Raw genomic sequence first — 60948 nt, 5'->3', positions numbered from 1 at the left:
CTGTATAATGGGACCGTGCAGGAACCTCTTCACAGGGTAGTACTGAGCGTTCAAAAGTCCAACACAAAGGCAGAGGTCATGAGGCTGGGAGATGGGCACTTCTGGCCAAGAAGAGGCGTCAAGGGAACACAGAGGACTCGAGCCCCCAAGGCCCATGGAGGCTGAAAGGAGAACGAGTTCAACAAAGACAGAGCAAGTCCCACAGACCGTCCCCTCAGGGCTCCTTGTCCCACTGCTCCTGGGTGCAATCTCCATTGGAGGACCAGCACAGCCCCAAAAAACAGACAGCCCCCCGCCCTTGCGAATACCCAGGCCGGCACACAGTTCCCGTCCACACAGGCATACGTTACTTTGGTTTTATTATTACAAACACACGATGGCTCTGCCACACCTGGGAAATCCTGGGCTCTGCATGCTCTACCTACCCTCCCTTCTCTACCTGGACAGGGCCACCAAGAAGCGTCCAAGCCACGTGCAGGCACAAGACATGTTTGACAGAGCATTTGGACTCATAGCTTATAATGATGCCATTTCTCCAGTTGTAAAAGAGCTTTACAAAAACCGTGCCAGGACTCCCCCCATGATGCTGGATTGCCTGATTCGTGTTTTGTGAGCTCCACAAAACTTCAGCCCCCCTTTCCAGAGCACTTGGCATGGGTGGGAAATGGGACAGATCCTTTGTAGAGGCGACTGTCAGGCAGTGACATCCAAGTCTCCGCATGCAGTGGGTAAACAGCCATGTTTGGGGGTAAAAAACAAATAAAAGGACATCTCTTTCCCTCCTCCCTCCCCCCACCCAGGGCTCAGATCTCATTCCGGTGCAGCCCAGGTACACTGAAGTGTGATATTTGGTTTCAAAAACATTCAGTCTCTTTGGTAAACTCAGAGAAAGTGGCGGTGAGCTGCCGAAGTGCGTTCTTCCCGCGTCCTCCGCGCTAATGCTTCATCCTCTCTAATAACCGCTGATACACGGGGGCTGGACGAGAGAAGTTTCAAGGTGAAAAGGATGCAGACCGCCCCCTATCTGCCTACGACACTGTCAGAGTCAGGAGCTCCGGCCAACGGCCCCCTCCTGCTGCTCTCGCCTGCCCCCTGCAGGCGCTTTTCGGTTTGGGAGATTTCCTGTCTTACTCCAAGATGTAACAAGAACTGGGATCTCCTCCATCTACCACCATGTGCGCCTGCCAAGCGCCCGTGCAATATTCCCAGGTTCCCAGAGCCAAACACTCACAGCAACCCGAACAGCTTGGTACTCTTAGTATCTCCATCTTATGGAGAAGGTGTTATGTGGCTGACCCCAAAGGTCACCCTTGTTTTATTGCACCATGATGTTCTGATCTACGTACGGCAGATGGCAGGTCTGGTCCTGCTTGGGGGACAGGCCCAAACACGCATACAAGGACTTTAAACCCAGGCCAGACTTACCTAGTTTCACAGAGGTCTGGGCGGCCTGAAAGAAAACACCAAGTGTCAGGTTTCTAGTGAAAGTTGTACTGGCCCCTGCTCACAGCAGTGGCTTTGCCCACAGCTACCCCTACTAAGAAAAAATGCTGGGAGTGAGGAAGAGGAAGGGGAACGTGTAGCTGCTGGGTCCTAGGGAGCCCCTAAGATGGCCTTGGCAGCCCCAAGCAAAGTGTAAGCCCCAACCAAGTAGAGTCTGGGTGGATATTTCTGGGAGACCCCAGAGCCAGGCTTCCACCGAGACCACAGCCTAGAGCTTGGGGAGCTGGGACGGCACAGAGGGTGGTCCTCAATGGTAGGAGCTCAAGGCCAAGAACCCTTATCAAGGGGCACGAAGGAAACCCCTTTGTCTAAAAGTAAAGGACATATTCCAGCTCCAGGCCTCTGGGGTGAGAACTACCTTCAGCAGCCTCTTCTCTTGAAATGCAAACTTTCTATAAGGTGCCCATGTTCCCGAGAGGGCCCACCTCATGCGAAGCAGCAAAGGAGCCAGAGTAGGGCTTCTGGGCCCCAGGCAAGCTGGGGAGCAGGAAGAGAAGCACAGGAAGAACCAGAGAGGTTCTAGAGGGAAGCAGAGCTGAGGCAAGGAAGGGAGATCCCCCCCCAACACCTGCCCTGTATCCAGAACCCACACCACCATCTTGGAGAGCCCCTGCATTCCCCAAGTCTGGCCGTGTCATGAAAAACCGAGGGTGATTTAGAGGCCCGGGCTCAGGCCAGGCAAGGCCACAGTAAGGCAAATTCAGGATGGGCTGCCCTCCTTGGACAGATGGATTCCAGAGCTTTATCTGTCCTCCCCAGCAGTGGCTTCCCCATGCAATGAGGCTCAGAGGCCTTGGTGTAAAGGCCTGGGCTCTTGCTCACGAAGGAAGTAGGGGCCGCCTGGGCTCTTTTCTCGGAACTCCACTCAGGCGGGAGCTAAGGATGCCTGCTTGGGAGCAGGGAGAAATTTCACAGGAGCTCTGGGGGAGCAGCCAAGGAAGACAGGAACCCGGAGAGCCCCCTGCATGGGCCCAAGCCGAGGACCCAAGGCTACTCCGGCCATGGGCAAACCTAGCAGCATCTTACCCTGGAATACGCCGACGCCTGCTTGAAGATATCAAGCGCAGAGTCTGCGAGTTCATCCCCTCGCTCCTGAGGTCTGACGGCTGGAGACGAAAGCAAATGCAACGTTGGTGAGAGAGAAGCTCCTGGCACAGCACTCACAGCAAGCACGACAGGGGCACTGGTAGGCTTGCCGGCTCACGTTGCCCCACGAATTTTTCCTTCATAACTTGCCCTAACTCACGGTGGAATTTGGCCCACGGGGGAAGAACGCAAAGAAAGGTGAATGCACAGTGCAGACAGAGGCTGGACTCAAGTTCAACCTTGCTGCAGGTAAAGAGCACTCCCATGATGCGCACGCTGTAAGACGTGTGCTCGGAGCCACGTTCACAGCATCCACGTGTGACCGATAATGGGCTGTGTCTGAGCGGGGCTAAGACAGGCAACTCAGCAAGAAGAAACGTGTCCTCGAGTTTCTGCTGTGGCGCATTTGAAACCAACAGTTTCCAATTCACTTTTCCATCGGCCACAGCGATGCTGTCCATGGAGGCTCAGTTGGTATATTGCGCACTATTCTTATCTTTGCATAGAACAGTTTTCCTGCTGAGTACCAACTGCCGTGCGTGGAGAAGGGTCAGCTGCAGGCTGAGTGCGGGTAGGATCCTTTAGCGCCTTACCTGGAGGCTGCAGGACACTGGAGATGGCGTAGACCACGCCATTGGTGGCCATGATGTCAGCTTCTGCAACCGGCTCCTTATTGACACTCACTACGTTGTTTTTCTGGGAGAAAAAGAGACGACAGAGACCATATGGATCTTACTCACTCCGTAAGTGTTTACTGAGCGCTTCCAGACACCAGATCCTGTGTCAGGTGTGAGGGATACGCTGGGGAATGGAATAGCCCCTACCAGCCACACGCCTTTAGTCCAGTGGACACATTCTAACCCCGGCGCATGGCTCAGCACGGTGTCATCTACAGAACAGCCTTGTGCGCCCGTCACTTTGTCCTCACAGCAGTGTGGGCCAAAGAGGCAGATATCACTGCCCCACTTAGCAGAAGAGGAAACGGAGACCCAGGACAGGCCCAGTGCCTCCTTTAAGCTAAGTGGGTAGGATGGCGAGGAACAGAAGCCAGGCCTCCAGCCCCGGGCATAGGGGTCCTTCCACTTGTCCTCAGTGGCCTCCCTTTCTCATAGGAAGTGCACCCAGGCGTCCACCTCAGTCCTTCCTGAATGACTCATGGATCCGACCCAAAGGGGAAGGGGGAACGGAAGCCTGGGATGGGACCCCAACACCCAAAACTAGGAGTCATCACATTCTGCCTCCCTCCATGCTTCCTCAGGCTCTGGACGGAAAGTGATGAGCAAAGGGATGGCTGAAGGTCAGGAGAGAGGAGCCCGGAGCAGACGCTGAGCCAGCCACATTCAGGAAGAGTGGTGGCTCCGCAGGGAAGCCCAGTGACCTTGGCTGGTGCAGCCAGGGAGGCCACAGGCAGCTCCACTGAGCTTGGCTGCCTATCTGTTCTCTGTCTCCAGTAAGGGAATCCCCCGAGGCAGCTTCAAAGTGGAATGCATGTCAGCAAGGTGCAGAGCAAGGGAAGGCCCACAAACCAAGCATCTGAGGAGAAAGCCTCTTGGGATGGTGTGGCTCATGGTGGAGCGTGGTGAGCCCCAGATTTGAAAGGATGGGGTGGGAAGGGGCCTGGGGATTGATCCCTAGAGATGCATGAGTAACTGCCCATCATCTCCTCAAGGGAAAGAAAATCTAACGGCCTCTCTGCCATGCCAGTTAGACGCTGGATTCCCCAGCAAATCTGAAAGTTCTTATTCATGTTTAACCACGATCTCGCCTGATTTCCCCAAAGACCCTTTTCTCTTTTCTGTCTTTGGACAGAAGGCACTCAGAGATTCAAGGTGCATCTTCCAGACCGTGTGTGTGTGTCTGATGCTGGCCCAGGGGCTGAGAGGTGCCCTGGAGCCCCAGTGGCAGTGCATGGCTGGCCTTTAGTTCTCAAGCACACTCACTGAGCTGACTTCCAGCTTGTCCCCCTGGAGAGACTTCAGCCGCACCAGGGCCCCGATGCCCCCGCTGACCAGGATCTCATCGCCAACGTGGTATTTCAGGATGTTGGCCAGCTCTTTGGCATTGCCTGCAGGTTTGTGGGAAAGAAAGGAGAGCAGAGTGAATTCCCAGGTTGGTAACTGGCATAGTCGAGAAGGGCCAAGAGCGGATGCAAGTGGGGATGGCCGAGACGGAGAACTCCCCGACCAGGTGAGGAGCACACAGTGGGTGCGCTCAGCCCTCTGACTTGCCGCCTGCAGGAGGCTCAGGGGATCGAGGCACGTGTCTGCGGCCATGAGTCTGCCTCTGCAGTTGGGGGGCTGCCAGGTTGAGCAAGTGCTCTCTGTGCTGCTGAGAAGGAGTTAATCCATACTCCTCTGTGAGTATGACTCATTTTTCCATGAGCTAAATATTTGCTTGGAAAGCCAGGAACCTTTCCAGCACCGGCATCTGGGACATTTCATCATCAGTGTGGCTCCCGATGGTTATAACACAGTAGTGAAATATTTACACATTCTGCCCTCAAATGCATATTCTGGGGCAGCCGTTTCCTGCAGGGAGAATTTGAAAGAGTCAACAGCTGCCGTCTGGGGGGGCTGCACAGCCGATGAGGTCAGGGCTGAGGGGGGCATTCCCTCCGCAGCATCCCTCCCGTCACGTCTCGGCATTCCTTCCAGCCCACATCAGCCTCTCCAACAACTGGGGAGAGCATCCGATTGCTCATAAAGGTGCACAGGCATTTTCCAAATTAAGTGTGGGAGGCAATTCGTAAAGCCGCCAGCTGTCCTCTCATCTCCATCACGGCCGCCCCGCTCCTCACATTCCCAGCCAAGTGCCTAGATTTCCCCAGGGCTGCTGGATGCCTATTTCCAGCATCTCCAAACTGAGAACGGAGGAAGTTTTAAAGCATTTTGGAGAGTTCACTAGGGTACTGACAAATCTACATTAGTGCCACGGGATGGAGCCACCAGGTACTGAGTGATTTCCAAACATCCACAACTTGGCGGACAGGAATTCCCATTCCACAGAAATCCTGCCTCGAAGTGCTGAGCCATGCCAGCCTCGGGTGCAAAAGGCTTCCTTCCTCCAAGACGTCTAATACCTAGATTGACTTCTTACACCTGGCCAGCCCTCCATCTCCCAGGAGCCCTGGGGGCTATTCCTGCCTGCAGGCCTGGCCGAGGGCACGTTTGGGAAGCTTTGCCCAAGCCTCCTCCTGCTCCTGCATAACTGAAAATGAAAGGGAAGCCGAGCAGGCTCAAGGCCATCTGGGGAATATTCCACTCCTGCTGGACCAGGAGAGGATGGAAAGTTTATGTTCAGGATGAACTTCTCCCCTCTTCTCAGGAACACACGTCAGCATCGAAGACACAGGCATTCGTTTGGCAATAAAGAATATTAAACAGGACAGAAATTCAGCCCACAGCTGCCGGCAACCTGAATAGAAAGTTCCTTCCTGCTCTGGAGCTGGAAGGAAGGTGTAGATGATGTGGGACCCAAGGTGTGGCCAAGGTCCTTTCTCCTCCTCCTCTTCTCACTTCCCTTCTCCTCCTCCTCAGGCTCACCTTTTTGTGAGGGTGGAAGTGTATCTCACGGGTGTGCATCAGAACTCAACACTGCGTCCCCGCCCCCACACCCCATCACGCAGCCACCACTGGGGGAGGACGTGTGCCCCGCACTGCGGGCAACACCTCATTTACTCCACATGACCCACAGCAAGGCACTCTCATTCTTCTAACGGGGAAAACTGAAGCTCAGAGAGGTCAAACAACTTGCTAGAGGGCACTTGGCCCGTGAATGCCAGGGCCAGGAATTGAAACTGCTGTTAGGTCATCTGGGAGTCCAAGCCCTTAACCACTGGGATTATCTCTCAAACATCTTCAGCTAAATTTCTCAGGGCCGGGAATAGCTTCTCGGTAAAGCTTTTGCCCTGAGGGACATTTCATGAGGGTAAAATGGCTTCGTTATTGCTGTCCTCACAGGTCCTTGCGGGGAAGACATGTCTTGGTGACGGGGCTGGTTGTTACCCAGTCAATGCCTCTCTACTCTTCTCTGCCCTGTGTGGTGCCCGGGGAGCCTGACTGCTGTGAAGCACATCGTCCAGCCTCCCCTGCCCTCCTCTCATAGCTGACAGGAGGCCCACACAATGGGCATGGGGGAGGAGAGCAAGGAGGCTAAGGGAGTCCTGGCCCCCTTGCCTTGGTTCTGCCAGAAGCCACAGGTGGCTCTGGTTGCTGTCCCGTACCCCTCCTCCGAGCTCGGGTTCTCCCTGTCCCCTCCTCCCGCAGCCTCCCCATCCCTGGCCTGGGGTGGGAAACACTTTTCCTCAGGTGTCATCATCCTTTGCTGGTCCCTAACTCCTGCCCACACTTCTGCAAACAGTCTCCTCATTAAGTCCCTTTTGGTCAAACCCTGGGTAATGTGCCCCCAGTTTCCTGCTGGTCCCCTGACTGCTCCAGTCACTTTAGAAACCGTGTGAAATATACTTCGCTTGGTCTTTACCCAAGAGTTTGTTCAGCTCTTCTGGTGGCATGGATTGGAAGGCCTCATTCGTAGGAGCAAAGACTGTGTAGACCCCTTCCCTGTTGAGCGTCTCTGTCAGCCCGGCAGACTGGATGGCGGCTACCAGCATGCTGTGGAGACGCACAGAGAAAATGTCACCTGCCTGTGGCAGGGAGGGGGTGCTCACCTTCCCAAACACCTCCCCACTGCGGGGAGGTGGAGCCCAGAACTAGAATTCACGCCCCTTGCTGGTTCTCACCCCCTGCTCATGCACAAAGAGGGAAGATCCAGTCTGCGTCTTCTCTCCATAAATGCTCAGCAGTGTCAAACAGCCAGAGGTCAGAGGCCAGAGGGGGAAGGAGGAAGGAAGAGGCCAAGCTACCAGGCCCTGGGGATGTGAGCGGAGTGCAGAGGGTGGGGGGGGTGTCTCCCAGGCTCTGGTGTCACAGCACCCAGGGGCGAGTGAGCAAGTCAGAAATGGAGAGAGAGGGGTAAGAGAACAAAGTGACACAGGGAGCCTGAGAAGGAGCGACAAAGAGTCTTCCCGTGCCCTAGGGAGAGCTTGTGCAGACTGAGACTCATCCCACACTCAAAACCAGGTGCTCTCGGCTTACTTGGGACTTTAAGATGAGAGTGTGGTGTCTTTCTTGCACTTCAGTGTGCAAATGCAGCCCCCTCCCTGTTCCCAAGGATGTGGGGATTACAGTCCAGAAATAAGCCCTCTTCTCAACCCAAGCTTCCAGTGTGACCCTCACCCCTCCCAGATCCCCAGCCCGGAAGGTCACCAAGGCACCGCCAATGTTCACTGAACCCCTGAGGAAGAGGGGAGCTGGATAGCTGAGACCCAGCGTCCTGACCCGGCATGACCACTTGGCAGGAGTCTTCCCTGGGATGAGGCTGGTTACCTGAAGCGATTGTCCCCCTTCAGGACGTCCATGACGGTCCCCATTGGAGGGGTGAGCATTCGGTCCATGGTGAAGAGCGTCCCGTACCTCCCCCTCTTGTCATGGGCGGCAATGCAGCTGTTCTCGATGCACAGGCTCTGTGCCAGAGAGGGGCAGACACAAGACAGGTCATCCACCAGTATGTGGGCCTCCTGACGTGCTCAGGGTACACGCTGCTGTCTTCATCCACAAAGATCAGTGAATATACACCAGAATGGGTCATTACGACTAGGATAAAATGTTGTGCTTTCTCCAGGGAAGGAAAAATAAAAATAGTGTTTCCTAAGGAGAAAGGGCCATTGGGCCCCACTAGAGTTATAGAGAGGCCCCACGATGAGACTATCCCATGACATGGGAGGTCCATTGACAATGATCAAATCAACAGATCAACTCTACTGAATTCTTTATTTAACAGATGATGACCATCTTTAGTCGATGGTACTGGCTGGTCCCAAGGAACGGCTGTGTTGTATTGTGCTTTCTGGTTGATATTTCAGAGTAACTGTTGGGTTTGAAGACAGGAAAGAGACAGAAGAGAGAAGAAAACCTTTTGGACCAGGGAGGGCTGTGCTTCTATTCAGGGGGCTTCTCCTCACATAAGCTAAGGATTCATAGCTCCCCTGTTTATCATGCTGAACTCGATGTGGACCACCGTCTGCCTAGTCGGCTCAGACAGCTGCGTGATTTATTCCCAAAGGCCTCCCGCAAAGGAGATTCTAATCCTTCTGCAGGATCCCATTTTGATCCTTTCAAGTCAGATTTCCAGAAATCCCTTCCTTTCTTATTAGAAACCAGTTCTCAGGCAAGCTTCTGCTTTTGAGGACTTACATAAAATTAAAAAAATATATATATATATTTCACTAATTCAGTTTCCATTTCTTAGAGCTGAGACAAAGAAAGATCATGATTTAGGAGCCAAGACTTACATTGCGATAAACAAAAACTCTCAGTTTTTTGCCACCCAGAGTGTCCAGGGTCTGTCCATGATACAGATACTTGGAGGCCAGCTGGTCTTTAATCATGTGATTCAGAAGCAAATTCTTTGTATGTGAATCAATGTTAGGGGTTCCATCTGCAAGAGAAGGTATGGTTTAGGTCCAGAGGCACGCTCCAGAAAGGAAGAGAATGAGAGACAAACGCAGAGAGAAGCCCAACCGTCCTTGAGTTTGGAAATGGGAGATTGAGAAATCCAGCGAGGCTGCCAATATTCCTTAACATCTGGTGTCTCCAGCAAATCAACCAAACAAAAGAAGGTCTAGATAATCGTGGGTGTCTGGAGTCTTGCCCGTAGAGGGAGGGGAAGGCACGGACACCACTTGGCCCCCTTCCTCCGCCTTCCCCTCGGCCAAGGCTCAGCTGTATCCTCACTCTGACCTTCTGATGATCACATGAGCAGTTGATTCTGCAAATAAAAAGGCAAGAGAGCGCTCTGCTCTCCAGCCAGATGCAAACTCTTGAATTCTGAGGACCAGACCCCCAAATGCATTCTCTGCTCTGCCGAACGATACAGCAGAGCCCCTGGGGTTTCGGTTGAGCTGGGTGGAAGCACTAATGTTCCGCGGGGTGCCGTGGAGGTGACCGGCTCCTGGGGCTGCCTTCGCCACATTACCTTTGAATACGGAATTCATGGGGGCCAGGAGGGTCAACCGCTCCTTTCCGGAGAGATGAGTGCCGAGGCCAGCCTGTCTGAAAAGGTCAACGGCTGTGGACACATCCGACTCTGCGGCCAACTCAAACAGCGTCTTGGCTGCAAGGAAAGAGAACGCAGGTTCGAAAGTTAAAGTACTGTTTTCATTTACCCTCCGTCCGCCCCACAGCATGACGCACACCAGCAGGAATGTCATCTCGTGAGTCAACAGCTCTCTCAGGCCCGCTGGGGCACAGCGGGCTCGTGTCATCGGGCCACCGGTCCCCCAGGTCTCACTGGGCAGGGGAGTGAGGTGAGGTTCAGGAGGCAGAGGCGGACCTCTGTCCCCACCCTTGGGCAGGGTGCCATCTAAGGCCTGTGGCAGTGATGTGCCGTGGCTTCTGAGGAGCAGATAATGCCAGGGGCCACACCCACAGAAAGTTTTCCTTTGGCTTGGTTTTCTCCAATGACATTGCTTCATCCTGGGCAACCGACCTCCCTAGAATTCCAGAATGGGGCTAGCCTGCTGAATAAAGCCCAAGCCAAAGCCCACTCAATCATTCCTCCTAGGGGCAGGGACCCTGGGATGCTTGGTCACCAGTGACAGGACAAATGCTCGGAGATCAGGCTCTCTGTGCCCGATCAGAGTGGGCAAATCTCCTAAATGGCTTCTGTGGTGGAGTCACTCCCACCAGCTCCCCTCAACAGCTTCCAATGCCTCCAAAGTGATGCCTGGACTCCCAGGCCCATAGCTCAAGATCCGTCACAGTCTGGCCACAACCTGCCAGGTACCCAGGCCCTCTCTCCTGAGAGGCTGTGAGCTGGATGCAGGCAAGGAAATGGCCCTCGAGATCCCTGAATTCCCCAAGTGTCCTCATCATGGATGACAAAGGGGACAGCAGGATCATGGCCCCAGAGGCCTGGCTCACCTGAGTCTGGGATGAGCAGCTCATCGATAAAGTGGATCACACCATTGGTGGCCAGGATGTCTTTATTGGAGATGATGGCCTTCCCATTGATGGTGAGCATGTCCCCGCTGCAGCCCACCTCCAGCGTAGTGCCCTCCAGGGTCTCCATGGACATCCCTGCAACGATGGCTTCTGCACACATGGCCGACTTCAGGATATGGTTGTTCAGCAGGTCTGGGGGGCGAACAGGACACAGGTCAAGGCAGTGCCGGCTCTAGGCTGATCTCAGAGGCCAGCTCGCAGCCTCCGTGGCTGTGAGGATTCTATTCTCTCTGATGCTGACCTTCAGATGAGGCTGGGGCAACTGTGCAGCCTGGGGCCTCCTCTCCTCTTGCTGCTGCCCCCTGTCACCAGCCACACTCAGCAGGCAGACTACCTGAGTCTGAATTCCAGCTCGGCCACGTACCCGCTGTGGGACCCTGGGCAAGTCACTGAGTCTCTGGGAGCTTCCTCCTCAGGCAAAGATAAGCCTGGAGATGGTGTAAGGGGGACAGGGACCCGGAATGGAAAAGCACCCAGCCCAGTGCCCGACAACAGGGGAAACACCTAACAAACATGAGTGACTAGCTCATTAGCACCCGAACTCGAGATTGATCTCTCTTACTAGCACCTGAACCTCAAAACAAGTTCACCCTGGGACTCCGTATCTGCTGACCTTTAGAACAACGTAAAACGTGGTACGGAAAGATGCAGACCATAGCAAATGAGAGCTCTAGATGATCTGCACGTTCTACCTGTTTTTGTTCATTTTACCCAAGGGTCTACTAGCTGCCAGGGTCTTTCTTCGGGCTTGGGGATGGTGATCAAGAAGACACGGTCTTTGCCACTCCCTTCGCCCCACCCATAAGTCATCAATAGAATCATTTATTTCCTTGTCCAAGTGGCCTCCAGGGACAGGGTAGAGGTTGGGGGTCCTGAGGAAGCTGCAAGAAGCAGTGGGGGGGACAAGACCCCTGCCAGGCAGGGCAGGTTCCCGGACTGCCGCTGCCCAAGGTCACCAGGGCCCTTTGTTTTACAGTCTTGCCACAGGGGCGAGTTCAGTCTGTGCTGAGTGTGGGAACCAAAACCGCACTGTCACGGACAGGAGGAAGCTCCGAGGGCCTGCAGAGCCACGGGGCTCCCGCACGAGTGTCAGGGGACTTGAGAGCCATTCAGCTGGCAGGACGGGAAAGGACAGCCAGGCTGCCATGGCAACGAGGTCTCAGTGATTTAGCTCCTAAGGCGAGGAAAGTAAAGGCTGGGTGGGGTAAGGGTGACCTGCTAGGGCCGCGGGGAGGGAGAGCAGGGCAGGGCTGGAAGCCAGTCTTCAAACAAGACACGCCAGCCCAAGGCTGACTGTCGCCTGTCTGCCAACCCACTAGAAAGAGCCAAGCCTGTTGGGCTGGACTCCTGTCCCGCTGCCTTTGAGCCAGCCAGCTACAGCCCCATCCCGAGGGCCTTTGCTTACAGCAAACTGGTTACTGAGCAGGAAAAGGCCGATGTGCAAAAAGAATAAATTAGGGCTGTCTTTTTCTTACAGTAAGAGTTCTGATATCTTCAAAGACGAAAATGTACTCTGTACAAGACCGGTTTTAGAGAGAACACAGCTCTAAACAGAAAGTTCAATGTGCTGAGATGTGCCCACGTCTCCGCTCCTTCAGGAGGCCTCAGGACCCCTCTGGCTGCACGTGCCCCACCCCCACCATCATGGGGGCATCTGTGTCATAGCGCTCACCATTTCAGATCCCATGACCTGTTTTAAATCCCAACCAGGCTTAAACTTCCTTGAAGACAAGTCTGTACCACGTTCCCTCCTGGAGCCTCGGTTCCTGCCACAGGCCAGGCACGGAGGCGCCACAACATCTGGACCCAAGAGATCCCCATCTGTGCTTTTAGACATGTGCCCTCGCCAGCCCTGCGTGGCTGCAAGGAGAACACTTTACAGTTATCGGGCATCTGAAAGGCAGTAGGTATTTTAGATCATACAGCTTGCAGGTGGGTTTAATAGACTCAAACGAAATGAAGTCATCCGTGGATTGTATTTGGGAGGATAAGTGTGTTTGGGGTCCGCAGGGGACCAGGGGGCTACTCCTCTCTGCAGGAGACTCAGGGGTCAGCAGGCAGCAGCTCAGTGGCCAAGCCCCGCCTTCGCTCCTCTCCCCTCTCGCACATGCTGGGTCCCTCCCTCTCCTCCAGCAACAATCAATACACCCCTAACTTAGCAGCTCACTGAGGAGGCATGGAAGGACCCAGCTATGAAAAGTCAAGATCAACTATAACCATTATCAATTGTAATTCTGGATTATCCATGAGGTCCCTGGCCAGACGGGAAGAGTTCAAGGGTCAGCACGATGGCCCCATTCCAAAGACGGCAGTACCTGCCATCTCCTCCCCACACGTCCAAGCTGCTGCCCGCTTGGCAGCCTTGCTCTGGCTTTGAGCATCTGGGCCTTTAGCTCTCTCTGAGTCTGGCCAGGACCTGCTTTGGACCTCCAGCCCTGCCTTGCTCCTCAGCACAACTGTTGCTAGAAAAAGACTGCTGGTTCTCTCCTTGTCCCTCTGACCACGGCTCTGCTCTGGCCTCTGCAGAGACAGGGCCAGTTGGGAGCAATGGGACAGGATGGCAGGTGGTGTCCGTCTCGTACAACAGCAGGCCTTGGGCTCAGTCTGGCCGCTCGGATGAAGCAGCAGCAGGAGCTGAAGGGTGCTCACCTCTCAGGGCTTCTGGGTCACCCAGGATCCTGTTCAAGGTTTCCGCAGGGATCTTCTCAAAGGCCTCATTGGTAGGGGCCAAGAGCGTGAACTGGCCATCACCTTCGAGCACAGTGTTGAGCCCAGATGCGGCCACGGCAGCCTGCGGGGCGGGGAGAGGATGAAATGTTTCCTGAAGGCTCTGGGGTGCTCCACAGACAGGAGTCATATACGGCCTCACCAGGCCTCCCTCAAAGGGCTCCAGACTCTTGTAGAACCCAAGATGAAATGACAAGAGACCAAAGCTCACCTCTCACCATGGCTTCCGGGGACCTTGCCAGGCCTGAGCTCCCACCACTCTGGCCATCTCTCAGTTACTTCCTGTGCCTTCGGCCTGCCCGCCCCCAGGCTTTGGCCACGCCATTCCCTCTGCCCTTCCTCCTTTCCTTGCTTCTCTGACTCCTGTCCCTTCATTAGGACTTGACTACAATGCCACCTCTCTAGGTAGCCAACTTGGCGTTCCCCCCATCATCACCCCTCCCCCCTGCCACTGCCCCCGACGAAAATGAGCCTGTGGTAGGTATTTTCACAGCTTGCCGTCCTCCTCGCGTTACACTTAACTAGCTCCTAACGCTTAACTAGTTACACAATACTATTTGTGTGAGCTCCAGGAGCGGAAGCATCACATCCCCTGCTTCTACAGACCAGCCCGAGGAGCTTCTAAAAGCAGCAAGGGCCTCCTGCTGCCCTGGGGATGGAGCTACAGCCCTCTGCCCAGTCTGCAGCCCTGCAGGGTCTGGCCCCTGCCGGCCCGGCTGCTCCCACCTCACGCTCGAGCTGTGCAGGTGTCTTCACTCTGGTCCTGCCCGACTTCTTCTTGCTGTTCCTGCTCCTGAGCCTTTGCTCGTGTTCACCCCTCTGCGTGCTGTGCTCTGACCCTGCATGTCACGTAACTGTCCATTCTCATCCTTCACGCCTCAGATCCAAAGTCACCTCTTCCAGAGAGACCTTCCCTGAGCAGCCAGTGCCAACTGGCCCCCTCAGCTCACCACTCCCTGACTTCACGATGCCCAGCCCTGCCCACGGCTACCTCGTGTGCATCTGGTCTGTCTCCCCAGGAAGAACAAAAGTGCCACCGAGGACAGAAATCTGTCTCGTTCACCTGTGTACCCCCAGCACATGGAACAATACCGGGCAAGTAGCAGGTGTTACTAAGTATGTGTTAGTGGAAGGAAGGTGGGTGTTAGGGAGGCCCAAAGGGAAGGAAGAAAAGAGGGAATATTTGTCAAACCTAAACAGTAAGGGGAGGTTACTCAGTGGGAATCAACCACAGTTAATCAAGGGGGCCACCAACTTTGTGCAGACATCACTCCCTTGCAGACCTCTGACCTTGGAGTGACCCAGAAGGGAAGAAGGGGAAGAACTTAGACAGCAGGGTCCCCCGCAGAGCTGCTTCCTGAGGCCACCTCCATGCCAGCCTGGCCTGAGGGTGTTTGTCTCTCTGTGTTGGAGATCTCCAGGGGAGGAACCACCCCCCCCCCCTTCGGTATCCTTTGCGGTCAGGAAGTTCTCCTTGAATCAGGGCAAAACCCCTGACAGGGCAGCCTGTGTTCACTTCCTCTGAGCAGCCACTGCCAAGAGCAATGCCTGCTTGCTGCTCTAGTTCTAAGACAAACGCCTGCTGGGCAGGGCAGAAGGAAAGGTATTCTGTGGCTGCGGAGCGGTCAGAAGCCAAACCCAGACTCCCATGGCCTTTCTGCTGGTCTGGGCGCCAAGGAAACCTTAGGAAGGCTGGAGCAGAGGTCCCCTGGCGGAGACACGCGGTCCAGAAGATCATGAAGCCTGACGTTATTCTAGCGTCGGATATGCATATGGGAAGTGCCCCCTGGGGGGGAGGGGCCCTCTCACCTCTGGAGCCCGAGGTGCAGGCCCAGGCAGCCTAGGGCTCAAAGGGACCCTCCGTGCTGCAGCTGCAGACTACTGAACATTCCAGGGGAGTCACGAAAGGACAGCTTTGCAAAGGAGAGGACGGGCAGAGGGAATTTCCCAGCAGAGGATTAGGGTGTTTCACTGTGGTCAAGCTGAGAGCCTGATGAGTGGGCCCTCCATGTTCACGGGCTCTTAAAAGAACTTGCTACACATCTCCTAAATGCCCATGAAGAGACGTCCTCTGCTTCTCCCACAGAAGGAGGCCCTTCTGAGAGGTGGTGTGTCCCCAGGGCGGGCCCCCTCCCACGGCAGTCCCTCACCCGAAGGGTCTCGAAGGTGTCCTCGATCTCGATGATCTGCTGGATGTTGTTGGTGACGGTGGAGATGACCTTGTCAATGAGGTGCACCACACCGTTGGTGGCGTGGTGGTCAGCTTTCAGCAGCCGAGCACAGTTCACGGTCACAATCTGTCCAGAGAAGAAGTGAGGATGAGCAGTTCGCCTACCAGAGGCATGGGCTCAAAGCCCCGGCAGGGGAAACCACAGGGCAGCAGGTGGGTCCCACGGCTGTGGCGCTAGAGGGTGTGGGGAGAAGCAGGTGCGGGAGGCAGGGATTACCTCCAGCATCCCTCACCCGCAGAACGACACCCCAGAGACCATCCCCACGTGCAGACCGGGTGTGGGCTCAGGGTGGACAAGGGCAGTGCTGTGTCCCTGGGGACTCCCTACCCCGTTAGGATAGTGGTGGATTTGGATGCCCGAATTCTGGTACATGGAGGTGAGGGCCATGCCGTGTTTCAGCTCGTCCGTCAGGACCCGTCTGTTGACCATGTGGTAGCGAAGGGCATTGAGCAGCTCGATGTTGACATTGCTCACCAGGGAGTCCAGTACTTCCTAGAAGGAAGGCCCAAGGGGCAGTTAGGGGGCTGCAGACCACAGGTGCACGAGGTGGCTACTTGCTACCCGGGGAAAGGTGCTTCTGAAACCAAGGACCCCTCCTCCCTGAACACAACATCTGTCTGCTCCCTGGGATGGGTGGGGCACTGGAAGCCATCTAGGGAGGTGTATTTTAACTCAAGTTCCCTGACTTCATCTGAGGGCTCAAGGAAAAAGTTTCCTGCAACAGTGGGAAATCACTACAGAGTGTCTTGCTTCCCGCCCGCCAGCCCCCCACCCCCCACAGGAAGTAAGGCTCTCCTCTCACAGCTGGCAAGGAAGCCCAGGCCTCGTTGCTGGGGGCGAAGATGGTGAAGCTGCCGGGCCCTTCCATCTCGGGCCTCAGCTTCTCCGTGCGGTCCGTGTACAACTGAGTGGTGGTGGATCCAACGACGCCCAGGGTCTCGTAAAGGTTCGAGAGAGGTAGGGCTGCGGGGGCAGAGGACAGAGGAGGGATGGACCCGTGGGGCCCACCCCAAGCAGACCGCACATTCCCTGGTCTGCGGAACGCACGGTACTCCGCAGGACAGGTGTGCAGGAAAGCCCAGGGACGGCCACCACGGGCCAGCCTAAAGCTTGTCACGTATTCCTTTTTTTTTTTTTTTTTTTAAGATCTTATTTATTTATTTGACAGGGAGAGACAGAGCACAAGCAGGGGGAGCAGAAGAGAGAGAGAGAGAAGCAGGCTCCCCACTGAGCAGGGAGCCCGATACGGGACTCCGTCCCAGGACCCTGAGACCATGACCCGAGCCAAAGGCAGATGCTTAACTGACTGAGCCACCCAGGCATCCTTGTTACCTGCTCCTTAAAGCAGCTCTAGAGGTTAAACACCTCCCTGCTCAGATTCTAATAATTTGTCACTTTTCATCATTTTAGCCACACGAAAATGAAGCTTCTGTTCACGGACATTTAAAGATTTATTTATTTATTTGAGAAAGAAAGAGAGAGTGTAAGTAGGGGGAGGGGAAGAGGGAGAGAGAATCTCAAGCAGACTCCCCGCTGAGCGCGGAGCCCAATGCTCTCCCTCTCAGGACCCTGAGAACCTGACCTGAGCCAAAAGTTGCTTAACCGACTGAGCCACCCAGGCGCCCCTGTCCATAGATATTTACATAATACCAGCAGGAATGTACACCAAAATAGATATCCTAGTTATAAACTGGGCTTTCAGATTTATCTAGTTGTTGAAACTGGTTTCCTAATGGCCTCTACTGGAATGAAAGAACATTACAAATCTTCCAGGTTCTTTGTCTATTTACGAGCAATAAAATGTTATTTCCTAAAACCCTAAAAGCGGGGGTGCCTGGGTGGCACAGCAGTTAAGCGTCTGCCTTTGGCTCAGGGCGTGATCCCCGCATTATGGGATTGAGCCCCACATCGGGTTCCTCTGCTATGAGCCTGCTTCTTCCTCTCCCACTCCCCCTGCTTGTGTTCCCTCTCTCGCTGGCTGTCTCTATCTCTGTCGAATAAATAAATAAAACCTCTAAAAAAGAAAAAAAACCCTAAAAGCAGCCTGAGGCTTAGGAGGCCTTCCCCTCCTACAGGGCGTGAGCTCCCCTGCTAAGGTCATTCTCCTCTTGCCCATTCTCCCACTTGCCCTTCCATCTAAGTCCCCCATCCCCATGCCAACCACACCCCCTTGTAACCTTGGCACCAAACTGCCCCTTCAAGTCCATCCCACATTCTCAAGGAATAAATAGAAAAATTTAGAAGTTAAAACTACCCCTCTGCACAGTCCCTGAGGGGGATGCTTAAGTGAAGGCCTCTGATAAAATTCTCAGGTGCCCCAGTCTTTGGCCCCTGTGGCCACGCGTGGTTCCCTGTGCTGGTCTACCACCCTCCTCCCTATGGACTCCGAAGGACAGAGGGAGGAGGGGGTGGCTAGGTGCTCCAGACTGGCTCTCCAGCAGAGCTGATCAGAAGTGCTGGGTGTAGTCAGAATCCTTCCCAGCCAGAGACAACAGCCCAGGCCTGGGAGGCGAGCAGGGGCAAGCTGGAATTGGAGTCGGTTGCACCAGCCTCGTAAGGAGGTCAGCTCGCTCAGGAAGGAGCAGGGCGGGAAGCCCCCTGCTCCCAGCTTCCATGATCTGGACCCCGCCCGGAGCCAGAGGGCATGCAGGAAAGATGTCCACGCAGCCCTGTCGCCCGGACGCCCATCTGGATGGACTGTTTCGTGGGTGCTCCTCCCTCCCTGCCTCCCTCTCCGTCCCAGCACCAACGTGCCAGGCCTGGCTTACTCACCTGCGGGACAGCCCTTCTCTCCTGGCACCTTTTCGTACCCAGGACAGCACTCATAGCTGATGACTCTGCAGTGAGACAGACACATACGTGAGGGCGACGCAGGGCTTCCCTCCTCCTCGCTGTCGTCGGGAAGAGAGGCCCCCACAGACAGAGGAAGGGAAATGATGGTACAACAGGCTGCTCTCGAAGGAGACTGTTCACGCGGCCGTATTAGTATATCAGTGCATTTTGGAGCAAGGAGCTTGTCACTCCTCCTCAGCTTTGGAGAATGTTCCCAGTGGTTGCCACCCCTACAGCAATCCCAGTGGGACTGCGGCAGCACGTTCCATGGGGGATTAGAAGACACACCCACCAGGAATTTGTCTCCAGCATCACTCAGGGCGAACCCCATGGTTGGCATTCTTGAGAGGCTGTGGGGAGGAAGGGGGGGGGGCGCCCTGGACCCTGTTCCGGTTGAATCTGCCACTAACCCACTGGGACCTCCCCTGCCAGTCCTGTCTCCTCCCTGCGTCTCTGCTCCCCCCTCCGTAAAACCTATGTGTGTATCCTGCAGTGGCCATTAGACTAAATCTCATGCTCATCTATCTCTCCGCTTTCATAACCAAGGAGGATAGCATAGAGACGATCTTCACGTTTTTCTGTCTCTACAATCAAACTTCAAAACTTTTAAAATTAAAATAAAAACAAAGCTCCTTTGGCTTCTTTTTCATTTCTTCAACTTGAAAACAAGATCTTAATCACAACATTGATGTGGTTTCAAATCGAAAATGTACAACGGAATACATAGCAAAGTGTTCTCCATTCAACCTCATCCCTCAACCACCCCATCGTCCTTCTAGGAGGCCACCGAGACCACCCGTTTGCGAGATTCTTTGCTATCCAGATGAAAATGAGACTGGCACTATACAGTTTTAAACTGTGAAACCATTTGGCGGAAAAACCTTAAACTTTCTCTTCTCCCAACTCAGGCCAGCCCATTACGGAACGTCTGTCAACATTCCCTGGAGGTCTGAAACACACAGCTTTGGGGAACCCACTGTTCTGGGGAAGCCCAAGAGACTGAATTTCAAATTGTATGGCAAGGAAGTAAGTGTTCGAAAAGCTTACAGCTAAGAAAGACTTGCTTCTCATCAACTCCCCAGGTTCTGTGTAAGGCCAGCCCCCACTGGCACTGTGAGCACAGGCCTCTGACAGCCTTGGAACCAGTAGCAAGTGGCCATGTCCTGTCCCTTCTCTTCCTGTACAGGGATTCACCCTTTGGGACAGGAGACAGCTGGGGCTTGGACTGCAGCAGGTTTTACCATGGAACTGCCCACCACGGAGCTCTCCCAGGATGTTTAATGACCTCAATGGAAGACAGGCAGACAGACGGGGAAGAAATAGGGCTTTGGAGGCGGGCAGGGTGCTCTCAACGCACCCAAGCCATTCTGCTCTTATTAATTCAATTGGAGTCATCTCAGGGAAGCCCTTGTGAGTCATGAGAGGAGGAAGCCTACTTCATCTGTTGTCCAGGGGGAGGTTTCAGAGAAAGACTGGCAAAGATTCTCGGGCTGCCAGGGAGCTACGGAATCACTTTGCCAGAAGTGGGTCCCCTAGGAAATGGCTGAAGAGTGACAAGCCACGTACCTCCATCTTTGCCCTGCTCCCTCTGTCCTCCCACCCATCTCATCCTCCTTCTCTCCAGCCTTCCCCCTATCCTGCTCCTTTCTAACCTTTCATCCCCATACCTGTAAGGGCTCTACTTATATGAGCTAAACAGACTCAGGACTTGCCTTGACTGACCCACAATTTTATTTTCAGAAACTAAAGTCATCTTCTGCAATGAAATAAGATTTGACTGATACACAAACTTTCAAAGGCAGTTCAGTGTCATAGAAACATGCTGGGGACCTGGCTTGTGACCCATCGGTAACTAGCAGGGTGACCTCAAAGGTCCACTTTTCTCAGGGTCTCAGTTGCCTCATCTGAGAAATGGGGTGAGGTTAAACAAGGTGGTCTCCAAGGTTCATTCCAATCTCACACTCACGGTTCTAGTCACTGGGATTATTTCTAGGGGGCAGAGAAACTGTTTTTTGAAGGAGATTGTCTGCCGGCTTCTCCCAGCTAAATCTCGGGAGAGCTCCAAGCGCTAGGCCCATAGACCAGGCGACACGCATGCACCAGACCCCAGGGCTTCTCTGATAAACACCAGGGCTCTGTGGCTGGGGTTAGAGATGTGGGATTAAGGTCAAGTCTGCCAAAGCTTAGCTTCTTTCTCAAAGTGCCTGGGTGACACTACAGTTGGAGGATGGGTCTTCTCCTCAAAGCTCTCTGCATCCCAGGGGGCCCCCAGACATAGGGGTGCCACACACTAAAGGCGTTCGAACCTCCAGCTGTGCTGGCCAACAATTCTTCCAGGGTGTCGGCTTTTGAGTTCCATCTCAAAAAAAAAAAAAAAAAAAAAAAAAAAGCAAAAAACCAAGGGAGAGTTCCACAGCTCAGGCGACTTCACCAGAATTTCACTGAGGACAGAGAGAGCCAACTGGCCAAGTGCGGACCCCCTGGTTCCTGTGGCTGTGTGTACATGTGCGTGGGGGCTGGTGGCGGTGGGTCATGTGGGGAGAAAAGGGGCTGAGGGGCTGAAGGGGTGGGAGGAGGAACAGATCTAAGCAGAAAAGTCTCAGTGTGGAGGAGACTTAGGATGGAATTAGAAAGCTGCAAGGGCTCTCAGGGGCAGAAGGGCTTCTTAAGATCACAGCTGGGTAGGGGCAGACCTAGAACCCCCCCCCCCTGGGATTTCATCAAGTCCAATCCCTTTCCATTGCTCTTGGCAACGTACAGACTGGGGGCAAGCAGACTGATCTGACACTGAGAGGACACAGGTGCTCTCTTCAGTGTGGACAAAACCCCCCACCTCATCGGCCCCCCTTCCCTGAGGGCTCTGCACCTGAACCCCACAGCGGCCGGATATGGGTGGCACAGTGCCACCAGCGGAGGTCAGTCCGCCAGCCGAAGGCTTTTCCCTGGTTAACCAAGTGTGGCTCTGCGAGGAAGCTTTCCCCTCGTCCTCCCCTCCCGCTGGCCTCTCCCTCTTCTGCCCTCCTGCTGCCACAGTCTGGCATCCTTGGCACTCCCTAGGTGTGCAGGCATGAGCCATGCCTCTCACCCCCAGCCTGGCAGGCTTCTGGGCTGAGAGGCTTCCTCAGCTGGCAATTTCCCTATTCCCAACTGTCCCCACAATACCAGCTCTGCTCAGAACTGTCTGCATGGCCCCAGAGAAGCAGAGGGCAGCTGGAAACTGCAGACTGAGAAGATGGTCCATTGAGACAATCTTGACCAAACCTCACTGGACTCGTGGTGCCTGTTCTCAGCCCACATGCCATTCCCCTTGAGCTCTGGCCCTGAGGAGAACACGGGTGCTGCGGGGAGATGGGGCCATCACAGGGTCACGGGTCTGATACCTTCTCTCTAGGATGAAGGTGGTAAGAATGGAAACTATGGGACCCTCCATCTGCATCTCCCCAGTTCCTTGGCCTCCCTGTGCAGAGAGGACCAACCTACTGGTCTCTGAACTGCATCTCATCAGGGAAAGCTGCTCTGATGGGAGGCTATGGGCTTCTCTTCGACCTCACACGGTCCAGTAAGTAAAAACCTCAGTCAGAAAAAGAACCTCTCTAGGACAATGGGACAGAAATATTCTTGTTCCAGTTTCCCTGGTCTGAAGAACCATTTAAGGAAGAAGGTGAGGGAAGGTGCCCAATCTAGAAGGGCATTTAAAGGAGGAAGGCAGAGACAGCATCGATCCAAGCTCTAAGGACAGAGGTGGCTGGGAGGCTCTCCGCCATTCCCCTCTGGAGTGTGACTCATGATCAGATACAGACAGAAGCATTGCTAGTTCTTTCCCCAAAATGATTTTCCAAGAAGTTAATATAGTAAGTTAAGACAATCAGTCTGCCCAAGTGCACTTTGCAGTTCTAGCTCGTTGTCACGGCTGTCAGTGTCTAGGGACTCGCCAAACTCTGGAAGTAGGCGGAGCAAGGAATGCAGTCTGAGCTCCAGTTTCCCGCGACAGAAGGTAAACCACTCAGCGTGTCATGATTTCCAAGCAGAATCGCAGAGCAAACACAGCCCGATATCGTCTAGACATGAAGCCGTCCCCCACGGACTGCCGGCCTGGAGTGGTTCCTTTTCTGCTCTCCTGGCCTTGGAAACTCAGCTCAGCTTTCTTAAGTCTCCAGCAGAAAATCAAAATCTTCAGCTCCCCGATGAAAAGGGGCTCACTTTAACCTAATGGCCACCACCAAAGGCCCCATCGCTAACCAGGGTCCGGCTCGCTTCATGAGGAAGACAGAGCCTTTGAAAAATGTACTTATGCGTTTGGTGACAATCGGTGTGTATGCAGTGTGTGAGGGCATTTTGGGGGCTCCTGGACACTGTCTCTCTTGAGTTCCCATGCCCTTCATCGGACCAGGGCGTCCCCACACAGCAGGGGGCAGAATGATCACCAGACCGGGGCTGAGCAACCAGAAGAAGGCTGGTGACTCTGGGCCAAAGGGCCTCTGCTGCCCCTCAGGAGGCCTTGTCTCTGGGACATTCAGGCGGAGATTTTAGGGCTGTAGAGAGCGATGTGGGTGGGGCAGGTCACCCGGGCCCTAAAGGACTGCTCACCTGTGGATCTCCTCACAGGACTAAAATTAGCTGCTAGGTTTAACTCTCCCCGGAGGAAGCACAGCAGAGTGGCTAGACCTGCCCCAACCCGCTACCCAGCGGACGACTTCGAGCACACTCATTAGGCTTTCTGAGCCTCAGTCTCCCCATCAGTAAATGGGCTAATAATCAGACTGCTCTCATAGGGTGACTATGGGAATTCAGTGGGCTCACATATGAACAGCACTTCACAGATGCTTGGTATTTACTAAGTGCTCAGCTGTTGAGCTTTAAAAAAAAAAGTTAGGCATAAACTTGAAAATTGTAGTTCGGTTAATAACGTCATTGAAAGCAACGTCCTATATGAGACCACTGATCAAGTCACCGTGTGGTAAACAAATCCTCCATAAAATGCAACCTATAGAACGCAACAGACAGGGCCTGCATTGGTTTCCCATTGCTGCAGTCACAAATAATCCCAGATTTGGTGGCTTAAAACCACACACACTTGTCACCTTACAATTCTGGATGGCAGCCAAAAAGTGGCCTTATGAGGCTAAAAGCAAAGGCTGTGTTCCCTCGAGCGGCTCTAGGGGAGAACGTACCCCTTGTCTGTTTCAGCTTCTGGAGGCTAGCACGCACTTTTTGGCCTGTGATGCCATTAGTCCAACTTCATCTCCTTCTCTGAATCTGACCTTCCCGCTTCCTACTTATAAGGACCCTTAGGATGACATGGAGCTCACCAGATAACCCAGGAGAATCTTCCCATCCCAAGATCCTTAACCTAATCCTATCAGCAAAGGCTCATTTTCCTTTAGTTACAGGTTCGGAGATTAGGATGTAGACATATTTACAGAGCTCTTATTCTGCCCTACCACAGGGCAGGACCCCAGATGCTATGCGGATTCATGGAAATACCAGAACAAAACCCCCTGTCAGCTAAGCTGCCTCCTTGCAAGTTACAGAGTGGGACAGAACCTTCAGGAAATCCTGTACAGCAAAGATGTTGGGCAAAGCCCTGGTGTTCAGTATATGTCACATCTCAGTTAATTTGAAGCACATTATCCATGAGGTCCCAGGAGGCTGCACGGGAATATGAAACAGGGTCTGGGGAGAGCCTGGCATCCCTGGCTGGCCTCTTATCATCCTCCTGGGACCAAGGTTGCGGGAGACAGGACAGCTTCATGGCAGATGCCCTTGGATGCCCTGCCAGCATGAGACCCGCCGGAAAGAGCTCTGCTGGCTGATGGACAGGCTCAGCCATACCCCAGCTGCCTTGGCTAAAAGTTGAATCTCCATGCTCTAACGCGGTGCTGGAGAAGCGTTCATATCTCAGCCCTTGCGCAGAGCAAGGCTGGCTCCTAGAGAAAGGGGTGTGACCTGCCAGCTCATCTTGGCTTTGCAGAATGGCTACTGAGCTCACGAGCGTGTCGCTGCTCCTGAAACAGCTTCAAGACTTCTGGAATGGACCGCTACGGCCCCTACCTGGTCACGCCCCTGCTGGCTGCGCCTCTGCCGTGTGTAGGATGTCTGAGCTCCAGCGAGGCCTATTACCTCCCCATGATGTCAACCCCGACCCGACTTGGCCGTGAAGCGGGCCTCCCTCTCGTGGGGCTCACACAAAGGAGGCCTGTCGGGAGGCAGCGAGGCTGCCTGACCACAATTTCCTGCACCGTCGCTCGAGCTGCTGCACATAAAGTTTTTATGGTGACTGAGCAGACTGGGGCCTGGAATCGCAGAGTGGGATGCTGTCTCCGCCAGGCCCCCTTGGCTTGATTAGCTATTGTATCACTCTGGTGCTCTTTAGGATCTGGAATAAAAACCAGTGTGAATTTCCAAGTAATAAAGTTCACTCAAGTCGCTAAATAGGGGCCCCCTGGTAACCCCTTCCTGTAATAAAATCCATACGGCAGGCCTGACAAGTAGCACCAAACACGCAGGTTCTCCTCTCTATGGAACTGCAGAAAAGCCACTGTCTGAGGACGGCGTAGTGTCCTCTGACCGGAGCGCAGAGCGTGGCCGTCCCCTCCCTTCCTCCCTGGAGCTGGGAATCCAGGGCCTCACAGAAGCAGACAAATGGCTCCAGGCTCCTGGGTCTCTGTGTGACTGGACACTGAGAAGTCTTCTCCCCGTGGCCCTGGGCTTGCAGCCACTGTCTGCTTTCAAATTTAAATTCTTCTTCCAGACCTGGGCCCTTAGTTGACCTGTGCTGCCTCCTGCCCTGTGACACTTTGCCTCCTTGTACCCCAACACACACCTCTGCTCCGGCCTCTTCTCTAGAGTCTTGCCGAGAAAATTCTCACTGCCCAGTTGACGCCCTGCAGAGACGGTCCTGTTTGCTTCAACCACAACAATGCTCCCCATTTCCCAGTCTGGTCTCCACTCCAGTAAAAGCACCTCAGGACCCATTTTCACAAGGGTGATGTCAACTCCAGCCAACACAGCCCTCTCCCAAATCCCTTCCTGATCACCTATGGCACTGAATTTCCGGGGGACAGATGCAGCTCTTTCACGGGCCTTGGACTGCAAGGCTGCCCCATCTCAGTCCTCTGACAATGAGGAGGAGTTCCCCTTTCCCTCCCTGAGTCCTCTGGACCCCTTCCAAGTGAGCTCCACCTTCCAGATATTGCATGTGATGTTCCAGGAAGGGCCCCTCTTGTCCTGGATCATGAAGTTTTATATCAACTCATGTTTTCCTAGCCTCAGTTCCTCTTTTTGAAGTTGCCCAAAGCAATGGCCACACGGAAGAGTTGAACGTGCACACCATGGCCTTGTGGTTTGTCAGACCAGCTCAGAGGCTGCGACTAGGCTCTGGGAGCTACCCGACCCCACTCCACCCCTCCTTCCCACCCACTGCCCACCCACCTATTCACTTTCTCTCCCGGGCTCCCCCTGCGCTCACTGGTGAGGCTGCCCCCCCACCACATCAGCTCTCTCTGAAAGCCAAGCCTGCTCGGAGGGAGGAATCGGCCATCAAGAACATTTGCCAACACACAGCTGTGTGGCCTGTGCCCCGTCCTGACACACAGATGGAGAAGGGGGTAGGTACTGAGAGCCTGGAAGCCAAGATGACTCGTCATTGACAGCGGTGTCAGCTGGGGAACTGCTGAGGAATGTTAGCAAGCTACTGCTAACCAGACAGGCAAATGCTTACACACAAGGCCACCCAAAATGCCATAGCCGATACCACCCCAGTGCCAGCTCGACGTCGCAAACAGCTCTCATTTTTAGGGAAACCAGAACTAACAAAAATGTGGAACTCTTGAAACCCAGGACTCTTGAGATGGAGGAGAGCTGTTTGCTTGGAACATGTCTTTAGCCACCTTCTGAGAAGCAATCATGTGCAGGCTCGCTCTATGTTTAATTAATTAACTGTTTGAGTAGATAATACACACACACAGGGGAAAATCAAACAGTACTAAAGACTTGTTTGTTTAACTGGGGACACCAAGGAAGAACGTATGGTATAGAATTCGCATAATCTCTTTTTGTCCACCGCAGTAAGAATTGCTGCTGGGTGCTGATGCCCTGAACCCAGAAGGTGTGTCCTCTTAGCTCACTCAGCCCTCACCTTTGAGGTCGGGCATGGTCAAGCGGGAGCCAGCAGTTACGGATCTGCCCTACACAAGCTCCTGGGGGCTGCCGGTCTCTCCCCAGCTCTGCCATGACCCCCAATTTCTCTGGATTCATACCAGGATCCATAATTGCCTAAGACAATCAAGGGTCACAAGCTGGGCTATTTATTTGCTACGTCCATTTTAAGGAAAGAACATTTTCCCTTCCTTCAGCAGGTGATGGAGTGGGAAGAGAGGTCTTCTCAAAAGCCATGTCCCAGGCAACACATTTAAAAATCCCTGACACGGGAAAGAGTTCAAGACAGTGGCTTACAGGCTCTTCATCCTCCTGTTCTGCAGACCAGAGGAAGGTCAGGCCCTCACAGGCGGCTCAGGAGGTTCTCACAGCACTTCTCCCTGTCTGCAGCAGAGCGCCAGCTTTGAGATCGGCTGACTCTTGGTGCCAAACAGAACTAGGTCACCCAGGAATTCTGTTAGAACACGCATGCCACCCTGTTTCCACCAGGCAGCAGGGCCGCTGGGGCGAACGCCACCTCCCCGGATGCTGCCAGAGGCACCAGCAAGGCCTGTTGTAAGCACACGGGTCCCCATGCCATTGGCACCCTCCCTTCTGTCCGCACGGCCCAGATCTGCAAGAACAGCAGGGAGCAGCTCCTGATGGCCTACTACGTGCAAGGCACCTCACTCGGCCTCACGTCTGCGTCACTGCATTCACTCCTCGTGATGATCCCGGATCCCGTAAGGGCGTCCTCTGTCATCCCGAGCCAGCAGATGAGGCAGTCGAGGGCTGTGACCTGCCCGGCTAAGGGGCACAGCCAGCCTTGGAACCCAGGAGGCCAAGCTGATGCTCTGCTGTCTCCTGTTTCCAGGCACTCCGTCTTTTGGGGGTGTTTACCTTATAACTGCAGAGCAGGAGTGGTGTGTAAGTTCACCAACGGGCTTTCTTTCCTAGAGACAGAGGCTGGGGGCACCTCCACTCACTCCACTAAGGCACCCCTTAGTGAGGATGGAGAAGTGCACACACACTCCATATTTCATGCTTCTTATAATGCCACATCAGCTCTGAAAACTGTATCCAAGTCTTGTCAGGAGCCTTAAAAATACAAACCCACCCTGGCCAGCTGACTAAAAACGCCACTCCCAAGCACACAGCTCCCTGACCTGTCTGCACAAGCATCCTCATGACTCCTGCCGCAGCCTAACCTTCCAGAAGGCCGCCCCAGGCCCAGGGGCCCCACGAGTGCCCTACGCGCAGGGTAGCCATGTGGTCTCGAGCGGCCGCAGACACTCACGTGGATTTGCCACAGATTTTCCTCTGGTACCACTGCTTGCAGTTGGTGAAGTACTTCTTGTTGGTGCCGATGAGCTTCTGCACAGCACACACGTTGGGGCTGAGACGAAAGCAGCCGTGTTAGCAAAATGGGCAGCATGGCTATGCCACCACCAAGCCTTTCCCCCCACGCGGGCCCCCCGGGTCATTAGAATGTTCTAGACATGGAGAAGGTATACAGTCATTTCAGGGTTGGTTTTGGGGGTAGCTCAGGGGTGGACACTGTCTCCAGCAATTTCTAGCTGCCCCCCTCCGCAAGTTTCCTACCACATTAGGTATTGTCAGAGCGTATCTCACACACTGACATCGTTTCACATCAGGATCCTTCTTCGACGCAGATATTTGGTATGCATAGATAAAAGCATCTCGAAATGCTTAGGTCACACGTTACAGATGGAGACAACAAGCCAAGGAGTATGTCTGCTAAGCAAGCAGCTTTGTGAGAGGCTCCCAGCCTTTCTCTGTTCCCCCAACCCCTACTGAGCCCAAATGTCCACAGGCTCTAACCCAGCCTCCCAGGGCACATAGCCAGCCCTACTGTCATGAGGGGAGGCCAAGGTCTGGACCCGGCACCTCCCAGGCAGCTCCACACAGACATACTCTGCGTCCCTAGGCCAGGAGCTTGGCTCTGAACACAACCATGCTGACTGCGCTCAGGAACTCGTTAGGAAGATGCTCTCCCACTGGACTCTCCGTTGTTCACTACTTGGGCCCCAGCCTGAGTCGGCTGTCCCCGGAAAACCTTCCTCCAGGGCCCCAGGCGACACTCTTCTGTGCACCTCTGACCTGGAAAATGGCCCTTGTTTGATGCTTGGTACCAAACAGAATCCAACACTGATCAGAGGACGTATCTCTCTTATCTCCAATGACCCTCCAAGGAACAAGGTTCCCTGCCTTGTTCTTTCTTTTACGTTCCAGATGGGGCCTAGCACTGGGTCAGGGTGAAGAAAGAGTCTGGAATGACCTTGCTGAAAATACTGCTCCCAGGCCCACCCACTCAGAGGAGTCCTCAGGAACTCTGGAAAAGCCGACTGCAGTGCCCACGGTTCTGCCGAGAAGCCTCCCTTCCCAGAGGCACGGGGGTTCGTTTTTATGTTTTTTAATCAATGTACCAAGTCGTGCTCCAGACCACGCTCGGGCCACGTGGTGGCAGGATCGTGGGAAAGCAGTGAGCCGAGGCTGTGTAGTAACATCTCGACAGGGTCTTCCTGACCTGAGGCAGGAAGTTCATTGGCTGAAGCACAAGTCAGTGGAAAGCAAAGCAAAGAGCCCGACGCTTCCACAAAACCTCTGTGTCCTGAGAAATTCAGGTGTCGCTTCTACATATCAGTTCCTCGGCTACTTGAAAAACGCACTCTGTAAGCATCACTCGCTGCCAGGGAGACGCGGCTCCTTCAGCAAGAGCTACACCCTCCATCCCGCCCTGCTGGCTGCGGGCACGCGGGCAGTTCCCAAACACTCAGACTCGGGTTACTGGGTAGGAGGGCGCACGGACCCTTTGCTTCTCCGCCCTCTCTCTTCTCCCATGTGGATGTCACCTCTTGTCCGGTTTGTGGCTCAGGACGCCCAGGTGAGTGGCCCAAGGAGGCCCACTACCTATCAGTGAGTCGGTGTAGGAGGTGGAGGGCAAGGGAAGTTAAGGGTGGAGAGCAAACCCCAGGCCAGCAGGGAGGAAGCCCGTGTCCCCTTAGCCCTAGCTGGGTCTGACCAGATGCCCACAGCCTCCAGAGGATTCTAACGGAAGTCCCTTTGCTCCCGTCTGCTGCCTGGGATTCACAGGTTACAGCCGTCCTCAGATAACCCCTGGAGAGTCCCCACTGGCCACACTCCGGCTCTAGGTAGTTTATTGCTGGATAATCTCAGAAGCTCTTCTATGGGACCCGGCAGGAAACAATTACTGTCGATGAATTCCCTGCAACTTTCCGTAGGCGGCTGGCGAATCTTCAGTGAGTCTCTTGTGGATATGGCTTCAACATTCCTCTGTGGAGTGAGTTTCCACTGCTGAAGCCCTTTGAGACAGGAGCGGAGGCTGGGGGCGGGTGGGGGGGGGCTTGCCTTCACAGCAGGGTGGGAGGGGAGGGCTATATACAGGAAATCTAGGCTGAAGTTTAACCGAAATGACCTAGCCATTTCTGGGCCTTCTGCCTCCAGCACAAGAGCTCTGCTGTTCAACTTGGATTTGAGAATCAAGTGCTTCAGAAAAATCTAGTCCAGTTTCGGAGGCTGAGAGTCAGAAGTGTGAATGCATTTTTATTTCTCTGTCAGTATTTTTTTCCCTCTCTACAGCAACATGGGTGCAGCCGGGAGTCAGGAGACCACGTCACAGTCTCTATTCTCCCAACAGCTCTCTGTGCTGGAAGTAAGTCACTCCATCCCACTAAGCTGCAGTTTCTCCATCTGTAAAATGGGAACATGAACAGCAGATCTCCCGTGTGGTGGTGAAGATGCAAGCAAATGGGGTGTGGGGTGATTGAGGGCCACGCGCATGGGCAAGGCACGCTTGCTAGCTCTCCTTTCAGGTCTTGGAGCACACCGTATGGCCTTAAAGCAGCAGAGATTTTTTTCCCTTTTCACCACTTCTCACCGTGAATGGAGGGTTGGAAACTGAACAAGGTCATGCATTTTGCACAGGGCACCACACCCATGTGCAAGGCTGGGCGGTCCCGTGGTACTTTCAGGGACACTGACGTCCTAGTGCCTGCAACCATTTTGTCACAGTTCATCTGCCCGCGCGCCCACACTTTCCTGGGGAAGGGGTGCAGGTGTGACTTCTCAGACCATTCTGCCCATCACAGATCTCTACAGGCCTTTCCCACTGCACCCCAAGAAGTGCCACAACAGAATCAGCCTGCAGGGGCCTGGGAGGAGGAGTGCAGAGGAAGTTGATCTAATATCTGAAATTCATAATAAAGAGCACTTGCTTTGGAAAAAAAAAAAAAGAGCAGTATTTCCCAGGTGGTCGGTGTCTCTTCTGAGCTCCCACGGGAAGGAGGTTTTCTGCAGAGATGATTCTTGGTGGAACCCCACCAACACCTTTGGGGAAGCTTCACTGTGGTGTGCAGAGAGACACCATTCTGGGTGACAGTGCTGCAGGGCACACTATCCGGATCCTCTCCTGACTTAGTGGCTAAGATTCAGAGGGAACAGAAACCTCCCAGGCAGACTGTGGCACTCCAGCAGAACATGCTTCTTTGGCCAGAAAGGCAGGAGAACAAAAGTGAGCTGGGCACAGACAATGAGAATGCCAGTGGCACACACACAGTGGGACTTTTATGCCTCATATGCCCCTCAACTTTCTGAGCTGGCCCCTCACCCTCTGCACACACAGCCTAAGTCCAAGGTGATTCTTCCCCTGCTCTAAAGACCCCTGGGCATGGCCTGGTGCTCTACTCTTTCCAGGAGGGCCCTGAGGCTGCAGCTCCCCCTGCCTTCATTCCACTCTGCAGACATGCCCCTCCCTGCAGCCCTGTGCACCTGACAGGCCAAGGAAGCCCACATATAAGGCCACAGGCAGAGGGCACAAGGACGACTACTCCAGATGAGGGGCAGCCTGCACCCATCCCCTAGGGCCTCTGAAGTCAACTCTAGTCACCCCCAACAGTGAGTTTAGACTTGGGCCCACATCTGCCCAGTCATGTGGCAGTCTGGGCCCTACTGGGTTCGAACGCCAGACCCAACGGCGTCTGAGCTCCTGCTAAGGCCCAGGGGCATGTGGGCTGCCACGTGACTTTATCCACATACAGTTTTTACCTCGCTGTGAAAAAAAGGGTTGGTGCAACCAAGTCGGGTGGAAGCTATGGCCAAGCCTGGTTAAGTGTGAGGCATGATGGCTTAGTTTGGGACGCAGAAATACTAGCCATCCCTGTCTGGGTCTGGGCCGCCGTCTTTACCAGGTTAGACCCTCTGCCTGGGCTTGCCTCCTAAAGCCAACACATGATCAGTGTCTCAGAGGAATATCTGCAATGATAATGTCCCCCACTTAGAATCCCAGCTATTGCTTTAAGGCAGATTCCAATCTTGGCTCCACGGCATACTGCAGGACTGTCAGAAAGTGATGTGTCTCTCCGATCTCAGTTTCCCAGTCTGTACCACCTGTGTGGGGCCCATGGAATTCTGTCCTCATCTGGCCGGGGAGGAGATGCCACGCTGCCATTGCTGTGCCTGGTGGTGGGCGCAGAGCCTGGCCAGGTGAACAGGAGCCTCTGGCTTCAGACGCTGCCAGCTTGGGTGGCCCAGTGCCACCTGTGGAGACGCTCTCCGGACAAGGACCTGGCCCCACTAGAATACGTGCCCTGCTGGGTGGGCTTCCTCTCTGCCCTGGCCACCTTTCCAAGGTTACTCTGGGCAGAGCTGCCAACTCCCCCTTCCTCCTCCTGGGACAGGAAGCTGAAAGTCCTGGCCGTCCCAGCGCTCTTGGCCCGATGGGGAATGTTGCTGGTCAGCTCTCCCATCCCTTCCTCTACAAAGCCTCCCTGGCGGACATGCCCTGAAGGTCCCCCCACCTCCCTCCGTCCACCCCAAGCGCGCCTGGTCCCTCCCGGCGCCCCGTGCCATCAGCTTCGCGTCTGCTCTTTGTCCCCCCGCACCCCCGGCCCGTCCCGCGGCCACCCCCAGCGCGGTGACCGGCTTACCCGTGCTGGCGACCCCGGAGCCGGCTGTGCTGTAGCACCAGCTGGTAGGGCGACTTTGCGGGTCCCGCCAGGGTGGCGGCGGGGCCCAGGGCCAGCGCCAGGGCGAGGGGTAGCAGCCTCACGAGGAGAGCCATGGAGCGGGAGGACGCGGACCTCGGGAAATGAGAGCGCCGCCGCCCGGGCCAGGTTAAGTAGGCGGCGAGCGGGAGGGAGCGGCCACGAGGGGCGGGGAAGCCGGGCTCCCGCCGCCCCCGCCTCCGGCCCGCCGCCCCCGCTGCGCGGCACCCACGCGCGGCTCCCGCGGCTCCTGGCGCGCGCTCCCCCCCTCCCAGCGGCGCCTTCCCCAGGGGCCACGGGCCCTCCGGCAGGCGGGGGTGAGGGCTGCCAGCCGGGGCCAGGCTCCTCGCACCCCTCTCTCCTCCAGGCCTGCGGTGCCCCAGCCCGAGATCCCTCCCGGGCTCCCTCCAGCTACAAAACTCTGGGGGAGCGGGGCACTGCTGCTGCCCAGCGCACTCCCTTCACACTTGCCTCTGCATTTCGGGGAACAGCCCTCACCCCTGGCTTGCTAACCGAAAGATGGGTAAGGAGTAAACCTTAAGATTGACAGAAGCCAAAAATACGTGCGGCAGGTTTTGTAGGACGCTAAGCTACCCTGGGAACCCCGAGACGGGTGGGGTCCCTCACCTTGTTGCACACTCATTCTCCTTCCCTAAACCTCTCTGCAGCACTCTGTGCCTGACATATGCTGCAAAGAGATGGTAGGGGCAAGATTTCTGCCCAGGAGGAGCTCAGCGCACCTCTGCACATGGGAGGGGCCGTCAGTATTCGCCCAAGCACCTATTAATCACCCACTAGTTCCCTGGCGCTGCTAGCCCTGGGGAGGCAGTGATGGCCTAGTGAACGACACCTAGGCTCTTTCTGAGAAAGCTCACAGTTGGGCGATCCACAAGCCAACATTGTGCCATGGAGAGTGGCACCTGGGGCCTTGGGAGCCCCAAGGAGGCACCTGGCCCTATGGAAGTGACACCTGCTCTTAGGCCTGAGGGTGAAGAGGAGTTGGTCAACAAAAGGAGGCCTGTGTTCAGGGAACTCAAGTTGTCCTGTTGGCTGAAGAATGGGGAGGTGGAGTCAAGGATAGAGGAGGCTGGAAGGTGTGTCACTGGGCCCAGACCCAAGCTGAGAGTTGTGCTTATGATGGAAAAGCAGGCAAAGGACAGGATCAGTGTCAGGAGCAGGCTATGAGAGGTTCAGATAAAGCAGGGCAAGAATGGAGGCAGGACGGTCAGGTGACGAGGAGAACGGCCACATGAGAGCTAGACCATTAGTGGTGGAGGTGGGCATGCAGAGAGGTGCGAAAACTTGAGGGGTATGTAGGAGGTAACAGGCTCAGCAGACTTGGGGGCTGTATATCAGGAGGGGAGAAGGAGGAGGAGGCACAGTGACTAAGGCGCTCTTGGCATGGGCACCTTGGTGGGTGGTGATACCATTTTTACAATAAGAGACATGGACAGGGTTGCAGCCTTGCCAAGAGAGGGTAAATGGTTTTGGACAGACTGAGTTTGACATGCTTGTGATTCATCCAGGTGGAGTGTTCCCCAGACGGCTGGATGTAGACTGTGGCTCTCCAGGAGGGGGGGATTCACATGTGGGAGTCACAGTGGGCGTCCCTGAAGCTGAAGCTATGGGAGTGCATGAACTCTTGGGGAGGGCAGACAAAGCAGGAGGTGGGTGATGGCCGTGATGGTCAGGACGGTGAGGACACAGGGCCCAGAGCAGCCACAAAGCAGGTGGTGGAACTGACAGGGGAGCAGAAGGAGATGGGGGGTATGGAGCTGTCCCTGGGGAGGGGGGCCCGCAAGGAGGGGCTGTTCGCAGTAATGCTGCCCACATGACAGACCCAAAGAGCCTGCTGTGTTGCAAACAGAGAGCCACTGGGGACTTGGCTGTGGGCAGCAGGATGGCTGAAGCCAGACTGTGGTGGTTTGACACAGAGCGGGTGGGGTGGAGATGCAAGTACAGAATATAGACGATTCTTTCAAGAATCTTGTCTGGGAAGGGAAGGGGAGGGGAGTCAGGGTGGGGGTCAGGGGAAGACAAAATCAAAGGAGGCTTGGACATGTTAGAATGCTGATGCAAAGGAAGAAGAGAAAGAGGGAGGGGCGCCTGGGTGGCTCAGTCCTTAAGCGTCTGCCTTCGGCTCAGGGCGTGATCCCTGTGCTATGAGATCGAGCCCCACATCAGGCTCCTCCGCTATGAGCCTGCTTCTTCCTCTCCTACTCCCCCTGCTTGTGTTCCCTCTCTCTCTGGCTGTCTCTCTCTGTGAAATAAATAAATAAAATCTTAAAAAAAAAAAAAAAAAGAAGAGAAAGAGGGATAATCAGAGTGGGGGGTGCAGGGAGAGACATAGAGCAGAGCAGTTGAAGGGATGAGGGCAGGGGACTAAGGCAGTTAAAAGCTATTGGGGTACTGACTTGGGGGAACTGAAGGGGTAGGGAGGAGAGGACAGGTTTCAGGGAGATTTCAGGGTAGCATTGATTTGGAAAGCCGTGGGCATTGGAGAGTAAAGGAGTGAGGCAGGTGGTGAGAGATAACCAAGGCTTGTAGCTGGGATGACTGAATGCACGATGAGGACACTGGGAAGCTGCACACTGGGGTGCCAGTGGGGAGTGAGGTGTGACTCCAGGTGTGTTCACATCATGCCTGGTGAGGCACCTGCATTTCCAGGTGGAGAGGTCCTGGAAGGAGCTGCCTTCACAGGGCTGGAGTCCAGGGGAGGTGTGAGGACAGGAGATGCAGATTTGAGTCACCACACTAGCAGATGGTGGCCAAAGCCATGCACTAGACGAGGTCTCTGGGGCACCTCTGTTGGAAAAGAGAAGGAGGAAAAGCAAGGAGAGGGGAGAAGAGGAAGCAGGTCCAAGCCCTGGGGAGAATCCATCTAAGAGGCTGAGGGGCGGTCGGAGAAGGAACCCTGCAGAGAGGCCAATGGAGAGGAGGATTTCAGAGAGCCACCATCATTGCCAGGTGAGGCAGAGAGTTCCTGCTGGATCCTATCACTGAGTGGGTTCTAGCCTCTGGTTGGCACTCGGGAAACCAAAGACCAGAAGGCTAGGGAGTTTCCTGGAACTCCAGCTTGTATCTACTGCATTGAAGACTAGGGGATGATGTGGGGTGGCCTTGACCTTGGGGAGAGCCAGGTCCTTCCCTGATGGCCTCCCTTTCTCCCTACCCCCCAACCCCCCAGAAAGAAGGGGTGGGACATTCACTCCTGGCTAGCTGTTGGGGGGCCTCTGCCACTTTGGAGAAAATATTCTCTTTGCCTGTCTCTATCCAGATGGGGATCATTCTGCTTGCTGGTGAGCACTGTCAAGCATATAACTGAGTCTGGGATAAATGAACTTTCCTGAAAACAACTTTCCAAGAGAGGAGAATGTCTCTCCTGCTGCCTTAGGTTCTGGGTTTGAGTCTTTGGGATTCAGCTCCACTTGATCTGTGAATCCTTTCCCTCATCGTGGGGTTTATCATCATTTCTTTTCTTTCTGGAGCCTCTAGGAGAAAATCCAGAGAACTGGATAGGAAGAACTATTTTGATGATTTCCACACCAAAAAATGCTATTTTCTGACTTTCTGCTCAGCCAGGGGTCATGCAAAGAGGTGTCTTTGGCAATGACCCCACTCAGTGAGTCAGTCTGGATGGCCGCTCAGATCACCGGCTGGGAAGGCTGCGTTGGCTGGGCTGAGGTCTGAGCACACAGCAGCCTCCATGGCCAGGCATCTGAGCCTGAGCTGCGGTAAAATAACTCCTTTATAAATCTGGGGTATTTTGACAAGAACCTAGGGTAGGAAACAATAGGAAGTTTCTGGGAAGGAAAGGGGGGAAGTAGCCCTTGGCAGTTTTGCTTGATGGTTCACCTTTGTCGCTGGAGTCCTCACACCAGGGTCCACCAGGTAGATAGCCAGCCTTGCCTGAGTAACGGCATTGGTACGGCAGAGGTGTGGGGTCCAGGTCCTGGAGGCAGGTGGCCTGAGTTCAAATCCCAGTCCTCCTCCTTACAAGCTGTGTGGCCTTGGGCAAGTTGTTCAACTCTTCTGAACTTCAATTGCCACTTATCTCATAGACAGGCTAATAAAACCTACCTCACAGGACTTTAGGGTAGATTACATTATATAACTCAAGTCAAGCGGCCAATAAATAGGAGTTGTTTGCTTCTCCCCAGTAATGGTTCTATATAATAGAAGTCACTGATTGGCAAGAATAGAAGCAATCAGGGGGAAATGATCATTTAATTAATTTCAAGCAGAACATTTCTCTGTTTCAACATGACTGCTTGGCCGAGGACGTGAGGAAGCCCTCAAAGAGATCCAAGCTCAGGCTTGAAATTTTCCCCTGGGGCCAGAGCCCTGGCTGCATCTCAACTGTAGGGAAGACGCCTCTTGGGTGAAGGAGCCCTGGGAGCCCTGCCTTCCCGGCCCAGCTCTCCCTGGAGCAAGATTTCCGGACTTTGGAGCAAGTCAGGTAATCTCTCTGTAAAAGTTCCCTCATCTGTAAAACTAACATTCGATGACTTGAGTTTTTCCATGAGCTCAGTAAGAGATTACAGCGATATTTCATTTACTGTTTAGATGTAAGAAAAAAAAAAAATTCACCGTCATGCCCACCACTGCCCCCTCTCTAAAACCATAAAACAGAGCCCCGCGAATGTAAACATGTTCTCCCACCAGAGAGAGCTGCTCTGAGGGGTGTTTTTGTTCTACGGGACAAGATGCAGCTGGCAGAAAAAGCAGGGGTCCTCCATCCATGCTGACCTAGAGCCAGCCAGGGCTAGCACAGCTCACTAAGAGACTGCTCACTTGGAAAGGAGTTTCTTTTTCTTTCCATGTCAGACAAACTGAAGAGAAAGAGCGGCTTGTTTGGAACAATAATTACTAGACTTTTTCAGGCACTTTATAAAAATGACTACTTTCACATACTGTGGCTCATGTAAAATCCCCCCAAACAGTTTAGTTTTTGAAAATAACCCTGTTGTGCTTGACAACAGGCCTTAAACATCAGGATGAATTCGTGGTTCCAACAAGTTCCCCACAAAGGAAACCCACAGAAACTGGCTTGGGGTCTGCGGGTGGGAGAGCCGGCATTTGCAGCCTGGCCAACTCCACGCCTCCCTCTTGCCACCCTCCCCGGAGTCCCTGGCGATGTCCGCGCATCGGTGGGGACAGACGAGATGGGCAACATAATTTCCAGAGGGCACTGGGCCTTTCTAACCGGCCACCGTGTAGTGAATTAGCTCTTAAAATTCAGTACCTTCAGATTTGCTGGGGAGAAAGAAGGATGGGTTTCGGCACGAGATATCTCACTTTAAAGAGCACATGAATCCCGTTTTGAAGAACGTTTCCCTTCTTTGTACAACACACAGCATTTAGAACAGTACTTTACCCACGGCAATTATCCATCCCCCTAACAAACAAATGCACAAAACAGCCCTGTTTATGAAAATGAGGGGGTGACTGCAGTGCCATGTAGAGAATTCGGATTTGGGCTGTCAAGGGCTCTCCATAACCTTGCCACTGAAAATGGGCGTGGCTTGTTGGTACAGCAGGATCTTAGACACCCTCTCCCTGACCCCCCATCAGACTCTGCATTTTAACAAGATCACCAGGTCATTTGTGGGCACAGCCCAGTCTGAGAAGCACAGGCCTGCAGGGTTTCAGGTGAAATAGGTAAAGCTCAGATGAGTTTCAACTACAATTCAATTTATGGAAAGCTTTTCCAGAAATACAGACATTGACAAAACGAAAGACACCTGAAAATGTTTACCGCGCACATGAACCCGTTGGAAGTGTGGTCAGCTGCTGCACTGAGGCCCAGCTGACTTGGTGAATGAGAGTCAGGATGCCTTGGTGACTGGCAGGTGTGCCCCTCCCAGCTCCCAGGCCCCAGCTAGGTCCAGTGGTTGGATATCCAGTGTCTTCCACACACTGAACAGGGAAAGGAAATTGTGTGCAGTCAGGCTCACTTTCAATTCTCGCCTTTCCAAGCCTGCAGAGGGGGCCTGGGTGGTCCACCGGTTTGCAACAGCCAGCACTGAAAACAAACCTGCGGCTTCGGGCTCTGTAGTTGATGGGGACAGAAGAGCTGTCACAGCCCTCAAATGGCACCAGGCCCCCGGTGGTTACTTTCCTAAATGACTTGCTGTTTTCACAACTTCTCCGAACACTGGCTGTCTTAATCAGGGCTTGCCAAACGCTACTTGTTGGTTAGAACCCAACTTCATTTTCCAGGGAAATGGATTTTTCACAAGAGAGTTGCATTGATTTGGCTCAGATAAAACGTCCTGGAAGAATAATCCAGAGGCACTTGTGAGGTTGCTTCAATCACCTGACCTCAAATACTTTCGAGGAGTGATACCCACAGTAGGGAACTTGAGACACAAAACGGGCCCACGCCTCTCCTCTGCTTCCCTCAAGTTTTCCTGCTTGGAGGGCAAAGGCCTCAAAGAAACAGACACCACCCAGTGGCAATGCATTCCAAACTCCAGCGAGCCCTACCCCTATGGCTCCTCTTCACTACTATATTGTTGCCAAAGGCTCCGCCCTGGGCTGGAAGCCCTGCAGCCAATTTTGCCTCTCTCCCTTTCCTGCGCCTCCACGTGCAAACGGTCCCCAAGACCCTCCAAGCCTGCCTTCCGCACCTCTCCCCGGTGTTTCTAGCCCCTCCATTTAGCACTCAAATACCCACTGCCTCACCTCCCACCAGTGGCAGCCCCCAGTCACCTCAGCCATCCGTCTTGCCCGACACTGCCTATCTTATCTTCCCCAAACACCCCTTCTCCCAAAACACTGCTCTCTTAGGACACTCCCAATGGCTTCTAGTGTTTATGAGAGAAAATCCAGACTTCTCTGCCTGTTTTCTTTCATTTTAATGGGCATTTTTTCCCCTTCATTTTAATGGACCTTTTCCCCCTCTGGTTAAAAAAAGAATGCATGCAGATGATACAAAGCTTGGAAAATGCCGAAAAGGCTAGGTCATAGAATAAAACGGATCCATCCATAATCTCTACACCGAAAGACACTTCCTACGCATTGCCGTTCTACTGTGCCTGGTCTCTACAGGCCTCTATAGAATTGCTCCTTTTGATGGATCTTCCCTGCTTTCCCTGCTTTCCCCGTGCTGGTGTGAGCCCTGGCTCCTGCGAAGCACAGCATACAGCCCACACAGTCCCTCTTTTGCTCTCCCTAGGCAGAGCACTGGGCTGCTCTTGGCTCCCACTTTCCTATACATGCATGATCCTCTCCCTTTAAGAACAGCATTGCTACAGAGAAGCTGTGTGCCCTTAGGCAAGTTCCTTAACCTTTCTGAGCTGCTGTGTGATCATCTGGTCCTCCTTCCTTGGCTTTTCCATTTTAGGGAGGCTCTCCTTTCCCATGTCGCCTGGCCATTAGCCCTTGGGTCTGCTGTGACAGTTGTTAGCCCGTGTGTTTACACATGTGCTTCTTTTAGAATTTCAGAATCACTCAGCCCAGTTAACATTTACAGATTCATTAATTGACTGCTCTCTGTGTTCTGGAAAGTCCAGTCTGAATCCCTTCTGGAGCAATGCGCACCCATTGCAGTGCATTAGTCTGGGGGAGGCGGAGACTGACCCTGCTTTAGGTGGCCACTCCACCCCACACTTAGGACTCACCTGCCTTCTGTGGCCCTCTGGGTCAGGCAGAGACCCAAAGGCTTAAAGAACAGAGGTCCTGGCTCCTCTCCCGGTCTTCCCTAGCAGGGCTGTTCAGTCCCCATAGGAAGGAGCCAGCTTCTCTGGGGCTGGGTGCTCCCAACATCACATCCTGATTCTCTGACTGCCCCCCCACGCCTGTGCTAAGTGCAAAAAGAAAGCCTCCACTTCCTCAGCCCCATGCTGTGCAAGCATCAGAGAACGGAAAGGGGAAGAGGCTAGAACTACACAGAGGGACATGTCTCCAAAGCAGCCATTCTGAGAGCATGTGAAGCGCCTAAGAAATGCTTTGATCCTGACACCACCCTGCCTCGCCAAAAATGACTCTGGACATTTGAATTCCTGGTATAGAGGGTGTTGTATGCAGGTCAGGCAGCTTGAGAAGTAAGAGACACAACACTTTGCCTGCTGGCTTGCACACCTGGGAACATGCCCATTCTCTAGATCAGCACCTTTACCCTGGCATGAAAGGGGAAAATCTCCCCCCACTCGAATGTTCCCTGATACACACCCTGACTTCCTTGGACCCTCCACTCCTCTCACGCAGTGGTCAGGTTCTGGACCCATCCAAGAGGTCACGGCCCAGAGCATACCTGTCAGCCCCAGCCGCCCCTCTCTGCTGCTGGTTGCCCTGCAACGCCACCCCCATCCCCCAGCATTTCCTCCTCAGCCTTCCTTCTACCCTGGGGGCCCCTGACCTTTCACTGGGATGGGAAGGCTAAATGCTGTGATAAGAGCAGTCACAGAAAGGGGCTTGGATTGCTGCTTCTGAAGACAGCAAAAGCAGGGATTAGCCCGGGATTCCTCCTGATGAGGCTGTCTGGGAAAGGCCGTGAGCTTCAAAGCGACAGGAAGGCAGTCCGAGGAGGAAAGCAGATCCGTGCACGCATGTGCACACAGGGGATATGAAGCCCACTGAAGATCACTTACAGGTTACCGAGGGCAGGTACTGCTGTAATTACTTTCCACGCATGAAGTCATTTCATCCATAAAATAATCCTATGGGTTGGGTATTTTTCCTGTTTTACCGATGAGGAAGGCAAGGCTGGGAGAGGTGAAGGAACTTGCTGGAGAAGTGACCAAGCCAGTAAGCTTGAGTCAGCATTGGAACAGAGGCAGCTCCGTTCCTAGCACCGGCCCTGCCTGTACCACTGAATGCTGCCCCTCAGCAGGCAAGGTGGTTGCACACTTTTTGAGAGCCCTAGAACTTTCTCTCCCTTGCACAGACATTCTCTGAGCAAACCCCTGGGGTTCCCCAGCAGACTTCCTGGTGAATGAGGCTGTTTGGGTGAGGAAAGTGATGACACCCCCCCCCCGCCCCCCACATCATTCCCCTCCTGCCCCAGCGACCAGGGGCCTCAGCGCTGGCGCCACCATTTACTTTCACCATGACATCAGTGTTCCTTTGAGTGGATTGCCCTGAAGTCTTTAGCCATCCTCAACAACCTCACCGTTGGGCCACTCCCATCTGTTGCCTCCCCTGCGTGCCTCCTTTAAACTGTAAGTAAGTAAGACTTCCTCTGGATATGAAGTCTCCAGAAGGGAGGGAGTTAAACAAATAAAAATGCTACTTAGCTGGCATGGGCAAGAGGGGAATTGCTTTCTTGAATCTGTGGGAAGCACATCCCCATCTTTTCCCCAGGGTTTAGACCTGTCTGCGGCACTGACATTGGGTTCCCTGTGGCCTGGGACCTCCCAGAGGGAATATTCCCCAGCTGCAGCCCAGTTTACCCTGGGTATCCTCCAGGCTCCCATGCTGACTTAGGGTCTCAGCTTGTGTGGATTCTTAAACATACAGCAGCAAGTGTTGGCAAGGCCTCACCATTCTGCTTTAATTACCCAGACCCGTCTTTGCAGCCTTCCGTACTTCGGCAATGACCTCTGCCTGACTCTTTGGTTGGCACGGATCATTTTCTTTCCTAATATATTTCACACTGGAGATGGACTGCGTATACTAAGCAGTCATTGTTTCTCTTAAAGCACTGTAAAAGTGTGTAAAATAAGAAGTGAAAAGTAATTTTTTTGGGTTCTCGGCACAACCCCCCATGTGACAACACTTCAGCCAGCCTCATTGAAAAAAAACCCCAATCTTGCCTTTGATACCTTTTAAAATTAGTGCTCAAACATAAATTATCCGTGCCTGAGAATTCTTCAGACTAATGGCACAGTCCCTTGAATTAATATTTAATACAACAAAATCCCAGGACAACAAAAGAATTAAAATGACCCCAGAATCTGTAGAAAAGATTTGTTTAGATTACTGAGCACGTTTCTGAAGTCACTGTTGAACCACAGTTTGAGTAAGTTCTGTCGTTCTACCTCATTAAAAAAAAATGCTACCGTCGATGTATGGACGTCTTGCTCCAGAAAATGGTTTGGGACTGATTGTACAAACACTCACAGAACTCAGCCTACAAGTTCAGCAACAGGCTGCGTGTGGCAGTTCTAGAAATGACTCAGTCATTCTCTGTCCATGAGGCACTCAGTCTGGTGGGGGAGCCAGGCGCATATACAATGAAATAAGTGCTTAATACATGGCTGCATGGGAAGGAGCTCCAAAGGAAAGTACCCAACCACACGGGGCGGAATGGGGGAGGCTAGTTGAGGGTGAGGGGAGTACGGGGGGGGGGGGGGAGTTGGGATTCTTCCCAGAAGAGGTGATTCATCATTTGGTGGGGAGGGAAGCCAAGTCAGCAAGGTAGACTGCAACTCATCAAACCGAAAACCAGGGACAGGGTTAGTACCAGAGACATTCATATTGCTAGTCTGGGTGTCTGGTTCTCATTAGGGCTTTACAGTTCCCAGGACATACAGGAGCCTGGAAGAGTTGCCTTTCCATGCATCCATTCTTAATGGCCAAGGAAAAGGCCGTCTCGATTATTCTACTTAAAACCATCCTCCCCCCCTCCACTGTATAGCAATCTACTAAATATCCTAAGGCTTGATTTTTGGTCCTTTTCAAAAAAACCCATCTTCTGTATGGGCACTTTCCAAACTTCACCACCTGTCAGCACTCTGGAATGGGCCCCTAGGCCTTGGGGACTATTTCGTCTTCAGGGCCCCATCCACAACGAATGGCACAGTGCGCCGGGGCCGTGCAAACACAGTTCAGCTGCCTTTTCAACATTTTACTCACTTACAGTTTAAAGGAGGAATGCGGGGGAGGCAATAAGTGTGTCCCTGTGTGTGTGTGTGTGTGTGATGTGCAAACAGCAGACTCTTATCTATGTGTCCAAATCCGATGAGCGCAAATCCTAGCGAGCCCCGGAGACAGATGTGGCCAGGTCCTGCCAAGCTGGGGAGGAACACGAAGCTTGAGGCAGGGCTTAGAAAGGCTTGGCTTGCTGATTAAAGTCCAACACACCATGCAACTTCAAAACATGCTTATTTAGACGTAAAGTTCCTCCAAGACCCCATAAATAAGATCTTGGCCTGTTTTCAGAGCATGCTGTGACTGTCGTGGCCTCTTTTTTAACTTTGGTGCCTATAACTTACGCTGGGGACCTGAGTGGATCACTCCACACCAGTAAATTAATAAATAAAGCAGCATAAAGGAAGACGGCAGGGTCATGAGGCCCGGGCTTTCATGCCTCTTCTTTCTTCCTAACTGTTTCCAGATGTGGGGATTGGCGCCGGCACTCAGTGACAAGAACGAATGAAAGTCCTTCCTCCCCAGCTAACAGCAGGCGGCTACCGTCCCCGGCAGGATGGCCTGTTTGTGTTTGCATTTCAGAGGGACTCCCTTGGCTGGAAGCATGGCACTTGTTGAGTGTGTCACTGGCAAGGGCCAAGGAGTTGTCTGCGGCCAAACACAAGCCCCTCGGTGCAAGGCCCCTCCTGAAAAAGGTGGCTGTGGAAAACTGCATACTTAGAAGAGCAGTCCTGGACCACGGAGAGAGACAGGGCCTGGATTTGGGGACCCACATCCCAGCAGCAGAGAAATGGCACATGCGTAGTCAGTAGCATGGGACCCCATTTTTACCATTGATGAAATGCTTCCCCCAGAGCCGCCGAGAGGACAGTCACCAGATGCTGTTCCCGACTTAAGGGGCTTACTGCCTAAGATGGGGCACACACCCACCCATGAAACCAAACCAAAGGAGGGACCCGGGCCAGAGGAGATTTGTCAGGAGAGACGTCCTGGAAAATATGCATGTTTGAGTTCTCGTAAAGGACGGTCAGGGCTACTCTTGGGAGAAAAAGAAGTGCTCTTAGAAGATGGTTGGCTCTAGCATGGTTCCAGTGGCCAGGCTCCGTGTGTGGGGGAACTTTGCCTTCAACCTCAGACCTCGGTCAGCGGAGCAGTCAGGCTGCCAGGGGCCCAAGGCCTGGAGGCCAGGCCAGCAGGGCCAAGGGCTCCCACATTCTGCTCCAGTCCTCTTCTGACTTTTAGGGAAGTCTCCTACTGATTTTTATTTGTCAGCCAACCTGCTCATCATAATCACAGGGAAAATAAACTCTGAATTTTTCAAACTGGAAACATATCAATCCATTGGACATCAATGTGGCCTTCTCCAGCAGACAGATAGGGAGTCTGTACGCCTGTGTGGTGGTATCATTGACCATTCCAGAGCCAAACGTAAGAATGAATTTCATTGTTTATAGAACACAAGTAGCACTTTACTTGTGGATTTCCAAGAAAATTTTGCAACTGGGAGTGCTCTGAAAAATCACAGAAAATCTTTGCTTTCATGCCTCAAAGGCCATTTGATCTCAGTTGGTTTTGCCTCGCAGGCAGCAGAGCTTGACTTCTTGTTTCATTTGCAGGAGTTCATTTTGCAGACTGGAACAGAAAGCCCCAGAAAGCGCGAGGGTGAGGGGGTGGCCAGGGCCACTTTGGGGAAGCAACAAAGGCTGCGTCTGTCTGCTGGTGACGGGATCTGACCTTCGGTCACAGAGCAAGAGCGTACATGGACAATCCTGCTCTCCCGTCCCTGCTGCTGACTCTGTGCCCTTCTTTGGTCTTGGAATGAAAAGGCAGGCTGAGACAAGCCACACATTTCCTCCATCCTACAGGCCCAAAGCCCCAGCCCCAGGGCTACTGGGTGTGTATGCCACTTGCAGGTGAAATGCTCCTTACATCATTCAGATTTGGGAAAAATGCATGAAAAGATACTTCAGAGCGTGGCTTCCTGAGGACTTGTGTCTTAGGGGCCAGAAGATAGGGTTCTGCTAGCCCTTTTCCCGGCCCTGGCTAGACTGGGTTCCATGCAGTGCTGCCCAGACCCAGGGATGCATGAGATGAGTTCCAAGAGGCAAGAAATGAGCAGATATGGGGGTAAATACAAAAGACGTAGAAAATTCTTTGTTGTTTGCCAGAAGCATACCATGATCTGGGAGGCCGACAAAAGGCAAGAAATCAAGCTTAGGACTTGGGAAATCTTCATCTCTGTGGTCAAGTTTGCTAAGTCTTTCCTGTTCTCAAAGCTCAGCACATTCTTTCTTACCTCCAGGACGATAGACCCACTGCTCCTGCCATCTGGCTTCTACTTGTCCATTTGATTTTAGTTTAGACAACGCTTCCTCCAGGAAGCCATCCCTTCCTTGATGTCCCTTTTCTGGGCTTGCTCTGGCCCGTATTTCTTCTACTACTGTGGCATCTGTCAGTGTTGCAATTGTTTGGTGATATCTAGACCGCAAGTTTGGTAAAAGCAGGGAGGTGCCTGCCTCACTTACTACCCTATTCCCAGCATTCGTTCGCCGATTCACGGATCTCTTCATGGAGACCTGGTGTGAGCCAGTCAAATGATCAAAGAAAAGCGACGTCGTTGTGCAGCTTTATTACTCAGAGGTGGCACGCTGGAGGAGGTGCACTGTGACGTCTTCTTTGAGGAAGCTGGGACAGGGAAGACAAAAGGAGGCACGGAACCTCGCTGCATCAGGCTACCACCCCCCACGGGGTGTTCTATTCCATGGGAATAAAACCTGGGAATCATCAATAAGGCGGAAGGGTGCTTACATTCCGGGAGCTCCCACCACATGCCAAGATGGTTTTCGAGATGCCAGCCATGTTAATAATATCTGCCATTCATCCAGAACTGGCTGCAAGCCAGGCCACTTCTTGGGCTCTCTCATTTGCTCTCTCAACAACCCTGTGGAGCAGAGACGGTTGTTCATTTTTGCAGATGAGGGACTGAACCTCACAAAGGTGGGATGGGGCCAACGCTGCATGGCCACTGAGCCACATTTAAAGGTGATATTTAAAGATTTTAATTGTACATTTAAGTAACTACCAGAGATGCCAGAGTACTGTATTTTGAATATGGACATCCCACTATATTTTTGTCAAAAGATTGGAACCTATAGACTTAGTGCATGCAGTTGAGAGAAAACGTCTGCTTTCTATCAGCTCTGCTGCTCACCAGCCAAGTGGCCTTGGGCTAGTTCCTTAACCTCTTCTAAGTCAGGACTCGTTGTAAGGTGGGAATAATAGTAGTACCTAATTAGAGGGCTGTTAGGAGAATTAAAATAAGCTAACTCATGTAAGGTGTTTAGAATAAGGACTGGCCCATACTGCTAAGTAAGTGTTTGCTATCATTATTATTTAAATGTTTTACATGATCTAATTGCAAAGTCAGTCCTCATTGTCAATATTAATCAAAGCTGACTTATTTTAGGATGGAAAAGTGTCATTTCATTTTTTCTGAAGATTGTATTTATTTATTTGAGAGAGAGAGTGTGTGGGGGGAAGGGGCAGAGGGAGAGGGAGAAGCAGGCTCCCTGCTCATGGGGCTTGATCCCAGGACCCTGAGACCATGACCTGAGCTGAAGTCAGACACTTAACCAACTGAACCACCCAGGTGGCCCTGATTTCATTTTTTAAATTCGAACAAACATATTGCTACGGGCCCTCCTGAGAAGCATCTCTCTTACAAGTTCTGATTCTGGCCGAGACAGAGAAGGCTCTGTGCCCATGAAGCCATGTGCAACATCTTCACTACTTCCTGCTTTGATCTCCAGAGCCTGCATTTTCTAGTTGCCCTTTGGTGGGCGTCCTGGGCACTTACGCATCCTGCAGCAATGCCCTGTCCATGGCAAGCCTGATGAGAGGGAAATCCAGCCTGTGCAAAGTGTGAGAGATTGGGAGGGAGAGGGAGGAGGGCTCGGCAGGTCAGCGTGGAGCACGGTGATCTCAGGCAGATCTGTTGTGCGAGAGCACACGTGTGCAAGCTGAGCAAATGGAATCTGGTAAAAGCTGTACATGCCTGCCCAACCCCTGGGAGGTCTTCCTCTAGCCCCGGGGGTATGTGTACTTCGTTTTATTTATTTATTTATTTATTTATTTATTTATTTATTTATATCTTTTTTTTGAGAGAGAGAGAGAGAGCACGAGCAGGAAGGGGCAAGGGAGAAGGAGAGGATCCCAAGCAGGCTCCAAGCTCAGTGCCGAGCTGGACGCAGGGCTCGATCTCACGACCCCGAGATCATGACCTGAGCCCAAATCAAGGGTCAGACACCTAACTGACTGAGCCACCCAGGTGCCCCTCTATGCTTCCTTTTTAAAGTCCCCATTTGTCCCTGAAGGGCAGCGACCACAAGTGAATGAGGTTGCCTTCTCTCAGCAAGGGCCAGCATCCCAGAGCATACCAGGGGAAAGAGGTCCAATGGTTTCTGTTTCTCCTCCAAAGGTTAAACTGCAGGCAGGTGCTCTGCTTGGCTAAGCCCTGTAGACCCTCCTGCTACTCCAAGAGTGGTCTACGGACCAGAGTTACTGGCAATACCTCAAGCTTCTAAACAAGCCCCAGCCCCACTGAATCCGAAACTGCTGCAGATGCACCGTTCTTAACCTGGACAGCATCTTGGAACGGGGAGCTTCTCACAAAACCCGAGGCCGCCCGCCACGCCTCAGACCAATGAAGCCAGAATCTGGTTCTGCGGTCCCAGCCGCAGTTTGGAAGCTCCCAGGGCCATTCCCGAGTGCGGTCAGTGCTGAGAGCCACTGTCACAGACCTGTCCGCCGTGGTACTGCCAGGCTGGGCTCCTCTCACCTGGGCCACTGTGGTGGTCCCCTGGCCCTTTCCCTCCTGAGGCCAGGCCCTCCACCACCTGGCCCTGACAACCCTTCTCAGCCTTTCTCTAAACGCTCCTCCTTCCCCAAGCCTGCTTCCAAGTTTCCCATGTGCGCCCTTTCCATCTGTCTCCCACTTATTTCTTGTCCAAATGCTGCCCATCTTTGGAAGTGCACCGTAAATACCTTCTCCGCCTGATCCCCTCTGCCTGGTGGTGATCTCCCCATCACAGTCTGACTTTCACATGCCCCTTCCTATTTTCTGCTTTGCATTCACATCGGATGTCCTCATTCTCCATTTTTCCTCACCCCCTTAGGCTGGGAGCTGCTGTGAGGGCAGAGTGGGGTCCACTTACTCTCATTCATCCCAGCTTCTGGATCGGCACACAGAGCTGTTCACATACAGCTGTGCCCCCAGGCAGAGGGCAGGCCCAGAAGAACTCCATAGCCTGGAAAATTCAGGCAGGGCCTGAGAGCCCTTCAGTCCTGCAGACTGTCTCCACCCCCACTGGGGACTATTTGGCATGGCAATTTGTTTCATTAAATTAAAGCTCTTTTAAAATAACTCCTCTAAGGGGAGTGGGCAAAACCCACATTAGGCAAGTTGCTTTGGTCTCTGCAACATAAAAGCTGTCTGGAAATACAAAGTTTTCTATCATTTGTAGTAATGTTAATACAGAACTTCAAATGTGGGCCCCCCTCCCTTCTAAATAATAGCCTTACTCTTTGGTGGGATAAGATAGGCTCACTACCACAGCTAGCAGAAACCTGACCACCAACTTCAAAGGATGCATTCTGCAATCTCTCCTTCCAGCTCCCTCTGGCAGCCTGAGCCTGGCCTCAGTTCAAACCCATAATAAATGTTTTTTTTAATGCAGAGACGTGCATTAGCATTTAGGCTTGGACTCCTCCTCTGTTTTCCCTTCATGCTATGAAAATCATTCAGTGATTTGCTCGGGCAATGAGCCAGATATTTAATGTCTAGAAACAGGACACAGGGAGGAGGGCTACCCCCACCATCACTGTCTCCATGTGCCTTTAAGCAGGGCTGACCTGTGCCTTCCTCCTCAGGGACCTGGGGCAGCAGCTGCTGCTCCTTTAATGTTGGGAGGCCTTCTCCACTTTCACCTCCTGCCCTTGCCAAGCACCTACCCACCCTTTTTTTTTAATTGAAGTATAATTGACATATAACCTTGCATTAGTTTTATTTGGATAACATAATGATTTGATACATCTCGCAAAATGATTACCTGGTAAGTCTAGTCAACATCCATCACCATACACAGTTACAATTATTTTTTTCTCATGATCTTAAGATCTTGAGACCTACTCTCTTAGCAATCTTCCAATTTGCAATCCAGTATTATTAACTATAGTCACAATGTTGTATGTTATACCCTCAGGACTTTATAAGGGGAGGTTTGTACCTTTCTACCCCCTTCACCCATTTTGTCCCCTACCCCTGTCCTCCACCCCGGTCCCCAGTCTGGCAACCACCAATCTGTTCTTTTTTAGATTCCACATACAGATGAAATCATACAGTATTTGTCTTTCTCTGTCTGACTTATTTCACTTTGCATAATGCCTTCAAGGTCCATCCATGTTCTGGCAAATAGCAGGATTTCCTTCTTTTCTCCTGAATAATATTCCAGTGTGTGTGTGTGTGTGTGTGTGTGTGTGTGTGTGTGTGTGTGTATACACCTCCCCTTTTCCTTTATCCACTCATCCATCAATGGCCCTTGGGCTCCTTCTATATTTTGGCTATTATAAATAATGCCGTAATGAACATTGGGGCGTAGGTATCTTTTCAAGTTTGTGATTTAGTACGTACTTTCTCTATGGCTCTGCCAGCCTATTTTTTAGACAGGGCTCTGATAAGCATCAGTGTGGGTCACATTTGTAGTTCATTTGTCCTCTGAGATCAGCATTTGCACTGACAAGGTTCAAGTATATGGCAGGATTTACTAAAGAGCCAGAAATGTCTGCCTTCTTATCTTCTTAGCACCAAACCATAGGTCTCAAGAGAAATTTGAGAAGGTATTCCTTCCTTAGTATACATTACTCAAGAGGAAGAATATTTAACAGAGATGGAAATGAGCCTGTCCCTCCATGTCTCACCTAGGCATGTGGTGTTAAGGCAGCATATGCCCCACAGGGCTCCAGATTAGAGCAGGGCAAATTTACATTATGCCTTTAAAGGATCTGCTCGAGTATTAGGCTTGGAACAGGCTGCAGAAGCTGCTGGGAGGTGTCCTGAGATCTTTAGGAATGCACAACCTCGGATCACATTTGGCTGAGGACAAGACTTACGAGAGGGAAGTGGTAGGGGAAGGGGCCTTTGAAAGCTGCTCCTACCCTGGGACTTCGTAAGGAGTGCAGCCTGCCTCATCCTGAGTTAGGAGAAGCTGCCCACCCTTCTCCGACTTTTGCTTAAGTGTCCGTATCTCCACGGATGTTTCCAGCACACTGTAGGACTTTGCACCATTGCAAGGCCTCACTCACACGGAAACTGCAGCCCACGGTGGGAAACACTTGAGCTCTCTGCGCCAAACACTGAGAGACTTTTGTTTGCACCTGCCTGTACATTGATCTCATCCCAGATAACAGCACCATCGTCAAAGCTCTAAATACTGCAGGGCCCCTCGCTCCCAAAAACTCTTTAAGAAAAAAGCCACCTCAAAGTCAACCAGGCCCTCAGAGATTTCTATTCCGACCTCAGAATTTCTGATGAGAACTGCAATTTTGCTACTTACTGGGAAAAGCATGAATTAGACACTTGTAGTAAGAAGAGGAAATGGCTTTTACCAAATATCAGCGTTAATTCTCCAGATTCCGTTTAATTACACAATACGCTACTTCCTCTTCCTCAGTGAACATGAACAAGCAATTGTCTGAAATATTAAATAGACAAAACCACAGTGCATACTAACTAATAAATCCTAAAATTATACGTGTGTGCTCTTCACGGGCAAAGACAAGCATATGGCGGGATTCCCGCCCCCGCGCCCTCCCAGGTCCTTGGAGACTCCAGGAAACCATTTTCCAAGTTCATTTCTGAGTTACAAAACCACAGGCTGATAATAATAAATAGTTAGCTTTTAAATCTTTGGCGGCAACCACACGGAGTAAATGATTCCCTTATTAACCTAGGAAGAATAATCATCAAGTAAGAGATCCTCTCTTGTTCTTCCATCATGATTTGCTTCAAATGCATGTATTCAGCCCACATTCAATGTCCTCACATATGTGAACACTTAGACATTGGAAGGCATTTCCCGTTAGCTGTCATTGGGCACTGTTCTTCAATTTAAAAAAAAAAAAGATTTAAAAGATTATCAAATAAAAAATATTTCGAAGCTTAGAACAAATCCTCTTATTGTGTTCATAACTACTTTCTATCTCTTACTATAAGGCTCCATCAAGCAATATTTTTGGCTGTTTTCCCAAACACTCAGACCTATTTTACGTGAGGTGTGAGTCACGGCGGCATGGCTTTCATGGTTCGGGACAGACTCCTGGAGTGAAGACTAAAATGGCTCTTAAGTTACTGGTGATGATGGACTGGGAACTAGACATTTATCCAAGTGAAGAAAAACAAAATAGGAAAGTGTTACCTGCCAATTTTAAATAAAAAGAGCTAATTGTCTTATATGAGTGTGTCACTTAGAAGTAGGGAATCGCGGCAGGGCCTGGAACAGACATTAGTGAGGAGTTCCATCATGAATGAGATAATTTAAACTCTAGAGTAAAATGTGGGCTTGTGTTTCAGGAAAGGAAAAAAATGTGTGTCCTTCTTCCATTCAATGCTGTTTTCTGTGTGGCAATTCAATAAACAGTGAAGTCAGTGATTTCCTAAAATGTCTATGTTAATGCAAACATGATTTAACATATGTGGAAGGAGACAGAAATGACTGACGTATTTATATCTAGAGCTTTTGCCCTTTGATACCCCCATCTGAGGAGAGCTTCATTTCTGCCAGATCATTTACTGGAAATTTTGTTTTCAAATCAGGATATCAGGGCAAGGAAGAAAGAACCAGGAAGGAATGAGGAAGAAGCAGGAGGAAAAGGAGAAAATTGCAAAGTCTTCGTTGATCTGACTCAGCACTGTGCACCAGAAATATAATACGAGCTACACACATCCTTTTAAATTTTCTAGTAGCCATATTAAAAAAGCAAAAAGAAACAAGATTAATTTTAAGTACATATTTTATTTAACCCAATATATTGAAAACATCACCATTTCAACATATAATGAAAATAAAAAATTAGCCAGATATTTTAAATTTCCTTTTCTTTCTTCTTTTAAGTAGGCTCCATGCCCAATGTGGAGCCCAACAGATCAAGACATAAGCTGAGATCAAGAACTAGATGCTTAACCAACTGAGCCACCCAGGTGCCCCGAAATTTCCTTTTCTAATTTCATACCAAGTTTTCAAAATCCCATGTGTCTTTTACACCTAAGTGCCCATCTCCATTCAGACCAGCCATACTCTACGTGCATAACCGCCACACGTGGACAGCGGCCACCACGCTGGACCATGCAGATCCAGGAAATGAAATACGAAGAGGTGGAATAGAAGTAAAAAATAAAGGTCATATGGGCCGTGGGGAATTAGGCGCTTTGGCAAGGGTAAGAATTTTGAGGAAATCTGTGCTGGAGCAGCTGTGAACTGTGAGGTGTAAATGAACAGAATTGCCGTGAAGCATGTACTTAGATCCCCTTCAGAATTATCAAAGAGTAAGAATGAAAAATCTTGAGCAACTTTGAGATTCATTTGGAGAGAGAGTCTGTTTCTTGAAACTGGACCATTGGTACTAGCTTTATCAAGGTTTCACATCCAATCACAAATGGAACAGAGCTAAAGGAAAAGGTAGGGTGGAACGATGCAGGTGGTGGGGGCAGAAGACAGAGCTGTATTATTATCTTGATCTGCACAAAGAAGGCCTATCCCTTGTCTGGCATGGGTCACAACCAATGCAAAAGGCCACAAAGTCAGCACGTCAGTACACTGGAGTCATGGAGCAGTGGTCTCAAAACCCTTGGGGGAGAGAGGCATGGCCATGTGGCAGAGATCCTGACATGTGGGTGTGGTGTGGGTGGTGCGGTGGCAGGGGACAGGGTAAAGGAGGCCTGCCACCAGCGTGCTGCCCTTGGGCGTTACACTCTGTAGGTGCACCTCAGCCAGGAGATGAACAGGAGAGACTGATGCTCAAGCCTTCACATGCGGCTGGAACCCAAGAGTCAGGGTAGCCCAGAGCTCTGAACCCATCCTATGTCACATGGGAGTAAAGTCATCCCAAATCAGCAGGCCAGCGCCATTATGGTGGCCATCTTGTGAGATCCTGTGAACGAAATACCACGCTGCTCCGTGAGGTGAGCTCCTACTCATCAGACCATCATCCCGGAACGGGGCCCTGTCCATAGGGCCCCAGGATAACGCCATGGATGTGAGTCCTCAAGTTTCTCAGAGCATCTAGTGGACTCCATGTAGGTGAAAGAGGCTCAGAGGCCCTAAGGGGAAGAAAAGAGGACCAGAGCTCATACAGATGGGACTGACAGCTCCAGCTCCAGTAATTTCAAGGAAGTTACTCCAAAGCATGGGGTCCCCTACGGCATGGGGCCCAGAACAGAGACTCCACTTTGCCGGACTAAGGGCATTTGGGAGGAAGCTCTGCTAGCATAAGAGAAAATAAAGTCAATACAAAGAAAGAAACAGAGCAAGGGAAGCCAAGTGACAGAGACAGTCCTTCTGACACTGAGCCCCTCAGGTGAGTTCAACCACTGTGATTATCAGTCTTGGCAGCCAACAAATTCCCTTTCTGACTTCAGCTAGTTTGCATGGTGTCTCTGTCACTTACAACTAAAAGAGGCCTGGCCAGAGTGGAGTTGTTCGGTGCTTTCAAGCCCAAAGCTGTGGTTTCCATCCTCATGGGAGCCAGTCCCTCTCCTCTACAGACAGTCCCAACATGCACTGGAGGGGCCAAGCAAGTAAGGTTGGAGCAAAAGTGCAGCAGAAGTCACCTCCCTCCCTTAAAAGCAGCATGAGAGTGTGAAGGGTCATTGCCATGGAAGGATGAAACCCTGATTTTATCATGATGTCTTCTCTAAATGCTTCCATGAACAGATTTGTGCCACCCTCCTCCACCCAGCTCAGAGCATCTAGTGACTTCCCAATGCATTTAGACTGATCTGTGCCATCTGGCCCCAGCCCACCCATTTCTTTAATCCCATGCCTCCCACTCCCCACTTCCATGTTACGCTCTTCAGCCATCTGGACTTCTTCCTGTTTCTTTAACATGCAATGTTTAGTTCTGCCTCAGGGCCTTTGCACTAGCTGTCTCCTCCATCTGGAATGCTCTTTCCTCTGCTTCACTTCTCTTTGTCCTCAGACCTCACTTTAAAGGACCCAAGTCTTCCCTGACCCCTAGCTCTTTCTGCCATCCTGTTTTCATTCCTTTAACAACTGCTGTTATTTGATTTGTTTTGTTGGTTGTTTATTATCTGTCTTCTCATTATAGTTAAAACCCTTGTGGGCAGGAATCTTATTTGTCTTGTTCACTGCTATATCCTCGGTATCTACCTGGCACACAGTACATGTTCAGTAAATATGCATCAATTACAGAAAGTGAACGCACACAGGCTGTTTGGGTGGACAGACACAGCTTGTCTTCCAGGGAATATTGTCCTCTCGGCTCCTTAGTGAAGTCTGGAGCTGACTTATTTATTCAGCTTAGCCAGTCACTGCTGAGCACGCAGTCTACATAGGCTCTGTCAGAGGTGAGAAGTGTACATGGTTCTCAACCTGCAGGATCACAGACTGATGGAGAGACAGACACATGGACAAACACGAGACAGTATGAAAAATGCTGGGATCCAGCTGGGGAACCAAAGAGAAGGCCATGATCTTTCCATTGGGCACAAGCCCTTCAGGCAGCCAAGCCAGGGAAAACCACAGAGAAGGAGCCTTTGGGATGTGTGCACTTCCCTCTCTTGCAACATCTCACAGACACGAATTATAACAACAATTCTCCCCACTCTTGTCTTTCCCTCAAGTATGGGTATAAGTGAGAGGCACCCGTGTGAGCAGTTAGTCCTCAAGGAAGTTCCTTGTATATTCTCGGGAGAGCTTCTGGCTGTCTATTCTGTTTGCATGTCAACAGCCAATTAGATTATTTATGCCCCAAAAGTGAATTTTTGCATTAACCCGAATATCTGGTTTTGGTGGTGACTTATAATCTGCTAAATTAGCTAACTGCCCCTCCTATCCTGGCTGGGGATACGGAGCTCTCACAGGAGACCCAGTGGGGGGAAGAGGGGCCTCCTGCTCAGGAGGACAACCAGTCAGCACTGTCCCCATGGGGAGGACAGTCCCTGAGGCCCCAGGGCTTCATCCCACTGCCCCAACGTGGTGGGAGGGTCACCCCTAAGACCAGCCTCCTCAGACAGCAGGGGCCCCCCTGCTCTTTACCATGGGTGCTGACTCACCTCTGCCCGTCAGACTCATCGAGAATACGGAATTCTGACTACAGGAAGAAATCTACCTGGAGCAGAAGAGGCTCCAGGACAGGTCCTGCGGTCTCTGCACACCCTGATGTATCAGAGGTTACTCACTTGTGCCTTAGATTCCTTGTCTAAACACAGCCTGATAAAAGGGTCATGGCTGATTGTCAGAATGAAGCAACGCCCAACTCTTTATGGAGAAATTATGAATCAATTATAAAAGGGAGAATGGACTCCTCACTTTTCAAAATGGGCCTGACATCCATTTTCTGCTACATTGAACACACACATGCACACAGGCAGGATGATTCAAAAAGACAAGACCTTTGTAAACTGCACACTGATATCATTTACAGGCCATTTGTGTAAGGAAATCTAGCAGACAGAGACAAGCAAGAGAGGCTAGAGCTGAGCCCTCCTGGCAGGAGGCAGGGCACTCCCACCATGGAGGCTGGACTCTGGAAGGTGTCTGAGTTTCTGCTTCTTTGGCCCTTAGAGGTGATCTATCAGCCCAAGGACAGCCCATCCCTCCTTTCTACAGAATTCCCACGGAATCACAGCAGCCGAAAAAGAGGGTGAACATTGGAGCTGGAGGCATACTGGAAACTCTCTAGACCAATCCTCTCATCTGGAAACAAGACAAGAGAGTTCCAGAAGGGTGCCCTGCCTTGCCTAAGGTCACACAGCAAGTCCATGCTGGAGGCGGGACCCAGAAGCCAGAGTGTACTCCCAGTGCACCCATCAAAACATACCATCTGGGATTGTGGCTTATTTTCCATGTGTATCTGTTCTAGCTCCTTAATGAGACTCTAATCTCCATTGGCTACTTACAGTACTTTATTCTTTGTGAGCCCGGCAGCCCCTCAATGAGAAGGTTCCTTGGAACTTGCGTTTTTAAGTGATGCTTGGTTAATAGCTCCCTACTGAGCCCTTCTCAACTTCTCATGAAAATACCATAGATGACACCGGAAACAGTAAAAACATTATTCTGTGAATTAGGATCAATATTCAACCAAATGCCAGGCAAGAAACTGGATTAAAAATGCCATTTCAGGGGCACCTGGGTGGCTCAGTCAGTTAAGCATCTGTCTTCAGCTCAGGTCATGATCCCAGGGTCCTGGGATCGAGCCTCAGGTCTGGCTCCCACTCAGCGGGGAGCCTGTTTCTCCCTCTGCTGCTCCCCTGCTTGTGCTCTCTGTCAAATAAATAAATAAAATCTTTTTTTTTTAAAATGCCATTTCAGGACCTCCCATTCTGTGAGCCAGGGAATCAGTCCCTAAAACCAGAACCACAGGGCTGACCTATCCAAAACATCGGGACACGGTCCAGAGTGCTCTCTGCGTCTGCAGGCACCCCTCTGCTCGTGTCCTGGGAAATGTGGATGGAGAGGAACAAGGCTCCACAGTAGCCAGGAGGGGAGTCTTCACAGACATAAGAGTCACAGCCTACAGATGGCACAGCCTGGAGGCAGGCACGCCAGGGCACCGTTCTTCCCACGATCTCCATTTCTTCCTGGTGTCAGAGAGCTCTCCAGTGGGGCAGGAGAAGAAGGATTTCAGTTAACGGATGTTCAATCAATGCAAACCTGCTGGTCACTGGGAACCACAATCTCTAACTTGACTACTGGATAGGGCTTTTGACAGACACTCTGCGATGACAGAGGCAGCAATCAGCACAAGCCGCCACGACCTTCTCCACGGAAATAATGGATCTAGATAGACCTTTCACTGTGGAGGATGAACAGAGGGGGAGAAACAAGAAAATAACATCTGAAAAAAAAAAAAGCCCTCAGGTATGCAGTTTAAACGTTTTTAATGCAATACCAGGAAAAAACCAATTGACCCTCATTCAGGGCACAAGAAGCAGGGCCGACGCCAGACCAAAGTGAATGAGTACCAAGAAGGACAAGCGTGATACTCAGAGAGAAGACAGAGGAGAAAGGCAAACTGATGGAAGTGACAAGGACGAGGAGGAGAGCTTGTTTCGCCTTCACTATCTTACCAAATCCAAGAATTACAGAACAACCAATGGGGACGCCTGGTGGCTCAGTCGGTTAAGTATCCGACTCTTGATTGTGGCTGGGGTCATGATCTCAGTGTCGTGGGACTGAGCCCCGTGTCAGGACTCAAGCTCAGCACAGTCTGCTTGGGGATCCTCCCTCTCCCTCTACCCCTCCTCCTCTCGCACACACACTCTCTCCCCCTCCCTAAAATAAATACATAAATCTTAAAAAAAAAATTAAAGAACATCTTAAGGAAGAAACTCACACAACCGGAACAAAAGTAATAATGAAAGATATAATCTATAAGAATAAAGAAAACTTTATTTAGTAAGCAACTTGAAGGGGCTCACTGCATTCGAAGGAAAAATAACTTAAAGAGGGCTGTGCAGAAAAGAGCTCACAAAGCAGGCCTGCAACTGCTACCTTAGGGAGCCTTGCTGGCTGGTGTCTGGGAACTCGGCTGGACAGTAGTTCCCTACACTGATAGAAAGCTTTGCCTAACTGGTAAGAATGGCGCATGGTGCCTAAACTGTTTTTTTTGTTTTGTTTTGTTTTGTTTGTTTTTTAACAAATATTGTGGTTTATGCTGAAACCTGCTCTCCTTCTGGTAGTCTGGAATTTTGATCCACGTTACGTTGAGTGCCTATATAATCAGACACCAATAAAAACTTGAGAGTGGAGTCTCCAACAGGCTTCCCTGGGCAGACACATCACACATATGCTCTTCGGTTTTCCTTGCCAGGGGAAGAGTGAGCTCTGTGTGACCCTCTCACAGGACGGAGAGAGTAAAAAGCAGCCTGCGCCTGTATTCTGCCACACTCGCTTGTGCTTCTTCCCTTATAAGCTAGTAGCATATTTCCCATGACTTTGCTGTAATAAATTTTAGCCATGAGGACACTTCATGTGGAGTTTTTGAGTCATTTTGGTGAATTTCCAAACCTAAGTGACAGATGGCCTTTAGGACCCCTCACAGAGGGGCTTCACTTAAAATGCATTCTAGCAAAATATTTGAATTTTAAGAATAATTTAATTTTACATTATAAGCATCAAGGAAGAAAAACACAACTTCTTATAAACAAGATAAAAATTGGTTGGCTTCAGACTCTCTTCACCACTCTATGTGAAGCAGCCTTCAGAGGATTTTGAAGGGAAAGAGTTGGGACCCAATAATTTTGCAGCTTTCTGGGTAAGGGCAACAGACAGACATTCTTAGATATGTAAGCATGCAAAATGACTTCCACTAATGACTGAGATAATAAACTCCAAGAATGTGAGAATAGGGAATTCTGGATATGCACTTCTTCTTTCATGGAGATGCCAACCTCAAAATCCAGTTGGGTTGCTCCATCGGAGAATTCTGCAACTTTAGCCTCATCTCTTCATATTTTCCCCTAGTGTTTTTCTGCCTCTGCAGTTCTGCTGAGACCAAGAAATGAGTTTTTTGGTGCCATCTCCCACACTTCAAATTTAGGAGGAATCCTCTGCTATGGTTGATGGCCATAGAAACTATCAGGCAGTATACTTCTATTCTTAACGATTGCTCAACTTAAAGGACATCAATAGGCCCCAGTTTCTGAGACTTACTGTACTAAGGATTGCCGTGCGGGGTAGCATTCTGAGCCCACATGGGCGCTCAGGGGAAAGAAGGAGGGATCGATGAGGGATGCCGGTCTCAGCGAAACAAAATAGAACACGGCGGTAAAGGTATCACTCATTTGTCATCCCTGATCACATAATCAGGATACTGCCATTTAAAAATTAATGAATAAAAAAACCTTAATTTTGCCCACAAAAGAATAGTTGCACAGTGTTAGAAAAAAGATCATTTGCATTTCAAGAGGCCTGACTGATAGTTTTCTGCATTTGAAAAACTCAGCTAGGGTTGTGGGGGGGGGAATATTCCCATTGAATGACGTGGGTCATTTTGTACGTGTATGTATGTCTGTGTGTGTATGTACCAGGCGAGTTAAAAAAAACCCACTCAAATGCAAAGATCATCTGTCATCAAACCCTTCCCTAAATAGTTTTTGACTGGATCTCTAACTGTTCCCTGGTTAACTAACTATGCTTTAAAAAGCAACTAGATCTCAACTGCATAAAAGTCATGCGTTTTACAAAGTCATTGCAAACTTACCAAAGTGTTAACCAAGGTTAACTCTGGATGGTAGATTTTAAAAAAAGATATTTATTTATTTATTTATTTATTTATTTATTTATTTATTTATTATTTATTTTAAGATTTTATTTATTTAACACAGAGAGAACACAAGCAGGGGGAGTGGGAGAGGAAGAAGCAGGCTCCCAGCAGAGGAGCCCGATGTGGGGCTCGATCCCAGACCGCTGGGATCACACCCTGAGCCGAAGGCAGACAGACACCTAATGACTGAGCTACCCAGGCGCCCCTATTTATTTATTTGAAAGAAGAGAGAGAGAGAGAGGAAGAGAGAGAGAATGAGCAGGGGGAGGGGTGCAGGAAGAAGCAGGCTCCCGGCTGAGCAGGAAGCCCAACATGGGACTCAATCCCAGGGCCCTGAGACCATGACCTGAGCTGAAGGCACAGTTAACTGACTGAGCCACCAAGGTGCCCCCTGGTTGGTGGACTTTTGAAGGATTTTTAATTTTCTTCTATTATTTATCCTAGCTATTCTCTGTGCCCCTGCTCGCCATGGGATCCATTCTCCAGTTTTCTCTACCTTGCACTGTGATCCTGGATCTATGACCTCCATAAACCACATTGCCCAGGCTCTCTTGCCCTCTGCCTTTTGGCTGGGTTTGGCCAATGGGGGTGTCTGGAATAGATCAAAGGAAGGGAACAAAGAGAGGCCAGGGAAATCTAACACTGGACTAACACTGGCATTCGGTGGTATTTCTCAACCATACGGTGGATCGCTCATGCATGTATTTTACTGCTCCTTCCTGCCTTTTGGATACTCTTCCCCGTGTATATAAATAAATGAGGTCATCTATAAAAGTTTCACAAATTGGAATTTACCCCAAACCTGTTGACCCATAAGGTTTCTATTCCTTTCCACAGGGAAGACATTGAGAAGGCAGGGAGGCATCTGGCCTGGGGACTCCAGGTAGGTGTCAGGAAGGCACACCCTGCTTCTGAGCCCCATGGCAGAATAAAGATGACATCTTAACTCTGAACATGTTGAGACTGGGTGCAGTT

At 51.8% G+C, this 60948-nt stretch overlaps 1 protein-coding gene across 2 annotated transcripts; it reads right to left on the bottom strand.

Moving 5' to 3' along the window:
- Window positions 1–342: 342 nt before the first annotated feature.
- TGFBI (transforming growth factor beta induced) lies at window positions 343–32755 on the bottom strand. 2 transcript variants are annotated; one of them, XM_026508038.4, is made up of 17 exons: window positions 32542–32755; window positions 27873–27971; window positions 18380–18444; window positions 16410–16570; window positions 15935–16099; window positions 15527–15673; window positions 13299–13440; window positions 10569–10781; window positions 9622–9759; window positions 8939–9084; window positions 7974–8110; window positions 7069–7199; window positions 4530–4654; window positions 3183–3285; window positions 2530–2609; window positions 1426–1450; window positions 343–976 (listed from the first exon to the last, which is right to left on the bottom strand). In XM_026508038.4, the coding sequence occupies exons 1-17, from the start codon at window positions 32673–32675 to the stop codon at window positions 936–938; spliced, it is 2052 nt and encodes a 683-aa protein (XP_026363823.1). In that variant the 5' UTR covers window positions 32676–32755; the 3' UTR covers window positions 343–935. The 2 variants fall into 2 exon arrangements, with proteins under 2 accessions (XP_026363823.1, XP_057163054.1); XM_057307071.1 differs by having other exon boundaries at window positions 343–1450; window positions 32542–32723.
- Window positions 32756–60948: the final 28193 nt, after the last annotated feature.

This window comes from Ursus arctos, unplaced genomic scaffold, assembly GCF_023065955.2.
Source record: "Ursus arctos isolate Adak ecotype North America unplaced genomic scaffold, UrsArc2.0 scaffold_5, whole genome shotgun sequence".
Taxonomy (NCBI): domain Eukaryota; kingdom Metazoa; phylum Chordata; class Mammalia; order Carnivora; family Ursidae; genus Ursus; species Ursus arctos.
This window is presented reverse-complemented; position numbering and strand designations above follow the sequence as displayed.

Coding starts and splice junctions, on each gene's coding strand:
- TGFBI (XM_057307071.1), bottom strand. CDS start 32,675: ATGGCTCTCCTCGTGAGGCTGCTACCCCTCGCCCTGGCGCTGGCCCTG. Junction 16,571..18,379: donor AGAGAAGGGCTGTCCCGCAG/GTGAGTAAGCCA, acceptor CTGCCCCCGCAG/CCCTACCTCTCTCGAACCTT. Junction 1,451..2,529: donor AGGCGTCGGCGTATTCCAGG/GTAAGATGCTGC, acceptor GTTTTCTTTCAG/GCCGCCCAGACCTCTGTGAA.